This window comes from Taurulus bubalis (genome assembly GCF_910589615.1).
Source record: "Taurulus bubalis genome assembly, chromosome: 6".
Taxonomy (NCBI): Eukaryota; Metazoa; Chordata; class Actinopteri; order Perciformes; family Cottidae; genus Taurulus; species Taurulus bubalis.
The window spans coordinates 26,013,959-26,086,047 of NC_136594.1; the positions used below are offsets into that span (position 1 = coordinate 26,013,959).

Sequence of the window (72,089 nt, forward strand, 5' to 3'; positions counted from 1 at the left end):
TTAGATGTTTATTCAAGCAAATATTATAATAAATATACTCTTAATTTTCTTTTCTTTTAGCACAGATAATCAACATCACCTCTGATAACAGGAAATGGCCTTGAGCACCTGCAAGAAACACACCACGTGGGGGACTTTTAGGTTGAATGTGAGATCTATCAATATACAGTAATGGTATACAACATTATTAAATGTAGCCTAAACACAATACTGTGACAATGACACTCAAAACAGCTTAAATGCACACAAAAGTGCAAATATAACAAGTTTGATCTTTGAAGGAACGATATGGAAAAGCAAATATCAGTGATTTTTACGTGCCTCTTTTAACAAGTCGTATCTTCAGGGAAGAGCATCGCACCCCGTTGCTGTCGGTAAACGCGGTGTGTGTGTGTGTGTGTGTGTGTGTGTGTGTGTGTGTGTGTGTGTGTGTGTGTGTGTGTGTGTGTGTGTGTTCTGCAGCGACAACAGGAAACATGAGGCTGTGGAGGCTGGCCCCTCCGTAACGCTGGAGTCAGGTAACCAGCGGACACAGCGGCTCTATTCCTCCTCGCAGACGGGTTCAGGCACGGAGGGAGGCGGTGTGAGTGAGAGCGGCTCGCCGGGACGGTTTCACCTCGTTTCAGTTTTTTATTTTATATTTTGTAAAGTCAACGCCACCGCCATCATCTCTCCCGGAACAAACTTTACGGACCTGTAAAAAAACAAAAAAAAGTTCGATAAACGTCGCACGAGCCGCCGTCGCGTTGTGCAGCAGCAGCTCAGGTGTTCAGCTGCACGGAGAAGTTTGAGCTACTTTAGCTTTGCTGCTAACCAATCACTAATTACGCTGGAAGGACGATTTCTCTCTCGCTCTCTTTTCTTCTTCGTCGCGTGTCCAACACCTCCACTCCTCCACTCCGCTGTCCTCCCTCCCTCGGGTCATCGGACTTGACTCATATCAGAGCAAGTGGACACGTCTGAACAGGTAAGTGCACCTCCGGCCACCGTTTCCCTGCACGAGCCCCGCTCGGTGTGCGCGGTGCTCGGCGGACACCTTCTAGGAAACCCGGGCCAAGAGGTGGAAGTGAGCCCAGCAGCTGTGGACTCGTCTGACCTCTGTTCAGCATTGCGAACCAAAGAGTCCACATATTATCATATATTGATTTTATTTTTATTTTTTATTTTTTTTAAAGAAGATGTTTTCTGGCACTTTTTTGGCTTCTTTAATCCAGTCCCATCTGTACTAAAAAAAAAGAAGAAGAAAAAAAAAGCACATTTTCCACTTGCAAACAGAAAAGACTTTCACTGTGCACTGTCGTCAATTTACAATGCACTTATCATCACTATTGTAGTTTTGTTTTATCTTCAAAGATATGCCATGACGTGCCTGCAGTGGCAAATTTGTTTCACTTTTTCTTTCGGCATGAAGTGCAAGACTAGTTGTGGCTCTTTTCTGCAAGATTTGTTTGTCAGTTTCCTGAGTAATTAAGCCTCAAGTCTGCAGGGCTTTTACAGCAGTGTTTTATGATGCACTGGTAAAGATAGTGAGGCTATCTGTTCACACTTAGCCACGAAGATCTCGAGTCCTCCTGTGTGTCAGATTAACCACACGCTTGTTGTCTGACTTTGAAATGTGTGACTCACCTATTTTACGGCAAAAACACACTGCTGTTTCATCACTTTGAAACCACAACTATGCTCCGGCCTGTGCTCAGCGGGTTTCTGCCTCGCAAGCCAACAAACAAAACGCCTCTCAGCGCATACTGATTCCCAGCAGGAGCTCCTGACTCTCTTCTTCTGTCAGGCCGGAGGACGGAGGGGCCTTGGGGTCACGTCCAGAGGATGTCGCCCACCTCTGGCTTAATTTGACTCTCCGGAAACAGTTACTTTCTTGAGTTTTCTGGTTAACAAGCATACTTATGCATGAGGTTTCAAAGGGAAGTCGCACATTAAAGGATCACTGCACAGGATACATGGAAGTGTAAATGTCACCGCAGCCAAAGACGCTGCTGTTTCATGACACCATGACGTTCACTGCCCTGGGATAATTATTAAATCAACTTCAGCTGCTGTCAACCAACGTGAACCCCCTGTAGTGCCGTTAGCTGCTAGCCAAACACGGCACCCGAAACACTCGAGTGAGCCAACTGTTTCCCCCACTGTGGCCCCAGTGAGGAGGGAGTCAGCATGCAGGCAGTGTCGGTATTAAGCAAGAAATAAAAGGTGTTTTCAGAAAGTGTGAGTCACCTCGACCTCGAGAGGTACTTGAGCATAACTGGCCACCCAAAATATAATGCAGCATGCCGGGGTTTAACCATGGACAGACACACTCGCGTACACTAGGGATGCTAACTTTGCTTTCTGATGAGATAAGGGCCCGACATGCAAAAGTGCGGGCCTCAGAAGATCAGTGCAGTGGAACCCGAAGCTTGTTGAGGTCGTCTCTCTCGTGCAGCCGTCACACAAGATATTCCATGTGTAGCTAAAACCTCTGTAGCTTTGCGCTTAACGTCAAATTCAAAGTGATTTTAACCGTCTGATCTGCAGGCCTGTTTGTTTAGCTGAAATGTTTTCTTCTTTGACGCATGCAAAATATAGCATGGAGCCCGAGTCGACGTGCCGCTCAACTTGCAAGGCAGTGTGGTTTTGTTATGAAGCGGCAGAGATCTCCTCAAAGGAGCCAGAGAGAGGGATTGCTGTTAAAAGACGGATAAAAGGGCAGCAGAAACTGTGTGGTCGACAACACCACCACCACCAATCAGCGGAGAGTTTTATCTGTTCAAACCGTGTCGGAGAGCGTTAGCCTTTAACAAGGTGGAGGGTGATTAAAAATTGGCAAGATGGAGGGGAGGAGACAAAAGCGTAGCTGGGAGAGATGAAATCCACCACGTCTTTGCTTGGCAACCTGGGTGATGGATGGATTTTCAGCAGGAGACGCATTCCTCGCTGCCACATTGCCCCCCAGTATATCTCCCGTCTGTCTGTCCACCCACAGATGAATTATCCTCTTAGTGTAGCATTGTCATCAGAAACAAACTCCACGGACTGCTGGTACATTTCCATGTTTCAACTAAGCCGCTAAGGCGGGCTGGAAAGCATAGCCTGATGATTAATGAAGCCCCGTGAACATTAAAGTAAATAACAATATTCACACCTCTACCTTGCGCTCCCTCTCTTTGTGTCATGTTTTCGCGGCTCATACTGGCGGAGACTGCCTCAGGCTGTTGTTTCATTATGGCTGAACAGAAGATTACACGGAACAAAGATGGTTCACCTGGAAACGAGAGCTCAGGAAGACACAGAAAGTTTGTATTATTCTGATAGTTTTTCTTATTTTTTTTCATCCAGATGGAACAATGGAAGTGATGCATAGTAGTTTGTTCTCAGGGAAACAACTTTGGGACAAAAGAAAGTAGAAAGTAGAATAATCTGCAACACTGTTATACTTATTCCAACCATGCAGGCTTTTAAATCAGGCACCCAGGCTCGCACTCGGGTACGGTTGCATACTTAGTTACGGCTTGTATTAGATGTAACTACCAACTGTGCCAAAAAACAGAAGTGAACTTCCATTTAATGTGAGTATCAGTCAGCGAGTTTCGGAAGAGCCAGGGTGGGTCCATAGTACACGGCAAGAATCATTGATCCTAATATGAAAATGCCCGTGACTTTGCCCTGGTTAATGTTACTAGGAGACCCGAGTTATTTTGAAATTTCTGTCTTAAAGGGCTACTCCATCGTTTCAGTATTTCACTTCTATTACATGTGAAAAGAAAGGGTTAAAGAATATCGGAGGAAGAGATATCTCGGCAGATACATTCATGACATCACTATGACGTCACCAGGGTGTTTAGTTCCACAGACTTTGCAAAGCTCCTGTATTTGACTGCGTAGCACTCACAGTGATGAGGGAACTCGTCCGTATAATGGGTGAAGATTATTGCAGTCTGAGTCGGCAAAATGCAGCATAATGTCCCCATCAAGTCAGTCCGAACATACCTGAGATACCAGCCACGCCCCCGCATTCAAGTTCAAACTACAGCCACCAACTCTTCCTTTTGTGCGTCCCCTTTTCCTTTGTGTGTTGTTTAGGCAACAGGAGGCGGTTTTCAGGCGGCGTTCTTTAAATCATTCTGCTTGTGTGTGTGTGTGTCTGTGTGTGGCATTCTTTTCATTAGCAGTGCTTTAGTCGGTTGACTTGACGCCTCAGACGTCCTGGCTGACAGTTGGTGAGAGAAGTAGGAGGATAGAAAACACATTTACCTTCATGCCTGTTGCACATGGTACACTTGCCCTTCTTTTGACACCGGCAGCAATGTATTAACCAAGCACACGAGGATTAGGCTGTTCAGTAATGTGTTGTGGTTGTAGAGGTAATGGTCTGAGGAGATGGCGAAGAAAAACCTGAGCTTTCTGACGGCATATATTTGAGCTTCTTCGCTTGCCAGCAATGTACCTTTCTCCTGAACGTTTATAGTCTCTCCATTAAGAAAGCTTTTACCTGCACTTCAGTGGCTTGTGAATATTAAATAAAGTATGAAATCATTAAAGAAAGCTGTCGGAAAATTATAGATACTGGGAATATTGTCAGTTGGCAGTTTAATACAAAGAGCCCTGCAATAAGTCCTTCCTCCATGAAGGTACTAATGTTCAATTTTTCTTGAAACTGTACTTAGTTAAAACATATTGCATCAATTAGAGGTGTTGCTTTTTGGTGGTCTAAAAGTGTTGTATTCAGGGCTCTGTTGTGCTTGGCTCCACCCTTTTGTATAAGTTCTGGTTGCAAAAAGCCAAGATGGCAACGGCCAAAATGCCAAATGGAGGCTTCAAAACGCCAGTCCACGTAACCAATGGGTGATGTCACGTCAACCCAACTGCTATATACTGTTCTATACGGTCTGTGGTCTTCGCCCACTGATTTGGATCTGCTCCAAAATGTAACGAGGTCTTCCGTGCTTCATCCTTCCACCGGCTTTCATGAAAATCGAGCCAGTATTATTTTCCGTAATCCTGTTGACCAACAAACCAAACTGTAAACACAACCTCCTTGACTGAGGTAGTCGTGCAACCACAAGACGCCGCATAAGAACACACACACATGGCCGTGGTTCCTAGAGCAGTGGTTCTTAACCTTTGGGCCACGAGCGCCACCTAGAGGGCTGCCAAAAACTTTCCGTTTTCACCTGCGGGGTCGGCTTTCCCACGAGCGTTGGATGGTTGGTCTCTAGATACCGCTTTAGCTTTGAAGCCTTCAGTGCTGCGTTAGCTATCGAGGCTAGCGTGCTAGCGTTAGCCCTCACACACTGGGCTCAGGGCTCCGCCTCGTTACCTCCATTCACAAAGCCCTACTTCGTGAAGTCAGGATCATACTTGCACAAACATTTAGACGTTTGGGGGGTGTTCAGCAGCACTTTAGTCTTCATGTTTTCGTTTTAAATACTTCTCTATAGCTTTCGCTACAGGCTAGCTAGCTGCTAGCATGTCTAACGGCTCATGGATAACAGTAATTTCTCTGGTGTCTTCAATTCATTACCTATGCGGTCCCGCGGCCCTCGCGACCCATAGGTGAAAACGGAAAGTTTTTGGCGGCCCTCTAGGTGGGGGGCCGCAGCCCTATGGTTAAGAATCACCGTCCTAGAGAACAACGTCTGGTTGGCTTTGCACATAATAGCCAACAAAGACCTGAATGATGCCTGTTTACTCAACAGTGAGTATCCATGTTAAGTGCTCATTAGTTCTGGGATATGCTTTAGGTTACATGCCCTGGAATGATTGAACACATTAATGGATGGCAGATTTAGGCCCACATTTTTCACGGAGTGAGTGAGTGTGTGTAAATCTTTGTGGCGGGAGAGAGGAAGTGTTGTCACCATTTAGCGATGCCAGCGAGCTGTGGAACGATAAGCGTTCTTCCAAAGCTGCAGCTAATGTGTGATGATGTTGTCTAGTCAGTTAAATTGCACACAAAAAAAACAGGCATCACTGCCAATTCACAACTAATTTGGAAGAAGCTCACCTTGATGCTGAATTGCTCAAAATGCCGACGGCAGATCCACAGCCCACACAGGGATTTGCCATGCCGGATTTTGTTTGTGGGGTTTTGGTAGCTGTGGTTTTGTCCTGGTGGAAATGCACGGCAGAATGAACATCCTTTTTCCTTACCGGAGGAGTTTCTCAACCGTCTCTTTGCATGCTTACAAGGCGCGTTCAGCTTTTTTGTTGTCTGCCTTTCATTGAAACCAAAATATTCAAACTCTTGTCACGCTGCTTAACACTGCCGCGCAGCACCAGTTGCTTTTCGCTCAAGACCTGATGATCCGTTGAATGAATTTGTCAATCACACATTAAAGGCAATACCCAGGGAGGAACAGTCCATATTAAGATGTGGCCTTTGTTGGATTGTTATGATCACTCTTTTGTACCTTTTAAGGGACAGTGTGTTGTTGCCATGAGCAATATTTTTAAGTTTTATACTGTCCTTTGACCTTTTGAGATGGTTTCAGAGACTTGAGTGCCGTGCTGGTTGTTCTCTGGAGGGGTGAGCCATCGTTCTGTATCTGTGATTCGTGTTTTTGGTGGAAACTCACCTTGTTTGCCTTCCCGGGTCAAGAGAGCGTATCATGAGTTTCCTAGAAGTGTTCATGACCTTTTGTTCACGAAACATAAAGAAGGAGGAGGAAAAAGAGACCGGCCTGTTGCTGACCCCGGTTCAGCCATGGTGGCGGTGTGGAGTAATGTTGAGTTGTTACTGAAACCCCACAGTGTTGGGTCCTGGGAACCCTCCGAGACCTTTTCACCCTGGTGCAAATGGCTTTGGATCCAGACATGGGGGACAAATTAGTTAAAGACTTTCAGTTGTCCATCTGACAAGGTTCCTGGTTTATCTGAGGGTCCGAGAGGGAAATGCATCCCGAACAAGTTTGTCTGTGTACTTTGTGAACAACTTTACTGTCGGACATTATTTTAACACTGTTTTGGAGAACCGTTCTTGATCATGTAGCTGGTTCTGTTGGTGAGTGTCAGATTGAATAACTCCTTCAATTACGATTAGATGAGTTACAGAAAGAGCTGTGAAGAGAAGATGACAAAGGATCAACCTTTTGAAAGAAAGAGACAGAAGTGGAGGAGGGCAGATGAGAGAAATTATGAAGACGGGCAAGAACAGAGGAAGAGGGGAAACCTGAGAGTGATTAGCTACACTGGGAATCCAATCGCATACCAACTATCTTATTAACAACTCTGACTATAATGAGATCTGTTGAAGTGGAATTGACAGAGATATCAGTTACCGGAGTTTCAAGCGAGATATCAAACCAGAAGGGCTTCAGTTCTGATTTATCTTTTCTTCCATCTTTTTTTTTTCTCGCATCCTTGAGCTTTGAATTCAATACAAAACAGTTTGGAGGTTTCATATTCTCATCTCTCTGGTAACAATAGTCTGCAGCCTAAGGAAGAAGAGATGTCTGACATTGAGCCAATCGCAGAGTGGAAATCAAATCATTGCACAGCTGAGATTTGGGCTGATCCTGTTTACATTATGCTGCCACAAGAATGGGATTTTCTTTTGAAATCGATACTCCTCAAAGCCATCAGCGCTAAAAAGAAAATGCTTCAAGATCATTCCGACGTTAAGTCCCTTCCCCTTCGCCGCCTTCACGGCTATAATCTCAAAACAGCCGCGGGTCGACAGACGAGTGCGTCGTCTCTATAATTTCTTTAATGACGGGCTGGATTTCAGTTTGTTTGTCCGCCGTGATGACGGGGACGGAGGGAAAGTTAAACATTACGTCCTCCGACTAAACATTCACAAGGTGACTGTCGGGCTCCTCGCGTTAGAGATTGAACAAAAGCTCTGCGGCCCGACATTGCAAAGTTTTTTATCAGCCGGTAGTGAATGACCTACAGATGGACCGTGTTTGCAATGCTCTCCTGTGTTGCCCTGACGTGGCTTGATTCTGATTGTGGCTGCGCTGTGTTTTGTGAGATAGTGTGTGTGTGTGTGTGTGTGTGTGTGTGTGTGTGTGTGTGTGTGTGTGTGTGTGTGTGTGTAATGACTGAGCCACGAGGCCCCGAGGCACACCGGCCTTCAGGCTTTTGACTCCATGACAATAGCAAAAATGAACCGAGACCGGATTACACCAGTCCTGCATTCCTCTCCAAACCTGTTTGAAACACACACACACACACACACACACACACACACACACACACACACACACACACACACACACACACACACACACACACACACACACACACACTAATCCTGCACACACAGACAAATCAGTGCAGCAAGCCAATACATGTCTTCCACAGACTTTCTGAAAGTTAAAAGAGAAAGCTTGGGGAATCAGAAACGTATTCAGTGGACAATCCTAAAATAATTCTATCAAAAGTATCACAAATGGTTGGTTTCCCTGTAGTTTACGGCTGCTGCCCTGTTGTTTTTCTGCTCCGATTCCCACCCTAGTGTGTGTTGTAACGTATGGCGCTGTGGGAGCGCCACCTGTCAAAACCTGCTCACCGTTAGCACAGCGGAGCGTCTTTCTAGCGCACAGCGCGGGGAGTGATGAGGTCACAGAGGAACGACCTGCAGCTTCAAGGAAGACCCACTCTGACCGAGCGGAGGAGGCACCGCCGCTCCGGGTGTGAAGGGAAAGGTCGCTTTGCCTTTTTAGTTCAGTTAGCTGTGCCTCCGAAGGGCTTCTTGGTTTTTGGTCGGACGTCCGTCCAAATCTCGTCGAATTCTTCTTATCGCAACAGCTCAATTGTTTTCAATATTCTCGATACGTTAATTCCTTTTTATGCTGATGTGATTAATTCTGTAGCCTTTTAAAGTGTCAGTCATGACAATCATCCATATATATAATCATCCACGTAGATATGACTAAGTGGGTAAGTCTGGTAAATTCAGAAAGAAAGTTCAAAATGACATCACTTTGCTTTAATGCGTCATTTAAAACCCGGAAAAGACTAAACTTATTACAATATCCAAACATCTAGTCTCATATCACAACAGTGATATATAACCCAGCTAATGTCCAGTTGAATAATTTGTTAAATTGTGACAAAGTTCTGAATAATTGACAACTTCTCTTTTCATCTTCTGTCTTTTTGGAGTAAACTGACGGGTTTTCTGCCAACTGCCGGCGGTTGAAGCTCGCGGCACAGCAGCGGGTCTTGTGAAACCTCGGCGCATGTACCTGCATGTGAGACACCAACGGAACGGAAACTGGCACGTATCTGCAGGGTGACTGCAGTGAACTTGATGAGCCGGGTCCTGGAGGAGACGCAGCTGAATGCGTTGTTGTGTCTCAGCCTCAGCGTCTCGTCACAACCGCCGTCCTGAGCTTTTGATGCGCGCTCGTTCGGCTCTGGTTCCTTGCAGGGTTTTTGCATGTATGTGATGTCTGTGTGTCTTTTCCGTCTCTTTGTGTCTTCCATCCTCCCGCTTACAGTTTCTCGCTGCTCCTCAGCCACGAGGCATGTCATGACGGGGACTCTGTGTCAGTCCAGGTCCTTGCAGCCGGTTTTGCCTCAATGTGGAAAGTGTTGACCTTTTCCTTTCGTTTCTGTCTATCTTTTGAAATGCCATCGTCATTTGAGGCCATCACACAGACACGTGACTCATTTCAAACAAAAATGACAGGTGCTGCTGCTCGAGATGTTATAAAAAATAATATTATTATCAGGGTTCTTACGGTCATGGAAAACCTGGAAAAGTCATGTAATTTTTTAAATGGTTATGTCCAGGCCTGGAAAAGTCCGTGAAAAAAATAAAATCCCAAAAGTTTTGGAAAAGTCATGTAAATGTGTTATATTCATGTGTTCATGACGTTCATTTACGCTGAGTTTTACATAATGAATATGCTTTTAAAAGAAAGACGCTCAAAATATAAGCAGGCATCCATACAGGCATCTATATAAATGTTTATTCTTTTAATCAAACTATTGTCTCATTCATTTGTGTCATTTATGGTTTACTGTATGCGTTGTGTTCTCATTGTTAGTTTAAATATTACATTTTCTCACTTTTTCATGTTTACACCCAAATCACAAAATGTTTGGTCATGGAAATTTGGTTTAAAGTCATGGAAATCCATTGGTCAAAATGTGTATGAACCCTGTATTATAGTATAGTCAGCATATCACACTGGCACTGTTTATCAAACCCAAATATATTGATGAACGCCAACATTTCGGTCAGGCAGTGCCCTCAGTACTCTGTCTGTGTCCCATGAAGCCTCAGCCAGCGCCGGCCGTCGGGGACATCTTGTCTTCTGCTTCGTCTCGACTGAGTGCATCATGCGTGTCTTTAAAGGCCTCTCCTTCAGGTCTGTCTGTTAACGTTGAAACGGGAATATGTTGAAGATACTAAAATTGGTGTAACAATAAAATATCGTAGCATAAATTTGACCCTCAAGCAGATCATTTTACAATTCAATTTGTAATGCGATTCATACAATAATCCCCAATTTTTGTTTTTATTGAGACATTTAGCCATCACACATTTGTCCATTAGACCCTCAATCTGGATTATATATACAAATTTAATGTGAATTTAAGTGAGCACATATAAAATAAAGTCCCAAATGCGAGGAAACAAACAACTCCACACTAAATTATGTTTTTGGCTTTCACACTTGAGAAGATTCTTGTTGGCATATGTTGTTTTCCAATAAAAGCACAGTGTGTGTAAAAAAAAAAAAACAACAAAAAAAAACCTTCTTGTTGCTGTGGTTACCCTTTCGATATAAATTGTGCGGAGATACTTTGATGTGTGATCCTGCGGCGTAAAATAATTAATAATGAAAATACTACAGTTTAACAGCTGTTTTAAAATTCTCTTTATATGCACAAGGAAGTCCTAATGGCTGATGTTCGATTGGCCCGAGGAAATAAATCTGCTTAATGTGTTGTATACACGTAACGTTTTTAGAAAAACCTAAATCATGCATCTGTACATCCAGTCTGGTAATCCTTCATAAACTCTTCTCACTGTAAGATTCCCCAAACTGACTGAAGAGCATCTCCGCTGATCAGAGCCGTTGTAGTTCAGCCGACTGACGGCCTTCTGGGCGCCGCAGACACTCAGACCAGCGCAACAATGTGACTTCTTCACAGTCGGATTAAATAGATAATCCTGCATGTTAATCATACTCAGTGACTCATCCACGCTGTGCAGCACGCTCCTCCATGCATATGCATGTTCCGGATGATCGTGTTTAATCTCTGTAGCCTCTCTGCCGATTTGATGGGTGGATGCTGTCGCTTATAATCCGCTGCTCAGTTTAACGGCTGCAGAACAGATTTTCTTTAATATTTAAAATGTGTGCGGCAGATTTTTTGACATGGCTAGTGATCAAGCTTGCCCATGTTGGGAACCACGCAGGGCAACATCAAGCAGAGCAGGTTATGCAGCCACGGACCATATTTAGCTTGATGTCAACCATCTGTGGGTTTGGCTGGTGAGAGAATGGCTGACAGCATAGAATATGCCAGTGGGCTGAGCAAGACAAAGGTAACCATGTGAAGTCTTTTACAGCACCAGCTGTTGAGGTTAGCGTAGAAGCTGCAATGCCATCAGTACATATCAGACATTGAAGGCTTTTCCTCAATGTAAAAACAGGTTTTTGCTCTTCTCCCACCTCGTTTCGGCGAGGGTTTAAATTGACAGTCGGTTCATCCAATCACAGGTCCGGTACGATCTGCAGTAGAACACGACTAGAGCGAAGCACCAAAAGGAGACTATTTTGTGATGTGTGTGTGTGTGTGTGTGTGTGTGTGTGTGTGTGTGTTGTACCTACCTGACAGAACCACACTGATCCTTTTTCATGGCAAAATGAGAGCAAAGGGATTGGCTCCTTTTGAGATGCTATTGTTTCTTCATGGTCTCCTCTCTCAACGCGATTTAGTCAAATCGTCAGCGCATTAAATTCGCTTTAGTCTAACCAATGAACACCGCAAGAAATTAGAGTTTATATCTTCATAGCGTCACACCCTCTACACACTCGTCGTATTTTCCAATACAAATCTCAGTAACGCAGGATGAACTTAAAATGTTGTATCTAACCTGGCTTTGAATTCAGATTATTTGGCCTATTTCATTTCAAAGAGTAAGTTTTAGCCTCAGCTTTATGCACATAGAATGTCAAACGTTTTCTTTCCACCACATTACATTCGCATGGTGGCCCCTCCTGGAAGATTTATTTTGATATCCCCTCGCAGCGATGCCTTTGACGCTCTCAAGCGCATGTGATCCATTGTGATCATTTGTACACGTCTGCGCAGTTGCTGCCCCTCCGACAACTACGAGAATCCCGTAGGGTTAAAGCCAAGGCGCCTTTTGATGCTTTGACCCGCAATGCGCCGCGTGAGCCTCCGCTCGCTACCAGCTGGGACTGAAGTCGGACTCGCCCGCCTGTGAGGTGCGGCGCAGTAAGTCTGTGATGTGCGTTGTTGACTTTGATAATCCCCGACACGCTCCAAAGTCTACTACACTGTTGGCTCATTGACGTAGGAGGCGCACGCATATATTAACCTCCCATCTGTTACTGATACACACACACACACACACACACACACACTAACACCCTCCCACTGTGTGTCGGATTTCTTTCTTTCTGGACTAGCATTCCATCTCCAATAATGCAATTTCTGCAGCGGTCTGCAAAGCAGCGGGAAATCGATACCTGATGAAAAAGCACTTATCAACAATCCGCTCCGTCCGTCCCCCGAGCTCGAGAGTTACTGCCCCTTCGACCGCCCCGTCCGCGGTTGAAGCTCCATCGAGGAGTTTTTTTGTTTAGTTTCACAGCGAGTCGGCTGTGTGTTTTGAGGCTCTTCCTGAGCGGCCGGACAGTGACGACAGCAGAGGATGCGCAGGTCCAGAGATCAGGGTCTTCTGCATTGCGTGTTCCGTCACGAACCGTCTGGAGGACGCCGATGTTTGTGCTCTTCCTGTTCCCAAACACGGCTGGAAGGATATTCTAAATTTACAGCTTCTCTCCGTCTCCCACTGCTGGCACTGTTGCTCCAATCCGATTTTTCCATTTAAAAAAAACGTCCACTTCTCTGCTACTATCTTGTCCGGTCCTGCACCGGTGTGCCGTGGGAGAGGATGTTGAATAGCAGGATAATGGGACGCGTCTTAAATGAGCCTCTAGCCGACGAGCCGCACTTCAAAGCAGAGATGATTCCAGGGTGGCCTCACTAATACTGGTATTAGAAATTAATACAACGTTTAGTGTTGGTAGTCGGCGTACGTGATGGAGAGGCATACAATCCAACCTTTCCTCCGCCTCCCACTCGCTCCCCTCCGTCGGCACTGTAATCATCCCCCACCTCCATCCCCTCTCGTCTCCGGGAAATGGAGCAGAAACTTCAAAGTGCACAGAAGCAGGGTGGCCGGCGGTCTAACGCCAGAGTAATTGCATCATCACACAAAAACAAAATGTCACTGGGTGGCCTTTTAATGACTCTCCTCCCAACCCCTACAGACCTGAAGCTATTTCAGCAACTCGCTGGCCAGCGTTTACAGAATCAGAAAGACTGAAACTACTTTGACATGAAGTGCATTATATATATATGATGGTGAACTCAATGTCTTGGGAGGTTAAGGACTGAATCTAACGAGCAAATAACAGACGCTTCCTCCGTTTTTTGACATTTTCCAGGCAAAACAACAAGTTTTCATTTTACATGAACAACGTCCGACATGTTCCATGTCTGGCGCCTGAGAGCTGCCCTGGAGTCTTTCAGGCTCCACTTGCAGCGCGTGTCCATCCCTGTGAAGTCAAAGTCAACAACCCTGCACTCGCCTGTCTAACAACACGTGCAATCCATACCCATTTTGTACTGTGATTGCATTTTTTCTTACTGATTCCATAGTGTCACATGGGATTTAAATTCCTGAAACGTGTGCTTTGCATCGACATCTTCGGGTCCCGTATGCTGTCACTGTAATATTCAACATACAAGTTAATACAGAGGCTTCGGTGGTTATCAGCACCTACAGCTCACGCTGTTTGTGCTGATTGCCTCTCCCACAGTCTTTCTTTTCAGACACATTTGTTTAGGTCAGTTTGAAAATAATGAGGCCTTGCACTGTAATTTGAATTTCGCTGAACAACAAACTAGTGTGCTGGTCTTCAGAGTTAAAGACCTCTTGCCTTGTTGTAGTAGTACCGCCTAAGATATCCAGTCGGCTGTGCACTGCCAGCGTCTGCGTGTCGGAGAAATCCAAGAGCGGCGAGCCGTGATACTAAATGATTCTTATGGTTTTGCATACCAGACACCCCACCGCTCTCCCATCTGTTCCCACAGAGCTAATGTCACTACGCCGGCACTCTGCATACAGGCTTCATGGCACCCCACTAGGCAAATATACATTGTTATGTAAACATGCACACACACACTGAAGGCAAATATACATTCTTTTACACCAGAGCAGGAGGAATGTTTCATGCTGGCAGTTTGCAAGAAGACTGAATAACCTTCCTACACACACACACACACACACACACACACACACACACACACACACACACACACACACACACACACCCTGTTAAGCTTCTTGAAATAGAGCTGCATCTGTTTTATGAACCCAAATAGAGCTGAAACAGTTATTTGATCAATCAATTAGTTGATGACAGAATTGATTGGCAATCGTTTTGTTGTTAAAGGGAAACTGCAATGCCCTGCACGCGTCCCGCTAGCCGTGTGTGGCTGTAATGACGGATATATTGGCTGTAATTCATCACCTGTATTATGGTAGAATACATCCATGGGCTGTATGCCGTAGCGCCTGCAACGTGGCGGATGTTTTAACCGCCTATGGGCCGTTAGCTAGTCTATGCGACAGAAACAGAATGCAGAAAGCACAACCTCTTCTATACAGCCATGGGCTGTGGTCTATTCTACTTTTATTTAGAAATTCCTTGACATGAGAAAACTTGACGTGATTTCTCTCAAAATACCAAGTGTGCAAACTTCCATTTAGCATTATATATCCAAAATGGTTTTATTCTACATGCCTCATTTCAAATCGGGTCCCAAAATAAGCCGTTTGAATTGCCCAGACATTACATTCTGCGCTCCTCAGTGCAACTAGAAAGCCTTTATTGACTTGTGTGTGTGTGTGTGTGTGTGTGTGTATTCCAGTATGTTGTCACAGAATGATGATTTTCTTATTGTTAATGATTTATTGCATAAAAACTGTGCACAAATGACATTTTTGAGTTCTCTCTTCTTCTACCCATGAGTGTGCCGTTTCCATGGAGGTGCAGTGAAAAACCCCCCGAAACGGTTCTGGGTTCAGAGGGTTAACTGGCGCCCTGTGATAATACAGCAGCCTCTTTTTCAGTCAGAAGTGACGGAGTCGCAGCAATAAAGCGACCAATCAGGTTTCACTTCTTCACGATGTAAGTTCTTGGATGTAGGAGTCATATATTTTAACAAAGAAGAAGAATGCATGGAAAAGAGACGATACCTTTTGGTTCTGCTGCAACAATGACGATGATATCGGTAACGGTTTCTACCATGACGGGGGCTCATTGACTAATGTATTAAATAATCATTGCAGCATTAATATACAATGCATTCGTCTCTTCTCTCTGGATGTCACTTCCTCGTGCCTCTGCTCCAATCTTTTGTCTTTGGCCACAGCTCCTTCAGTCCAGTGTGTGACTGAGTGAGTGGGCTATGGAGGGAGAGACTGTGTGGGACGTCAACCAACACTTGCTCAACCATCAAGTGTTTGTGTACAGCACACATATTATTACCAGTTTTAATGGAGCGGAGGCTCATTGGAGTCGCCTGTGTCGGCATGCTGAAGGTGGACCAGGTGTTTGAGTTTTCCCTGCCGCCGGTTTGTCTCCGTCATGTATCGGACACAGTGTGCGGGGGGACAAGTCGCACATCACATCTGTGGGCGGCTGTGCTTTCTGAACGCCACAAGAAGGCCCGTGGGAGTCGTGTGAGAATTCACAGTGAAGGCGCAAAGATTCATTAATAACACTTCTGATTGGTTTTATAACGTGGACGCTGCCAAATGAAGATCGGATATGATATACAGCAAATCCTGAATGGTTTAAAGTACCTGTATCGTCACCCCGGCTTTCCATATTGTGTTTTTACTACTGCGGCTTTGGGCTGCACGGCATCTTTTGCATGTCGGTCCATCCCGGAAGAGGAATAATGAAATGTGTCTCAAACGGTACATAAGCAAAATGTGTGTTATACCATAATATATCTATTTAAAATGCAATAAGGGATGCACTGATTGGAATAAAAAGGTTTTTTCCGCTGAACGTCCATGACCCGTGACCGGCTGATTTATATATATATATATATATATATATATATATATATATATATATATATATATATATATATATATATATATAGTTTGCGAGGTTCTGCCGCATTATAGTTTTGTGTTGGCACGCACCGACACAGCAAGTACCGCCAGAGACAAAACAAGCCGGAGAGGAACAACCTTAAAAACCATTGAACAACCAACTTATTATATCGTACTTAATTCTCAGAGAATGACTTAAGTCATGGAAATTGCCGCACCAAAGTAAAGTTATTTTTAGGCAATTATCTCAACTTTTATTGTGACCTCCACGGTGCTGACGGACCTTTTTAAAAATGAAGCCCAAAGAGCACAACGTCTGGCTCAGCTGGGAGCCGGTCGTCCGATCCCGGTCCCGCCTCTCCTCGTCGTCTTGCTCGACTCGCCGTGACTTTCTCTGCCTCTTCACTCTTTGACTTTGTCAGCCTTCCCTCCTCCACCCTCCTGTGTCATGTCTAATTATCGGAGTCAGTGCGAGTGTCTACGGGGAGCTCCTCAATACCTCCTCATCAAAGCCTCTGTTTGTGTTTGCTTGTTTATCTCTGGCTGCTATTCTGGGCGCTCTCCTGGAGCCCTGACGAGGCACAAGCCTCCGCTCCCCACGGAGGCTTACACTGTAAGCTGTCGCTGCACCTACAGTCATTCAAAACACTGCCAACACCAGATTGATCCTTTCTACCTCTGTTAGAAGGGTATCTTGTCTCAATCTCTCCATCTATTTATTTATTTATTTATATATATATATAGCGTATATGTTCATATGGCTTTCAGCTGATACTTCCTTGTTGTCTCACCACCTCAGTTCCACTCCAGCGTAATGAAAGGCATGCTGCTGGAGGTTTGTTTCCCCATCAAAACATCCCCCCTTGCCTCTTCTTCTTCTTCCACCCGTCTGGTCCCTCCTCCATGCACAGTGCACCTACATTTTTCACATTGTTTCACGTGGGCCCTTTTTTCCCTTTTTGACCCCTCCATCCGGCCCACACCTCGAGGACGCCGGAGGAATCCTCCAGGTGTTGTTCCTCTCTCCGCGTTAACCGTCGCCGCCCTGAAGGCCCGGTAAGATCCCCGTATCGGGAGAGCAACAATAGCATCGGCTCAACGGAGTTGCCTTCTGGGGAGAAATGAGAAACCTCATTTGTGGAGGATGTGAGTGTCGGGTTTTGCGGGTGAGATGAGTAATGTGGCGGGTTTGTCAAAGCTTGTTATGGCAGTGTTTGAGTTTTTTAAAGTGTCGATGTGAAGCTGTAGATAAGATGGTCACCATTTAAGTTGCATCTTCCCATTGGTGTCTATAGACATGAGCTTGTTTTGCAGGTTGGGCATCTATAAAGTGTGGGTGTGTGTCCTTTCGTTGGTTCTTTGGTAAGCACATATTTTGCGCTTCAAAGCTCTGTGATGGCGATTAGCGACAACAGCTGTGACAGTGTGGTATTTGTTCTGAGAAATAGGGCGCCGCGTTGCTCGGATCTCCCCCAGTACCAGATCCCCGTTGCTGTGATGACTAAATGTGTTTTTTTGGGTGTAGAACATATCTCTTTACACGCCACACGGGATTGTCAGCGACTGCGAGATCATTGCTGCCATCGCAGATAAAGCTCCAATTTCCAATAACACTATTTTCACTGTAATTATTCTTATCATATTTAGTCTTTTTCTTCTAAACCCCCCCCCCCCCCCCCCCCCCTCAGTGCAGAACTCCATGTGGACCAAAAATAAGTTTCTCGCCCGAGAAGTTGACTGAAAGCAGAGTTCTGGCTTGTGAACTCGCTAATGACTGAGTCGCTGTGTGTGAGTCTAGCTGATGCTTCCTCATGTGCCTCGGAGTTTGAGGAGTTCAAGTATCGTCCCTTTTAGTGTCAGCTGCAGGGGAAAACAAATACTGCTTAGCCTCATTTTCATAGAGATGCCAGAGGCCGTGTCGTGACAGAAACAGAAGGCTTAACGGGGTGTGTGTGTGTGTGTGGGTGGGAATGGGGATGGGGATGGTAAAGGGGATTGTGGGTCATGATTCACGAAAGAGAAATGCTACCACGATACACGTCCAAGCACATGGTTCACAAATGGCAAAGGTTGAAGTCGCTGAGGCGTCGAAAACAAAAACATACCAAATGTTGGGATGCATGACATCAGCTGACAGGAAGTCAACACAGAACCAGCCTGTCGAGCATTGCAGTTCCTTTGAACTATTACCATATCCTCCGGTGGGACTCAAGGAGCTAGGAGACTCTTTTTTTAGTAACAGTCACCTACAATTGCAGGCCAATTGCAGGCCACAAAGACTAGACGGCTCAACAGAAGCAGGATGCAGAGGATACATTTGTAGTAGAGCCGTGGTTCCTCCTCTGCAGCCATTACTGTATTTATTTAACCTCTGACCTTCCACCCTGTCTTGTTGTGTCACAGCTGCCAGGATGGATGAGACGGAGAAATACAAACAGCGGCTGGAGGCCATTGCTGTGAGTCCACACACACACACACACACACCCACCCACACACACACACACACACACACACACACACACACACACACACACACACACACACACACACACACACACACAGAATTAGTTGAAACGCATAATTTTATGCAAATCAGAAACATGAGGTACTGTTAAAGGTCATATTGATCAATTTAATTTCAACAAATAATATACAAAAATAATACACCCACGGAGCTTTTAGAGAGGTGGGGAATGAAAAGCATTGCTTCTCCTAAAAAAATAAAGTAATAATCCATCAGAGGGTACGTGAATATTTACCATGGTGACAAGTGACGTTAGCACATATTAGCTTTCTTATCTTCGTCCAAACAACAATAAACCATAAAATTACAATCTGGCATATTTAATCAAAACCAACTACGACAACCACCAACAGCCACAGTCCTTACAGCATTAACTAATCTGTGATTGTCATAATTAAACAAATAACAGCTTTAATCCCTGCGGAGCTACGTTAGCATTGGAGACAGCTAGCGGTGCAACGGATCATAAAACTCACGGTTTGGATCGCATCACAGATCAGATCAGCACGTGAGAAAAAAGAAGTGTACCTTTTAGAGATCCACGATCACGTTTCTTTGACGTCACTAAATGCTGGTCATTGCTGATCCATATTGGCAGATACAGATCCCTTTGTTGGTTGATTATAGCATCTGATCTACAAGGATACAGGCTATTTTTTTTCTTTACAAAAACACACAATTTAAATGATAAAGAAAAGCAAATTGTAATTTTATTAATCAAAACAAATCTTGTCATTAGTAGTTTTAATGAAATATAATAAGCTGCTTAGTGTAAACCGGTTATAATTAACCTTTAATATCTATTTATGTTGTTGTGAAAACATCTTTGAACAGCTGGATTTATTCCAGTTTCTCTCCCACACATTTAACACATCACGACAACGTTATCATTTACTTTTGCTCAATTCTCATTTCCACTGAGCAACAGAGCCTGAACGCATCGTAACTGGTAACTAAGACTACCATAGCATTCATTACGTGAAGCTTGAAACCGCAGCAAAGTAACATACATCTGCATCCACCATCACTGGACGTGACACTCTGTCTGAGTCCCAGTCCCCTCGACCAAGAATCACGGAGGTTGTGCAGCGGTCTTGTTCATAGCGGGCACTAGTTGTCGGTTTAGCGCTCAGAATGCGAGGCAAACATCTCGCAGGCCGTTAAAACGTTTCATGTTTTAAGTTGCGTGGGTCATAACTGGTACAAACCCGCGCTGCACACGTGTTTACGGGTGGATGTATCCGCTGCTCGTCTACATGGAGAAGGAGCTCTCCTGAATAATTGATGGCGTGTGCAGCGCCGGTGAGCCAGGGTGTCCCGGGTCCCACGGAAAGCAACACCAGGTTACCATGGGGACAGCTGCTCTGCGCATGGTGAGATGTAGAGTCTGCCTGATGTCTGTGGTGACGCTGTCCTCGTGACAGATGGTTGACCAGGTGTCCTTGTTTTTACTCTTTCCCCGGGATGTTTTATTCATGGCCGTCTCTTCGCGTTCTTTGTTCCTCTTCATTAATTTACATCGGCTCGAATATGTCTGACTGCCGCTCCGCCGTCCTCTTCGTCTGACTGAAGGTGTTCTCTACATTCGTCCTCTTCCTTTTGCAAATGCTCTCCCACCCTCCCTCTTCTCGCCCCGTCAGGAGAAGCGCCGGCTGCAGGAGGACCAGGAGCGAGCCCGCAGAGACGTGGAGGACGAGAAGCTCCGACTGCAGCAGCTCAAGGTCTGGACACACAACTGCTCAGGAGGATCTGGATCAACACAGGCAGCCTTCACTTCACTGAAATCCTCTGCAGACACATTCCAGCCTGTTGGGGAGCGAATAGTCTCACAATGTTTAGTTTTTTCCCCACATAAACACACACACACACAGATGAACTGCACGGCCCTCAGCACTTCCTGGTTCCGCCGCTCACACACTCTATTGTTTTCACATCGTTTCCAGCCTGGCGTTCCCACTTCCTCCCGCTCTGTGCTACGAGGGCCCGGAGGTGGGGAGGGGAGGGGGGTGCACATTCCTCAAATTGTGTGAAATTGTGTGGTCACGCTTGGGAATATTTAGCATTCCGTGCTCACCGTGTTTGCGTGCGTGCACAGCGCTGCTCCGGCCGCAGATATGTATGATCAAGTTGCAAGAAGCTTCCGAAATTAATATAAAATGATTATGCAGACGCTCTCTCACATCGTTGCGTTTAGTGCATTCATTGCTTTTCGACCTTGGCTCTGACCCCGCGGTGGATGTGAGGATGCGATGGAAGGGAGACGCGGCTCCTGACCTGCAGGAGGGGGGAGGGGCCTGTGTCCAGCCCGCCGGCGGGAGGCGAACAGAGCGCGGCCTGTTCTGCACCGCGGGAGAACACACAGAGATGGTTCTGTGACGCTTCTAGTTAAGTAGGTAGCTACCGACTAACAGTTGCCAGATTATTTTGTTTAGGCTGGAGGGGAGTATGGGTTTTCAGTAGCAAGTGAGGAGCATGCAGACCTCCCCTGGCTTATGAGAAAGTACAGCTGCATCGAGTTTTATTGCATACAGCCACATTAGATATTTTATAGATTAGATGCACTACAGTAACAGTTCCCTGCAGACAGACTCTGTTTATTTCCGCTCATCTGGGTCAGCTGCAGACCAGCGTTTCCTCGAGCTGGCAGGAGTTTATTGTCCGGCTCAAGGGCACTTTAGCAGCGCAGATGCCCTCCAACCGAGGTCAGCTGGGTGGGAGCACGGCTGTTACCAAGTCACCCCGCGGCGCCTGTTATTAATCCTGACATACTGGGGAGCTAATGGTTTGAGGGAAGAGTTTTGCTCCTTGACAGTTTCTGAACGAAGAGTTTAATATCAGCACCGTGCAGTAAATATACTTCATGATGTCCTGGAAAAGAAGACGTAGTGAATGCTTTGAAAAGGAGAACGATTTCTCGTTATCTTACTGTACACACTGTTGTTTGTTTGTGTATCCCAATGAATATACATGAAGCCAAAAGTAAATAACACATTTTCTTTTAATTTGCTATTAGGAGACATTTTAGTAACCGTACGCAGATGCAGTAAACGTTTAGCAGCCATCCCAATCTGATTTTAACTGTGTGTGCTGAGTGATGCTTAATTGGAGGCGCTTGGCTCGATTACATTATTAACTTAGGCCACGCCCCCTCAGCACTATATAAGGGCAGTTGTGGTGCCGTGTGCAAATACTTTGGCAGTAAGGAGAGGAACTCCAGCAGCAGTGAGATCCAGGTACTGCTAAATATACTTAAACAATGTAATAAACATGTGATTTATCAGAGCGTCAAACGTCTTGGAAGAGCAGTGGAGAAGCTCAATGCAGCATCCAACAGTAAAGTCTTTTTAGGGAGCAACCGATGAGTAGGATTTCTTAAGTATTGCAATCATTATAATTACTGTAGAACATGGAACCATCTTAATTATTTATTATCAAAAGCAATGTTTCCTGGGTTGGACTGTGAACACATTAATGATGCTTCTTCTCCACCGCCTGTTCTCTTTAGAGGAGCAAGAAAAGAGTCAACATTGGTGAAGGCCAGAAATCAAAGATACAAACCAAAATTAGAGTAAAGTTGTTCTCATGTGGCTTCCTGCATGAGGCCCATTGTCTCTCACACACACACACACACACGGAGCATTTAAAGTGTGTGCTCGACTTCCAGGCGAGGTCTGGAACAGAAGGTAAAAAAAACAAAATAAGTGGAAATGGGGCGTTATGCAAATGAGCATTAGACTTAAAGCAATGCTGTGTTTCATGTGTCTGTTAAACTCTTGTAGCTGCCTGTGAGGAAGATGATGGCCGGAGAGTATCCCGCTCTACAAGCTACAGAGAATTGCGCTCCTGTTATTTTTTGGTCCAACTTGAAAGTGTGTGTTCTGTGGGGAGGGAATGGGAATGGGAAGCAGCCCCGGGCATCGTGCGCTCACTGGGTCATGTCTATTTACTGGAGTGCTGTAGGAGCAGGATGAGAGGGAACAGGGCACATGTGAACTCCTGCTAGTAGTCTCTCTTGTTGGAAAGCTCAGATGAGAGGACATGGTTCTCACAGCGGGTGTTACTGTCTCTCACCATTTTTTCTCACCTCCGCACCCTCAAATAACCACTTTTCAATTTCTCACTCTGGGCTGTTATTTATTTATCTTCTCCTCTCTCTTCATTCTCTCTTTATCTCCGAGGCTGAGTCTGAAGTCACTGTTTCAAGCACCACATAATGAAACCGCCCATCTTTTACTCCAGTGAGAATCACAAGGAGATTTATATTTGAGTCATCATTTTGCATTGTTACTGATCATGACTGGATTTTTTTTATCTATCTAGCGTTTTGCATTTTGGGACAAATTCAATACTATGTTCTCATTCTATGCAGGTTTTGAATAGTAAGGGTTAGTGATCAATTCAAGTATACTTACCAATCAGTACACATAATTAAAAATGACTGGTTGTATACTGTGTGTGTGTGTATATATATATATATATATATATATATATATATATATATATATATATATATATATATATATATATATATACACACACATTCACACATTGTGTGTGTACTGTGCTGTTACCAGCAGTTAGTTTTCAGTTTTTTAGTCAGTTGCCAGTAGCAACCAGTCCTGACACAGTTCTATAGCAGGTGAGTTATTAAACGGAGATCGTTAGCTTCATCCTCTCTCTCACGCTGCACAGGCTCCTGCTGGATAGTTCTCTCATCGTCACCTGGTTGGACCATCATGTCGGTTCTCCGTGTGTTAGAACGTAGTAAACAATGTGACGACCTCATGCACAGTCACATGAGCAGAGCTGGGCTTCCAGGATACATTCCTTTTAATAATTTGATATCAATCTTATGATGCAGTATGTTTTCTGTCAAATCAATTGACAGACCACACAGGTCCTTCAGGTTTTGGCTTAACCAGCAAATGTAGGACCAAATCACAAAGGTCCATCACAAATAATAAAAATCCAATTTTGCTCATTTACTTGTTTATAAATGGGCTAATACAGCCAGAGATACTAAAGGGATAGCAACCTGTTGCATAAACGGTACTGGACAGCAAAAGATGATTGGCACATCATCTCACATGCAATAATCACGTCACTGCAATGCTGCTGGAAGTTGTCTCTCCCTCTGACTCTCTCTCTCTCTCTCCCCCTCCCTCCCTCCAGAGGAAGTCTCTGAGGGACCAGTGGTTGATGGAGGGCGCTCCCCTGTCCCCGTCCTCCCCGGACCACCAGAGCCCCCGCTCCCCTCTTTGGGGCTCCCAGGCCCAGGAGATGGAAAAGCACATTGACAAGTACAGCAACAGTGTGATGTTGTGTGTGTGATGTTATTTGTGTGTGTGTGTGTGTGTGTGTGTGTGTGTGTGTGTGTGTGTGTGTTAGAGCTAGAAGACAAGCAGGCGGTTTGTGAGCTGACGGCGCTGGAGAGAACGGACACGTTTTAGTTGTATTTGTTTAGCAGGGACTTAATGTATAATTGATACATTGCAGCATTCCCCTTTTTTTCTACTTCTTGTAATTTTTGCTGTTGTCATACATTATGCATGATTTGGCAAAGTTTTGTTCTAATTCCTCCAGCACTGAGCTGCACGCGGGCAGAGAGCCAGACCGTTTCCTTATTGCACCGGACGATGTTGTCTTGTCCCTCAAGACTCCAGTATTACTGCAAAGGTCCACGGCTCGGTCTCACTGTCCAAAAAGACTCCTGGCACACACACTGCACACTGCACACGGCCTCTGGGAGACAAACAACACGACTTCAGCGTTACTTAGATTGGGAACATAAAATGAGGCGATAGATCTGATGATGTGTGTGTTTCTCCGTCTCAGGTTGCAGTCAGAGAGTCAGCGGTTGGCAGAAGAGGAAGAGACGCTGAAGGAACAGATGGGGGATGGCCAAACGGTGAGGCACACACACACACACAGCCACTCGCCCACGCGCTCTTGCGGACACAAAGGGGCTCGGGATATGTGTTGAAGGAGCTTGCTCCGGCATCTTCCATCACACAGAGAAGAAAACTCCCCGCAACCTCTGTCTGTGGCTTTTCTCCATGAATAATTTGCTTCCTCTCTTGATGTCCGTTTGATGTCGCGCCTCTCGCTCAGGACGTCGTGGATGTAAGCAGCCCTGTTACATAAACAATTCAACGCTCCATCCACTCTGGAATTATGGTTTCACCCTCGAGCCAAGTGCGAGTGTGTCTCCCTCACCTCGCTGAAGGTCTTCATGGTGGAACAAAGAAGTTGTCCCTTCCTCCTCCTCCTCCTCCTCCTCCTCCCACCGTCCACTCCAGAGGATACTTTTTTTTTAAATAGCTGTATCACCCTGTGAAGGAGGAGACGTTGAAATGGTGGCCTTTAAACTTTAAACGGGCCCTGCCAGCAAAGCTCTCGTCTAGTGAGTGCCAGCTAATGTCTGGCAACGCAACCAGATTTTTGTTCAGGTCCTTGTAACTGTAAAAGGTGCACACATAACTGTTTATCTAAGGCGATCTGATGCAGTTCAGTGCACACGACACTGACCTGTGAGAGGTCAACCTCTCACAGGTCAGGAAGAGCTGTTCAGCTCAAGCACTCCCCCTTGTGACCGGGCAGGATGTCATGTTCCTCGGCTTCAGTGTTCCAGTATTTTAAATAACAAACGCTTTCATCCTTTTGAGTCACAGTCAATGTAATCCTTCCACTGTTCCTCTTACCCAACAGGAGGCGGGGAATAAAGCGGAGGCTGAAGCAGGTGAGTGGGATCAGATAGTTTGGTACCGAGAAATATAACAATTACAGTCGGCAGGCATTTTAGAAAATTGCACCCCATTAGCTTTTTTTTTTTCTCCCTTTTTTTTTTTTTTACCAGAGAAAGTTATAAATCGATGCAAATTTCAGTCTGCGTAAAAGTCAACACTATGATTTTGAATCAATCTGACAAGCTCATTATGTAACGGGGAGCGTTGCGGTCGTCCCTCCGCCTCTCCGACACACGATTCTGTTTAATGCATGTCAGCCCTGCAGCGCTTCATGTTAAACCGCTGCTCTTACCTAATTACATCAGCACTTATTGATCGCATTTCATTTGTTTAATGCATTTTTTTTGCTTTTCCGTGCATTAAAAAAAACTTTGCTATTATTATCTAAAAGAAAAGTTAGTTTTAGTTTGTATCATCTTCTAATGTTACTTTGACAAGAAGCCCAGGTGTGTTGATTAAGCCTTGTTGTACTTGTATGTAGTTGGGGCCTCATAATACAGTCACAGGTGCATCTTAGTTTGAATAGTTTGATTTAAAAAAAAAAAAAAAAAAATCTGGACTCCATCTAATTGTAATTCATGATTTCTGTACTGCATGTCTGACTGGGAAAACATGGCTACCAGTAATACATATGTATTATATTTATTTATATATATATATATTTTTTTTCTTGCTCAGAAATGGTCCAAGACGCTGTCGTCGTGCATAACGGGGAAAACAATGGATCTGGTGGGTATGGAGTCAGCTCGTGTGTCGTAAAATGCACACACACGCACACACACACACACACGCACACACACACACACACACACACGCACCACGATACTCTCATAAAGCTCATGCGTGAAGTGCAACACCCCAATTATCCAGAAACAAGTCATGCGCACATGAAACCACAGCTGTATTCTCATTAATGCCAACATCTCTCTCTCTCATCCCTTTGAACCTGAAAAGATCTTATCTTATTGTTAATTCTTATCTAATCCCATTTTACCCATCAAAGACCACGAAACCCCCTATAGAAATGCAGTACATGCCACGCATACAGATGCGTGGTATATACTGAGGAATTAGCATGATAAAGGAAGGAGGGACGCAAAGCATAACTGCCCATCACAAAAAAGTTCCTACATGCTGTGAATGAATATGTACGACTGTTAAATATGATTTGTGCATGTATATGAATGCACAGCGGCGCTCGAGTGCATACGTTGCATTTTTAAAGCGCGGCGGGGACGTGGACCGACACTCAAGCTGCTGAAGTGGACAAGAGGGCTGTGAGAAGTAAAAACACCATGTGTGTTGAAATCATCCAGGGTCTTTAAGTTTAGACTGCAGAATCTATATTTTTATCCGATGCGTGCTCTTTGTCCTGCTGCAGGTTTATCTGCCGCTCACTTTTGTGTCTTAACTTCTTCGTCAAATATTGTTTCTCATCTTTTACGACTGAGCCTTAAAATGCACATCATATTATCCATTTCGCTCAATTTTCTTTGTGTTTTAGCTTGTTTATTTTCTTCTCCTTGCGGTACAATGAATATCAACTTATTCTGCTCTGTGATCAATAAAAGCCTTCATTCATTAGAGTGCACTTCATGGCCTGTCACTGAAACAGCGCTACCCTTGATTAGCTTCTGCATTGTGTATCAGAGCAGAGGTAAATGACTTTTCTGAGTAATGCGTGGAGATTAATAGATGGCAGAACCTTGTTAAGTGCATTACAAGAACTAAATTAGCTGTATTGAGCACTGGCATATTGGTTGCAAATCAACCTCTAATTACAATCAAGTCCCGGTGCATCCACACAATGAAAGCTAATGATCAGCGTGCAAATTCTCTCAGCCTCATCTACATGCATGAGCGGCGATAACTTTTCTAATTAATGCCATTGTGCATAAATCTCCTGATATTTACTTGATGTTCTGTCTCCAGATGAAGGGAAGACAACAAGCACACCACTGGATGAAACTGCAGCCGTCCTGACCAATGGCGAAGCGGACGCCGATCTCGACACCCGGGCCTTCGGGGGCGTTGGCGGCATGGAGCTGGGGCCCGGGTTGAGTTTGGGCGTTTCTGAGGCAGAGCCTGCTCGGGTTCCAAATGTCAACTTTACTGAGGAGGAGGAAGGGACTCTGGTGATGCGAGCAGAGCGTGTGATCATCACAGACGAAGGGGAAGATGTACCTGAGCAGCTTACGTCCCAGCAGACAGAGGAAGGGGGCCAAGAGGGAGCAGCGAAACCAGAGGCCGCTCCAGAAACATTCACACAATCGGAGAAGAGCGAGGTCACTGAACCCACCGCAGAGGAACAATCGGCAACTGGAGCCGGCGACTCGCAGAGTGGCGTGAAGACGAGCGAAGGGCGGGACGAAGATTCGGAAGGCCCAACCTCTGTGCAGGTGCATCCCCATCCCCTAGAGGGCGCTGCGGTGGCTGCGGTGCCGGTCTACTCCGAGCTGCAGCCCTCCGCTCTCGCCCCCGAGCTCGAGGCGGAGGCTGAAGCTGCGACGTCGCCAGAGGCCCGAGGCCCGGCCGCGCTGCCTGGGCGGTTCCAGGAGGTTCCCCTGGTTGATCCCCAGGAGAGCAGCCAGAGGACGGAGGCCAGGCCGGCGGAGCGGGAACCCCTTCTGTCCCGGGCAAAGGCCAACGACGCCCAAGCAGGGCCAGCAGCTGCAGCCGCCAGCACAGAGACACACAGCTCGGCCAGGGCCGGCCAGAGAGAGGAGGCTGAGGGCCCCAAACGCAAAACCTGCCAGTGCTGCTCCGTCATGTAGACGCTCTCGCTGCTCATTCACCTCCTCCCTCCTCAGTCTCTCTGCTCTTCAACTCCACACACACTCCTTCCCTCGCCTCTTCGTTTCACCCCCTTCTCATCAGTCCACAAGGTAACGGGCTCTCCTCCCCCGACTCTCCGCCCTCACTTCCTTCGTCCCACTCTTGAGTTGTGACTCTGAGAGGACGTGAGCTCTCTCCAACGTGAAGACAGGTGGGAGGTATGGACTGGACTTGTCAGTGTTTAAGTGCCTTGAGGAGCTCTCTACCCGGAACTACTCTTTTTAAATTCTCTTCACACACAATGTGGACCAACATACAAGTTTTTTTTTTAAATTTGTATTTAATTTTCCTGGTTAGCAGATGAGCCAGCCAATCTACATAGGATTATAAAACCCACACAGTAGCTGCAGTTGAGCGAAAATAACAGACTGTATTATTTTATACTGTTGTATCCACATGTATAATTCATGAGGTCATTTTCATAATCTAAATATGAGATTTTTACGTCCAAAGATCTGGAGAGTTTCAGAGAGGACATTCTTCTTATTTAATGACTTTAGAGCTGAATTCTTTCATGGATTTTGGTCTTTTTATTAGAGATAATTTTAATCCAAGTATAGGGCCTGAACATTTGTGTTCACCGTATTACAGGTTTTGACAATACAGACTAATAGTATGAAATGGTGTAATTTATAAAAGGAGCGCGCCACTGAATATTTTGTGGGACGTTGCCAGTTTTAAAAAAGAGATTATTTTAAGATACATGAAAGTATGAATTTTTTATTTTTACCAGATGTGCTCTGTAGCTCCTGACTCTGCATGGACGTGTAAACCGCAGACAGAAACACATTGAGTGTCTGAGATGTCAGCTTTGAAATGATTGGTGAATGATTTAATGATTAAACTGACATTTGTAAAACATGACGTGATGTGCTTGATGTTTCCACCACAGCTACATTGCACCATGCTAAAACAAACACTCTAGATAATGTTTAGCCATTTGATTCATCGTGTTATTTATTTCTTAGTTTGCAGAACGGGACGTTCAGCAGCGTCCCTACCTGCCCTCTCAAGGGCCAAACCAAAGTGTCCCTACCTGCCCTCTCAAGGGCCAAACCAAAGTGTCCCTACCTGCCCTCTCAAGGGCCAAACCAAAGTGTCCCTACCTGCCCTCTCAAGGGCCAAACCAAAGTGTCCCTACCTGCCCTCTCAAGGGCCAAACCAAAGTGTCCCTACCTGCCCTCTCAAGGGCCAAACCAAAGTGTCCCTACCTGCCCTCTCAAGGGCCAAACCAAAGCCTGAGTCGTGGGGAAAGGGATGCAGCAATGGGCCCTGTAACTGTGAAAAGGAGTCCTGCTGAGCTGAGCGCTCCCAGGGGGTCGTGTCCAACAGCAAAGGCCTTTCAGAGAACCATCGCATGAGGAGCCAGTACCTTTAGGCATCATGGAGGGCCTGCTGAGCCTTCTCTGCTGGCCTAAACAGAATCACAAAGTTCTATCTATTTTATAATGTAATTGTTTTTCACATACACTACATGTATTATAATGTGCGTATTTATGTTTACGATATCAGACAGCAGGCCTAGGTACAAACTGCAAGGCCCGCTGGTCTCTAGGCATCAACTGTAAAACACTTCATTCAAACTCAAGCAGCGATGAATTTGGACAAACGCCGTGACGGCTTATTGGACACCTTTAAACAATTTAAAAACCCCTAAAACTCACCAAGCTGTCTGCCGCAGAGCAGCGGCTGAGACGCAGCGACGTACAGCAGTGTGTGTGTGCTCTACTCTTAGCGACCCCTTAATAGTAGGGATGGGTATCGTTTGGGTTTTTTCCGATACCGGTGCTAAACCGATACTTTTAAAACGATACCGGTGCCTAAACGGTGCCTGAACCGATACTTTTTTATTGCCAAGGCAATTTTTTTTCTTCAAATTGAACAATATTATTAACTATTTAAAGTATACTATATATATAAATAAATAAGTACATACAAAACACGCTTCAAACTACAGCTTCAAACCTTTTAACTTCAAACTATAAACAATATATTTTTAAAAAAAGAACAGACACAAGCATCATGGCCTGATGGGACCGTGAGCAACAGAACTCAGACACTGTTGGATCCTAAAACTGCTGCTTTACTGGACTACACGTCATCATTAATATCAACTGGAGAGATTTGTTCCATCAAGCCGAGGGCGGACGTTCAAAAGCTCGTGCTCGTGTCTCCAGCGATCTCTGTGTGCGCGCACTGTGTGTGTGTGAGCGCTGGAAGCCCCGCCCCCTCGAGCCCCGCTGTGCGTGCAGGCAGACAGAGAGCAGAGCAGCGAGTGAGCTCTGATCCGCGCTATTTTAATAATCGTTTTTAACGTGCGGGCAACGCGCTACCCTTTTAGTATCTATATACCGTGCAACTTTACAGAGTAGTGTAAAAAAAAAAGTATTCAAATCAGCTCAGGCACCGGAAGGAAGCACCGAACCCTGCGTTGCTTTTCGGTCCGGTAGGTACCGGACGTGTCGGTACTCAACCCTACTTAATAGTAGTGAGTGAGTGTAAAACAGGCAATAAAAGGTGTTTGGAGAAAGTGTGGGTCCTTGAAAATGAAATCATAACTGGGCACCTACAATATGATGTGGTATGCTGCAGCAGAATGCAGGAATAGCCCTGGACAGACACCGAGGTGCACTCACAGATTGCATGATCCTCCTAATAGCAACGTTTGAGCTGCCTGTGTTCACAGAATGTGTCAACAGCAAAGGGCAGCTAAAAACATTTCCCGGTATTGCTGGAACTTTACTCAGTATTGTGAAACTGCATTTGATGCATCTATAAAACTGTCAGCCGCCCGCTGCTGAGTAAAGAAGCGTTTGATTTCAACACACAGAGCCATGTTTGCTGTGTGCGCCATCGCTGTCCTCTGCTTGATGCCTTTGAGCCGTGCAGCTCCTCTGCACTGTAAAGACTTGCTCAAGCCTTTGGGTCAGATAGATCTCGGTCACATGGAGGGGAAATGGGCTCTAGTTGCAGAGAGTTTGAAAATCCTTGAAGGTGAGCCCCCTTCTCTAACCCTCGACAGCGCGAGCATTGATTTCTACAACTCGACGTTCACCCAAGCCAATCGTTACGGAGAAATGTGCCTCTACCATTCCCACAACGTCTCCATAGAGGGCCCCGACTTTGAGTTCAGGTCGGGGCGGTTTACCCACAGCGGGACCCTCTTGCATACGTCCTGTCCGGACTGTGTGGTGCTGAGGTTCAACACGGATGCCCCATTTCACAAGATGATGGAGCTGTGTTTGCTCAGCCGGAGGAGGCAGGTGGACCAGAAGGAGCTGGAGGAGTTCGCGGCTCAGGTGGCGTGTCTGAACATGCCCCAACACGTCGAGATGGATCCCACCAAGGAGCTCTGTCTGGTCCCACCCCCAAAATCAGACTGAGGAGAACACACTTTGCTGCATGAAATGTACTCCTTGTCAATAAAGTGGAGGTGGCTCTATACACGGTGTCCGTGATTGCTTTTAGGCAGATAGTGAAAAGTGAATGTGCGATTTTCAGGAATAATCAGAAAAGCCTGCAAAATCTGTTTTTAACACGGCGTAAGCCGCGTCCCATTTGGGAACCGCTCAACACCAGAGTGCTAGTTTGGTTTATGCTTATAAATGTGTTTCAGATAAAAGAACACTATGCTTTTCTTCAAAATGTCAGGCCCGTATGTTATGGCTTCAGCTCATATTATCGTGTTTGCTTGTGTGTGTCGGAGATGTATCTTACTGTATCTGAAACATATTCAGAATGAACAATAAGTGATGCATGTTAGGCTGGCACTAACCTCCAGACTTTTAACAAACAAGAACTGCCGAACAAAGCAGAAGCAAGTTTTTAATAGTGTGACTTTAAATGAGTATTTATCACAATGCATTTTCAATAATATACCATATCAAAACAACTGGTGTTTTTCCTCCCATTTTATTTAATTACCAGTATGTGCCAGTTGGACTGTGAACCCAACATTACCACAGGTTTCCACGATCAATACATCTACAGGTGGATCAGCGACTATAAACCAGCTGAGCCTCTTCATCAGGCACGTGTTCAGTCAGACCAGCGTCTCAGCTAAATGTGAATGAAATGAAATGTATTTCAAATCAGAGAAGAAAACTTGACCTGCCAAGCTGTGAGTGAAACTCTATGACAACTCTATTCAGTTGTAAACTTAATGCTCCAAACTTTAACCCTTTACAAACAGGGTGCGAAAATCCCCCTGCGCCTATTATCAGGCAAAAAACAACAACATCTTATCTCCGGAACCACATCGTTGTTTAACTTCATTTAAATTGCTACAATACCGCAACCCTTGTGAGAAGAAACATCTGGTGTGAAACATAATTAAAGTAACCGTTAAGTTCAAGTATTTACGTAAACTCCATTTTTTAACCGAGCGACACAGTTTTTTGACTGAAACTCCTTTGAACACCCAAATGCTGTGTTCTACTATGATTTTAGGATTCTTTAGGTCCTACTCTTTCCAAAAAGGTGTCTTTTTAGTCTGTGGGCTGTTGTTAGGGCACCACAATACAGTTTGAAGAACTCGGTGACCGCTCGAGGAGGCAGTTTTGGGAAATCTTGCTCATATCGTGCTGGATGTTATGATCAGAATATCTTTTAAAAGAGATTTTTTTGCAGATAAACATTTTTTTCCCAAGACTTTGCTGAACAAATACATACAATAAACACAAGTATTGGAATTAATTTGGGGGTTCCTACGACAACTCAAACACAGGGAAAAAGAAAAAGAAGTCTAGAGCCAAAATTGGTTCAGGGTGTTTAAATATTCCAAAATATTTAAAGTCCTCCACTCCATCAGAAAAGCACTGTGTGCAGAACTTCAATCCAGGAGAAGTAAATAGATGTATTTCAGGCTTTCTCCCAGTGTGCCTCAACCTCACCACAGCTGAGAGAGATTTAGCCGGAGACAAAAGGTAGTCAGTCAGTATCAAAAGTTTCATTTCACAATCACAGAATCCACAGGTATAGAGAGCTTTCTGTACAGAGAAACTGGAGGTTTCTGAAACGACTATAAAAAGCAGCCAGACCTCTTCATTCAGCCAGACGTTCTCTGTCTTCTGAAGCATCGCGGCTGCCCTCAGACCAAATGCTCATCACCCTCCTGCCTGACGTCTGCGAGGACTCGGCCCGGCCAGAGGAGGATCCACCAACTGAAGAGAAAGCCCAGGAGAGACCGGGAAAAGACACTTAGCTCCAAAACGTATATATGTCACTATCAGAGTATGTTTTGTGGAGATGTCTTTCTCTGTTGTGCCCATCATCAGCACGGCCCCATCAAGTAGACTGCGACAGACTTTCTCTGTTGTGTTATTAACATAGAGACTAGTACAGGAGAGGTCGGTGTATTGGAAACCACCACATCTGCAATTAATCCATTTTGTCAGAAGGGTATCGTGCTGCAGAGATGTCATTCTTCCTCTAGAGAAGCAGAGATAATGTACAGGATGTATAAAGGAAATTTGGTTAAGGTAAAAAAAAGCATTTGATTTCACTTTTCTTGGTCTGGATTCAGAAAAGGCACATAAAAAGACACTGGCTGATTATATGAATGAAGGCTACTCATGATTGGGTAATAGTGGGAAAAAGGTCGGGGACCCCAGCTGGACGGAGAGCGATAGGTTCGAGCATGATGAACGGCAGAAGACATGCAATATAAACTGAAATGGCAACAACTTTAAAACATACCTTGACATTCAGTTTGAATCATTCCAACTAATTTCTCTGTGTTCTGGCACCTGTCAAAGAGGGATCTTTGTTAACTGGAAGACATCCCATTCTCCCCTTGGCTACTGTCAACCTTGTGCAGGACAGAAGCGGTTCACAGTGATAACGGGGGCGGATTTCCCAATCAAAATGATTTTGTCATTTTTTAATCAACATTTGAATCAACAACAACAGCCAATAAGCAAGAGCATGGTTTCTCCTTTCTAGCCGATGACCGTGGGAGGTCTGTGTACAACTTTAATTCACAGACGCCACTGTTTTCTGTTTACTTAAATCTAAAGAGGAAGGCGACAGTTTGACCATATGGAGAAGCACGTTATTGATTCACAGACACACACTGTAAGCAGTTGCATTTTAATTTCAAGCAGAAATTAACAAAATACACGTTTGGATTCATTTATAGAAGGTTAAGCATGGCAAGTTCAGATCTGGGGTTTCAGATGTAATCTTGTTACCACGTATGATTGAGCATTGTTTCTTTAAATTGTGTCTTTATAGGAAAATACACAAACTTACATCAAATGACATCAATACAATTAAAAAGGAATGACTGATGTAATGTGGTTTGAAGCTTGCTCCAAAATCAGCTTGTTGTTTTCTAAAAGGAATATTTAAATAGCAAACGTATTTTTGGGAAAACAAATAGTTTCAAAGTAACAAATAAACAGCTGCTTTGTGCTGCCTGTCTGCTCACATGACAATTTAGACATCAAATAAATCCAGTCAATGCATGGTATGTTACTGCTTTAAGGATATCATTATGTGTTATTCACATATATTATGTGCATTTCCCTCATTAACTCTGAATTCTTTGCAAAAACAATTAAACATGAAACCCCCACTGATAATTATTGAACTCTTAGGGGATCACATGTGATGAGCCAGAGTCTCTCAGGCCACAGTTTTCTCCCCAGTCTGAGCGGCTGGCTCGGGGGCGATCTGATCTTGGCAAAAGTCTTTAGTAGGATCCATCACAACCGGTGGAGCCATGTTCAGACACTCCACCTGCGCCTTGAACTCCTCCATCTCCTTCTGCTCCACCTCATTCCTCCGGCTGAACAGGTACAAGCGCTTGAGCTCCTTTGCCCTGCTGTCGAAGCGAATCGCCACACAGTCTGGGCAGGACGAGTGGAGGACAGTCGCGGTGAGGTTGTAGGAGTCGAGGACGAAGCTGGGGCCTTCCAATGTGATGTTATTCTGCACGTCTCGGCAGACTTCGCCAAAACCGAAGATGCCCGTGAAGGACATCATGGAGGCTTCGCTGGCATTGACGAAGTGGGACTTGACGCTGTCTCTACGTTTGAAGTTCTCCAGATCGACCGGGTCACTCAGGCTGCCTGCGATTAAAACCCATCTTCCCTCCAGATCACTACGATGCAGTTGATCCGCAGGCCGGAGCGAGTCCTCGCAGGCCAGAGGAGCTTGATGGCTCACAGACACCAAGCAGAGAGTGATGACACACACAGCAAACATGTTTGTGTGTTAAGAAATGCTGTCTGTTGTTTGTTGAATTGTCTGCAGGCAACACTGTCGAAGAAGAAGTTAGACTGATAGAAAGGCGAAGCTGGTTTTTGTAGTTGTGTTAGAGACCTCCAGACCGCGATGCCAAAGAGCAGAGTCCCTTTTTCATGTGTGGGTGAAGGTTGTGAAATGAAGGAACATTTTGTGCTGTGGCGAGTAAACATTAACGGTTGGCTCTCGCTTCACTCTGTGCTGTTGTTGTTGTTGGTTCACTGTTAGCCATATATATATATATATATATATATATATATATATATATATATATATATATATATATATATATATATTGCTTATTTATTCCTTTAATTCTTCATTGAAATTGTCTGTTTCTCTCATTTTGAATCACTAATTTGTAGCACTATCTCTTTGTGTCACAACATCTGCTAAATTGTTTCAAACAAGATTAAACACACTCTCCTAAAAAGGCTGAAATGTAAGAAAGAGAGTGATGATGGTTTCCATCACATCCACTGATTTGGACATGCAACTAACCATCTTGTCTGTATTGTCTTTCATTCCTTCTGTCTCAGTGCTTCTCCTCCGGACAAAGCTCCTTGGTGGGATCCATCAGGACGGGCGGAGGCATGTTCTGACACTCCACCTGAGCCCTGAAGTCGTCCAGCTCCTCCGGCTCCAGCTCCCTCCTCCTGCTGAACAGGCTCAAGTGCTGCCGCTTCTCAGAATCCACGTCAAAGCTCATCAGTATGCAGTCGCGACAGGACGTACGGGTGAAGTTCGTGGAGACGTAGCCATCTTCGAAGGTGAAGTTGCTGCCCTGCAGGGAGATGTTGTAGGACACATAGTGGCACGTGTTATTCCAACGGAGGCTCTGACTCCAGGAGGTGCCGGTTCCACTGGTGGAGAAGTTAGAGGTGGAACTTTCTCCTCATCTTAACATCTCCATCCATATTAGATGGCTCACGCTGCCTGCGACGAGAGCCCAGCTGCCCTCCAGATGACGAGGGTCCAGTTGATCCAGAGGCCGGACCGAGTCCTCACAGGCCACAGGAGATGAGCGGCTCACAGACATCAGGCGAAGGAGAAAGACGACACACGCAGCAAACATGATCAGCTGTCTGTTGTAATGTGGGCACGCTGTTGGTGGCATGATTATATCAGAAAACAGCAGAGAGCAGAGTCCACCTTGTACCTGTGGATTCTGTGAAATGCAATAAAGTTTTGAGTACTGGGGTTTGGTGTCTTTTCTTGGATTGAAATAATAATATTGAATTATTATGATTTAGTGTTTGTATTGGAGTACTGGTAGAAAAGGATTTCAACGATCAGGGTTTTACATGTGTGCATTATAATGGAGACAGAGCGACGCGTCATGCTCTGAAAGCGGGTAAGACGTAGAGAAACCTGTAACTGCTGCAGCAGCAGGGGAACCAGCAGCTCCATGATGAGAAGCCACTATGGTCCTACAACCTCTCCCTGGAGGGCTGCAGCTTTTTAGGAGAGTGTGTATTTCATCTTGTTTGAAACAATTAAGCAAATGTTGTGACACAAAGAGATAGTGCTGCAAATTAGTGAATTAAAATGAGAGAAATTTGAGAAAGATTAGAGAAAAAAAAAATTACTGAAAAATTAAATGAATATATAAATAAATAATGAAATCAGGGGAGAGCTTGGAGTTGAAGGCTGCTCCTTCGTGTCCAAAGGAGTCAGCTGAGGTGGTTCAGCATCTAGTCAGGATGCCTCCTGGACGCCTCCCATTAGAGGTTTTCCAGGCACGTCCAACTGGTAGGAGACCCCGGGGAAGACCGAGGACACGCTGGAGGGATTATATCTCCCGGCTGGCCTTGGAACGCCTCGGGATCCCCCAGAATGAGCTGGAAAGTGTTGCAGGTGAGAGAGAAGCCTGGGTCGGCCTGCTGAACCTGCTGCCACCGCGACCCGACCCGAAGCGGCTGATAATGGATGGATAATGAAATATACTTGTATGTGTGTAAGTGTATATAAACATATTATATTCAAACATATATTTATATATATAAAGTATAGGTATATGCAATTAGAGGTACACTTTGAATTGGAAAAGCACCAAATAGAACATAGCATGCTCAAACTGATAAATTACATTAAACCTTTATTTATTTATTTCATGAACGTAACTTTGAAGGTTCTGAAAACTAATTCTCTGTTTCAGTTCTTTCCCAGGTTTGGAGGTCAGCTTTCAAGAGAGATAAAACGTGTATAAACGTCATTTTTAAGACCACCAACACAAGGCAAACAGGTTTTTTTTTAATTAAAAGCTGTATTTATATAAGACAATTCATATTGTGTCTGTTTCAAAGTGTTTTGTGGAAGAACACCACGCTCACTCTAATCCCAACCTCATTATCCTGACTGTGTAAACAAGTTGTAAATAAATGTGTTTTTTTCTAATGATGACCATGCGGCCTTGTTAGTGGGTTTCACCGGGCTTAGGGGTTCCTATATTTGCTGAGTCAGTAAATATCGGGAGGAGAGGGTCCCACGTCTCTTGTTGTCTTAATGAGGATCACCGTTGGCAAATGTGGAAAATGTGTGGAATTGTTCTATGGGATGTAAAGTCCTCTACTGACAGACTCGGAGAGCTCACTCTGATGTTGTCACAAATTCAATTGAAGAGGAGAAAGAAGACTTGGTTCAATTTAAAAGCTAAATTTACCTCTAATGGCATTTAGTTTGAAGCTTTAGAACTGAAGCTTCGGAGCTTTGATCTGTTTGATAATCAAAATGATCTCAACAAACAAGATTTCCAGTTCATATATTCAAACGTTTTGTTCATATGTCTGTATGGTGGCACATATTTGGCTCCATACTTTCACACCATTGTTTGTGCAAGTTGACAGCCAGATCCTCTGTATGCAAAGAGGAGATGGGAGTTGATAGTTTATTTATTCTTGTCTTTCTCTGGCGTATATCTCTCCATCACACACACTGCCTACACTTCCAGGAGAACAACAACAACAACAACAACAACAACAACAACAACAGCACAGAGTGAAGCGAGAGCCAACCGTTGTTAATGTTTATTCGCCACAGCACCCAAAATGTTCCTTCATTTCACAACCTTCACCCACACATGAAAAAGGAGACTCTGCTCTTTGGCATTACAACTTGTAATCAAATGTTCTTATTTGCACAATAATGGAATACACCGTTGGATAAGGGGCCGTGAACATGCACTGTGTGGCAAGACTGGACTTTCTAAATGCCAGTTCTACTACAACTGGACGAGCGTCCTCACATAGTACATTTATTTTCAATTTGAGTGAAATTTACTCTGACAAATTGACTGTATATATTCTTTAAAAATCTAAGTGTGCTTGGCAGACAGAGAAATAATGATAATAAGTTATCAACTGTTTTCCCTTGTAGTTGCATGATGTACAGTAAATGCAGATGCATTATTTAAATTGAAATATGCAATCTGAGCAAGAGATTAGAAGTGAACACTAATCGACTTGTATAACATAAATGTATAATGCTATGATCAATACCTAATCAATATTTAAGAATGTTCTGCAATAACCAACCAATAGATTGTAGCCCTGGTAATTATCTCAGTTTATATACTGAGAAGTACATTTTTTTAGTTTAGTAAAGCTTAAATAGTTATTTATAATAACCTCCGAGTCCAGTTCTTACATATTATGTTTAGCTATTTGATTTTTATCAATTGATTTTATTCAAATAGCTAAACATAAGACGTAGGAACCTTTTCACCATGTAACACTTGTTTTTTCATGCATTTTTAAATATAAGTGAAAGATGCAAAATGCAAAACGGTTAGCGTCGTTCAGACGGAAATCTCTATAGCTAAGCTATGCCCAGCTAGTTAGCTCACATTGCTATGTGTACTGTGATTGATAGCTAGCTAGCTAACGGTTTAGTAGCAAACCAAGCCAGAAACCGTCTATGTGTCCGGTTGGCTGCTCGCCGTGCTGCTCAAGTAGCCGTCCTGGTTCCTTTGAGTTAGCGCCAGTGGGCTGCTGGTGACCTGGAGAATGAGCAGTTCCTTTCGGCCTCGAGGGAGAAACGCTGACTGTGTTGGCGCATACCTATGAGTACATGTTCGTTGAGCTTAATGTCCGGCCTTCTTGCACCTTGTTTGGATTAACTTAAATTATATTCACTTAAATGTTGCTTTACAATATTGATGCTATTGCATATGGTCATGTGTTGTCTAGCTTGGTTTCAACTCCTGGATGAGTTGCTCATTCTAAACCCTCTGTGATAGTATCATGTAAACTTATTGGCATTGTATAATAGTCATTTATAAGTTATTGACTTATTCCAGTACAAATTCTTGGTTGGGGTTTTACTTCTAAATCCCAGAAATGGCTGCATTTTCCTTAAACTCTGTGACTGTTGGTGAACTTCAAACACAATGTCGAGCATAAACAAGTCGAGCTCCAGAATCAATAAGAGACTCTGGCCTCTGGTGTTTTTCCATGTTCTCTAGTTGCAGGCTGTTTTGAGAATCCAGCCCATCTGGAGTTCTTCAAACGTAGGAGCATTAACTTCTCCAACGTTAGTGCGACCTCTAGCTTCCTTTACACGCCGGGCGCCCATGCTGGTGGAGAGTGCCGCTCTCGGCCTTACAGCATTCTCACCTTCGATGTGCGCGGCCGGGTGAACCTCACAGTGACCTCTCTCCACTTCCTGTGCTGACTGTGTGGTGATGCGCTTTGACGACGAGTCAAAGAAACTCCAGCGTTTGTACCTGTTCAGCAGGAGGAGGGAGGTGGAGATGGAGGCGTTCAAGGCTCAGGTGGAGTGTCTGGACATGCCCCCACCTGATGTGATGGATCCTAAGAAGGAGCTTTGTCCCCAACAGTCCACCGGTGATTCAGCTGCTCAGACCGATGCAAAAACAGAGGCCTAAATGTCTAAGAGACTTTGATTCATTCATGATCGCTTCGGATAAAAGTGCCAGCTAAATGAAATGTAATGTACTGATACTTGGTCACATAATGTCAATGGATTTGCACCACTATGTCAGTGACAGTGGGTGCTTTGTAAATTGTAAAATTACATTACCATCAGTTAAATTATCCTATTACATTAAAGAGTTCTAATTCTGCTGAGACATACCACATAAATACAGAAATTAGATTCTACAGCACGCATTATCACGTTGGATTTGTTGCCCATTACTCTTAGTGGAAATACAATAAAGTGAATGCCAAAATGTTCAACTTTGGCTTTAAATTAACTTTAAATTAGACTACTGCAGCGTGCAGATAAGTGGATCCACGTACAAGTGGAAGAGAGACCGACCTCTTGAGGCCGCACCAGGGTTCGATAGGCGCTTCACACCAGCCTAAACGTCTCTGTCATCCAGATGTTTTCTCCACATACCTTTGTGTGTCCACATCCACATTAATCAATACAGTTCTGTAATGCTACAGTCATTGACAAAGTCTTTAAAGAATAATATATACGACTTTATCCCAGCTCATCCCGTATTTTCTTAGACACAGAAAAGAACCATGTTAATCACAGAGTTCATTGCCTGAAGTGACAAGTATATGGTATTTTTCTTTTCTCTAGATTCCACAAATTAGAAAAATCTTTACAATGAACTTGATTTTACCTAACTGCTGTGTGCATTGTTGTATGCTGTTTCTGTAGAATTACTGTAAGCAAAGACCAGGTTGATTGCCAGTTTGGACACTGGTGACCTCATTCCAATGCAAAACACTGTTGTATTCCCAAAAAATATCAAAACAAATAAAACTACAACCACACCCCAAGTGGGAGAAGTCACAAAACATTCTAACTCATGATAAAAATGTTCTTATTTTCACAATAATGGAATCCACCATTGGATAAGGGGCCGTGAACATGCGCTGTGTTGCAAGACTGGACTTTCTAAATGCAAGTCGTATTATAAAACTGGACAAGCGTCCTCATCCAGCTCCATTCTTGTTTCGAACTGAGACCACAGCTTCAGAGGTAAATACTAGCGGCACAGAATCAGTATAATCTCATCATGTTTGCCCGCTTTGGCGTTCTCCTCATCTGCTTGATGTCTGTGAGCTGTTCGGCTCATCAGGTCTGTGAAAGCTTGGTCCACCCGTCGTCTCCTCTGGATCCCCATCACCTCAAGGGTGGATGGGCTTTGGTTGCGGGCAGTCTCAACCACCGGCCATCCATGGAGTCCATGAGGCTGAGAGACAGCATCACGATGCACTTCTCCAACTCCAATGATGCCTCCAACTTCTCCTACACCCAAATCAACCGCTTTGGTGATCAATGCCAGCACCTGGCCTACAACATATCAGTAGACGGCAGCGCCTTCACCTTTGACGTGGGCAGTCGCTTCGACCTCACCGGGTCTTTCCTCAACACGTCCTGTCCAGACTGTCTCGTGATGCGCTGGGATGTGAAGTCGAGCAGGAGGCGGTCTCTAGACTTGTACCTGCTGAGCAGGAGGAGGGAGGTGGACCAGAAGGAGTTGGAGGAGTTCAAGGCTCAGCTGAAGTGTTATGGTCTGCCCACGCCGATCGTGATGGACCCAACGAAGGAGCTCTGTCCAGAACAACCCGAGAGCCAGCAGCCGACCGACAGCAGCAGCAGCTCAGATTGAGGAGAAAACGGAGGACTTCGGCACATGTGTACACAATATTCAGTCGCAGTGTGGAACAAGTAGGACAATATTACGGGGACATTCGGGATGGGATTTATTTGGTTTGAATGTCTGTTTCTGTTTTCGTCATAGCAGCCATATCCGTGAAGTAATGGAGCAGACAGTTTGAACAATAAGTGTGTTTTTCTTCTTCTGTCAATATGTGGGCAACTTGCATGCTCGTAATTCCATTAACCCTCAATGGAAATTGCATTGTAATTTTTGGCAACCTTAATAAAAACGTGTTCAACGGTTGAAGGATGTTTCATGCCCTTTTAGGCAAATTTGTGAATTGTGATTTGAGGCTTTATGTGTCACGGTGTTGGATGGCTTCCTGTTTTGTTTTGTAGTTTGTGTCCTGTGTCCCCGCATTTCCTGTTGTCTGCCTCCCGTGTGTCTCCTGATTGCTCATTCCCTTCACCTGTCCTCATGTTTTCCACCTGTGCGTCATTACCTTCACCCTCCCCTTGTATTTAAACCCTGTCTGTCTTCTGCCCCAGTGTTCCTCGTCCGTGTTCCACCTTAACGGTTTGATTATTAGTGTTTTTGAAGCCTTGTGTTTTGTTTGGAATAAATTATTATTTTGAACTGTTGCTGTGTTGTTTGGGTCCTAATTGCTACCAAACCGTAACAATTATGAATATAATTACTGCTTACTATTTAAAAAGTACTCCAAAGAAATTAATTGTGTCGGTTTTAGTGTCAGTGTTACCGAGCACCAGAGTCCCTTAATAAAACCTAAAACCAGTCAACCGCTCAGTCCTGGTTCAGGTGCCTCCCTTCCCTCCAGCAAAGAATAACGAAATACAAACAGACAAACTTCCCGCTGTTGCTCTCGTTTACTTATGTAGGTCATATTGAGGCATCGGGATTCATTTGAGACAGTTTCATAACCACATTAAAGTACTTCACAGGAACTTAAAAATATAGATGTATTCATTAGTGTGCTGTTACCTTGAAACAGTTTAGGGAACTCCATAGATATCTGTTATTAAATTTGAATTTACAGAACATTTCCAAGCATGTAAGTCCCCCTCCCGCCCCCCCAGATATAAGAGGACGCAATTGAAGTGTGTTATGACATAATCACGCGCTTATCCCTCTGGTACATTCCTCCCTCACGTCGCATGGTGTAATAATGAATGTGTGTTGTTCACTAATTGGATTAGTGCTATATATATATATTCAGATTCACAACAATGTGGTAAGCCTCAAGCACATGCGTTTTGCGCACGTGCTCGGTCCTGTGTCCTTATTGTGTTAGTGAATGTTTGCCAGTGTGAGCAAATTATGCAAATGTGGGCGTGCACAATCAGTGCACTGAGGGTGCCAGTGTGCACAAGGGAGGAGGTAGAGGCGAGCGAGGCTGCAGAGCTGCAGAGAGAGACCTGAAACCAGACAAGGTGTGCCATATGGAGGGCATCTTCAGAACGTTTTGTTAGCAGGTACGTGCATCTGTAAGTTCTAGTATTGCTTCACTCTGCTTTTGTTGAACTTGACATTCGTGGACACGTTGTGTTCATTAAATTCCATCAGGTGAATGAATGATTGCTCCAATAGAAAACAACCCGTGTGGCAGAAATGATGTTTCACTGCCAAGCCACAGTGACTAAAGCATATGAAAGAAAGTTACTGTAAAATGTGCAAAGAACAATGTCAGCAACCATTAGACAGCAGCAGAAGTAATTCTAATTAGGGATGAAGCTGGCTCCATTTATTTCAATTCATTTTGCATTTTTGTCAAATGGCCTCAGATCTTAAACTACCTTAGGACACTACTGACCCCGGAAAGGAGGGCAAGTTTATTTGTATGGCCCGTCGCAGATGTATTTTTAATGATGATCGTGATTTTGCTGTTCTTTTGATAAAGTGAGCCCCTTTGTAGATAATGAGCAAAACATAAATCTGTTATGTAAAGGGGGTTTTAATCCGCAATCTCTTGCAACCTCACTTACCCAACGAGAAAGTTGAAGAATCTTTGGTTAAATTCTGCCAGCTTTCTCTGAGCATCTTAGAAAATGAAACCTAACAGCATGACATATTAGATGTTGAAGGGAATGTACATAGGGGAAATATCTCATTAGGGCATGCCAGGGAGTAGTCAGATTACATTACCGTACCACGATTTAAACGAGGGAATTGCTTCTCTTCTTTAGCGTTGCAGGATCATTGTATTAATTGATTTAAGCTTGTTTGTTTTCAGCCTTTCAACAGAATCAGCAGGTGTGGGTGAATAAAACAGTTTAAGCAGAGGTTTGCAATAGATTTCAGAGTTTTCTCACTGTGATCAAATGCTCGCTTTCACCCTCTGTTTTATAACGAAACTTCTCGTTGAGAATTCTCTGTCAATATGTTACATTTATGAAACCGTCTGTCAACATGTGGTCTATTGTACAGCAGTAGTTTACCCAAAGTAATAGCTGAATGTTTATTGCCCAGTTATCTTCTGTGTCTGTATTCAGTACAGGTGCAGTATGAATAAAACAGAATGATTGAGTCTCATTTAGAAACAGTGATTATTCTTTGGGAATGCCAACTATCCCATTACCCCTCCCACTCCCATCTCATGAGAAAACATCTGACAGCAGCCAACCCTTCATTAAGGGTACTGAATGAAGTCAATGGCGCATTCTGAGTCTACTCTAATACGCTGTTTGTTCATAACGTGGACATGAACTCTTACAAATAAGGGTCCAAAAGGTTCCCAATAATAAGGTTCCCTAAAAGTTCTACCTAGAACTATTTGCTGCTGAACAACCCTTTTTTGAAGAAAGGGTTTTTCAGGGGTTGTTTGTGAGACTAAGGATTCCAATACAAACCCTTTTCTTCAAGGATTTCTTCAAGGATTGTTGTTAAAAAGAGAACACCCGAAATTCAGCACACAGAACCCAAACAACTGTGATTGTGAACCGTGATTGTTGAAGGGTTGCTGCACAACATCAGTTCTGGCTTTTAGGGTTCTAGATGAAACCCTTGGATCTAGAAAGGCTCTCGGTAGAACCCCCTTGGCGGGTTTTTGTAAGCACCCTTAGAAGGTGGAATAAAACTTGATAGAACCTTTAGAAAGGATTCTTGGTGGGTCCATCGCAGTAGAAGGGTTGTCTGTAGAACCTCTCATGAGGGCGTTTCTGGTTGGAACCTTTTAAACATAATTCCAGGCATAACCCTTCATGTTGGGATCTAGGTAGGAACCTCTGAAAGGGTTCCAGTGTGAACCTTTATAACAGGCTCTACCATGAAGCAAAAAAGGATCCTATATAATTCTAGTTAGCACCTTTATTGTATAAAGTGTAGGACACTATATTGTTGTTTTTACAGAAGAAAATAATGGTGGAACGATAGCAACACAATTTTATCAAAGGACATCAAAGCCAGTGATGGTATGCAGCTGGTGAATGCTTCCCAAAACCAACCCTTGTTGGCCGTACACACAGCCTGTCATAGCCCTCATGACTCACTGCTCACATTGTAATTGCCCCACATTAGGCCACTTTGTTCTGCCGTGGGGCCTACACCCTCTGCCATCACTGTCACTATGTCATGCTGCCAGTCCTTATTATCTCTACATCCATCATACATCGAACCATCTATCTATTGTATCTGCCCATCCGTCCCTGTCGCTCATCAGAGACTAGTCATCAGAGCGCTGTGATCCTCTTTCCCCTTAATGATCAGTCACGCTGTTGGAGTCCAGCCAGACTGGCTTGGCGAGAATCAACATGGATGGGAACGGGAGTTTGTCAGGATGCAGATCTGAAAAGAAGACGACACAAGAGTTCCGTGTGTGTGTGTGTGTGTGTGTGTGTGTGTGTGTGTGTGTGTGTGTGTGTGTGTGTGTGTGTGTGTGTGTGAGAGAGAGAGAGAGAGGTGTGAGGAGGGCAATAATATTGATACAAGGCTAGATTGAAATAAAAGAGACAGTGTGTGTATTAAAGGAAAAGAGAGGAGCTGGACCACCCTTTTATTCAGTATACCCTGCGGACAATCCTATTGTTATTTCAGATTGTGTGTGTGTGTGTGTGTGTGTGTGTGTGTGTGTGTGTGTGTGTGTGTGTGTGTGTGTGTGTGTGTGTGTGTGTGTGTGTGTGTGTGGTACTGAGCCTTTGCCCAGCCTGTAAGCAGATTAAAGAAAGGTGTGTTCAGCAGAAAACTTTGTATGTTGCACAGTGGAGTAGAGTAGTGTTCACCTTACAGCGCAAGCCGAGCACAGCGTTATGAACAGCCTGTCATACAGTAGCAAGAGCACTCAGTATCGCCATTAAAAACACAGACACCCTACACATCAACTGGATTGCTCTGTTCCTGCACCCACTCACAAATACACTAATAGCTGAAAAACAGCAACAAAGTGTCATAGTAAGGTATTAAGCTACCACAAGACAAGAAGAAATTGCAATTGTTTGTGTTCTTTATTTATTTTGTGTTTCTTTCCTCCGTACTAGCTGCAGTGTTCCACACAGGTTGAAAGAGGTTTGAAAACAGAAATGAAAAACAAAGCGTTTGGCATTTCAAAGCTCCTCCACAGTAAATGTCACAGTAAATACAATACGATGAGTCCTGAGCAAATTATTTAAGCAGCATTGAAATAAAAAAGGGTGGCCCACGTGTGTTGTTGAACTCCGTTAATCACGATGTTGTTTCCCCTTTCCCCTCTGCGCTCCTCCGCTTTCCCTCAGACCGACGGCTCCGAAGGGTTTTTACATCAGCAGACTTGTTGTCACCATGGAAACAAAGCCAGTGGCCTGGCAGGAACCGGGTCCAGTCAACTCGCTGAGCGAGTGGGTCAAGGAGATCCGGGCGCAAGGAGAGGAGAGTGCACATGACTCTCTGCACGACAGAAAGGCTCCCAGGGCCGAACCCGAAGAGGACATAGACGTCCTGGGGCCAGGCGCTCGGGACCAAACGCTCTCAAGAACCCAAACGCTCTCAAGAACCCAAACATCCGATGCAACCAAATCGGAAAATCAGGAATCTGCGAGAATTAGTCGGTGCGTCCCCATGAAGACACGAGAGGTGGTGACAGAATTAGTTGCCCAGCAATTTGAAGAATCACAGGCTCAAGAGGAGAAGTCAGTTGACTCACGTGAGGATGCTATCCAGCCTCCTCCCCTCAGTGCTTCTTCCACAGAGGAATGCCTCGAGAAAGAGAGCCTTTCCAGCCTTGAGGAGGAGGTGGCTGAGATCATGTCGGACCCAACAGAGGCCCTTGCGTCTCCTGATAGCCAGAATAGTCAAGAATGGCCCCCTCTTCTCTCTGAGCCAGTAAATAGAGAGGTCGATGCTTCTTTGGAGGAGATCACAACAGAGGAGAACGGCACACAGCTGAACTTCTTACGGGACGGCTTTGACTACAGTGAAGCTGAAAATAAGATGTCAGCGGCTGCGGCTGCAGCTGCTCGTCATTCTCCCTTTGACCGAAACAACTCCGATGTGTTCACTGTTTGCTCTCCTCCTTTTGCTGATGAGAGCGAGGAAGAAGAGGAAGTGAGCATGGATGTTGTGTCCGGTCAGCATCAATGGACCATCAGAGGCAAGCCTTCGCATATCTCTGTTTCCACTGAACAAGACCTTCCTGCATTGCTCTCAGCCGAGCAGCAGGGGGAGCTGTTTCCCCGGAGCCAAAGTGAGCTTTCCCCCAGGGGAGGAAACCAGGAAGCTGCACAACAGGTGCTCAGCCAGAGCTCTCCACCTTTGTCAACCGTTGCCACGGAGCCATCCAATCGGGGCGGGGCAGGTTCTGGTTGTGCTGCGAGAGAAAGACACAGCAGGGCGGGGGAAACGCCAGAAGGAGGAAGCAAGCAAACAGGGGGAGAGGAAGGGCAGAACGAGAGTGGACTTGAAAGGAACAAGGCTGCTGGGCAGCGACACGACAGAGGACTGGTAAACTATTCCCGTAAACACGCCAGGATGGAGAGCGACTCGTGTGATGATAGTCAGAGCGACAGTGGAGTTTCAGCAGACTTCTCCCCATGCAGCACTTTGGAGGGCACCAACAACACCACCTCTCCAGCAGCTCTGCCCAAAGAGACTCCCATTGACACAGAGATCCGCCGGGCTATAGAGCGTGAGCACAGCCTGAGAAGATCCAGGGGGCTTCCGAATCCACCCGCTTCGCCAGAGTATGTCGAGATCCCTTTGAGGAAATCGGTCCTCTGCCAGTCTGTAACTGCTAAGTCCGAGAGGAGTCAAGGCAAAGACCAGCAGTTTGCCGGCAAAAAGATGGAGCACGATATCCACAATGAGACCCAGAGGGAGCAGGATCTGGTCAGGCTTGGGACAGTTCCAGGCTTCTATGACAAAGGCACGGTACGCCAAGTCAAAGAGAGGAAACAGCTTTTTGAGGCCTTTCAGAAACCCAGTGACTCAACCTTGACTGTGTCAGCCCCGAGTAAAGCCGCGTCCTGGTCCTCCGCCAGTGACGTTTCCACCCTGGAGAACCAGGAGGACATCTCCTCGCAGGCGTCCACCATAGGAGACTCATATGTGGAGAGGCTTCCCACACACAGCCCAAGCTTAGCCAAAGGAGGGGGGGCCTCTGCTTGGACTCCCAGAGGACCAGGGCTCTCTGAGGGGACGACCTGCCAGGTCATCATCCTAGAGAGCAGTCTGAGTGTTCCGGCGCAGAAGCTCTGCCACGCCAAACCAGAGGCAGAGCCCGTCACTGTCGTCGACTCCGGACGTCCCAACGTCCCATCGTCCAGGACGGGAGGACACAGTGGGATTCAAACGAGAGAGCAAGAGGAGGACGAAGAGGCGCCCAAGGAGAACCCGTTTTTCAAGCTGCGCCCCGCAACAAATGTGATTAAAGTGGAGCAGGACATCCGGGAGGCTCAAGAGAGGGAAAAGGAGCTTCACAAGCAGAGGGCCAGTCTGTACGGGGGCTCAGGAGGAGGGAGGCCGGTCACCGCGCTGTCTACTGCTTCCTCACTCAATGGACTGGCTGTTCCTGACTTACCGGGCGCGTCATCCAGAGGGGGAACTAGACCCACAGCAGGTTGGTGTAGCGCGAGTGTGTGTGTGTGTGTGTGTGTGGGGGGTATGACTGAACACACACAGACAATGTATTTGTGTGTTTGGATGCTTGTGTGTGGGATTATGTGTGTCATTTCTGTAGTGAGATGATGTAAACCCCCCGAAACAGCACATTAGATCATTCTTCTCATGGTCACCTCAGAACAGCTTTCGAAAATCAGCGTTGGTTGTTATGAGCAATAATTTTGTACCGGGGGATATTCGGTAACTTCACAATAAATATATCTGTCATAGTCTGTCATATTAATTGCTAAAGCTGAGGTGAGCAAAAGTCCGGAGTCCTATCTCGACACTTTATTGTGTCAGCAGTAAAGGAACGCCTTGGAAGAGTCCAATTTTGTGATGAAGAAGTTTAGTTCTGAGGGTGATATAGAGACTTATAACGACAAGAGCTAATGTGAAATACAGCGCTGCCAATACAGCCTGCTGAGAGGACAAGTTCTGACCATCCATCTCTGTGTGATTTCCACTTCGCTGCACTGTTGAGCAGTGATTCCCAAACAGGGGTACTTGTACAACGGGGGATACTTTTGCCCTCGTACAACTGAACGGCATTCTCAATTACGTTTCAAGGGAAATGTATTTTCTCCGGGGATTGTGTCGCCGTCTTAAACAAAGCAGAGAAGCAACAAAATGACTTGGTTAGGTTCGGTAAAACATAATGGTTTGGTAAAAAATAAGTTCATACGTTTATTTTTACGTTATTTAAGTTGCAGACGTACATGAAAATAAAGTAAGATAAAGAAAGTGTCCCGGCCCTCGTAGGTTTAACAGCTACGTGACAAACCGATCAGGGTGTGCCGTCCTTCTCCAGCACCTGAATGACCATGACTCAGTTTTGGTAAATGAACAATCGTTTTGTTTTACAATTAATGAGTTATGCAACCTCATTCCTGGTGGCTACTTTTTGTTTCCCTTCCACCTTTCACCGAGGTAACCTTCACATTCCTTCCCCTTAATGCTGCACTCACATGCAGTCAGGTAGACGGAAAACTAGACGACGCGTTGATGATCCTGCTTCACACAAGCGGAAAAGAGTTTAAGTTTGCAATATAAAATCGCTTTACATAAAATAGTAGACAGAAACAGATTTTATTTAATATATTTCATTCATTCACCAAAGCATTCCTCTCTAATTTGCTTCAAGGCTTCATGCTCAGTGTAGGAGCACACACAACCTTTGCCTCATTACTCGGATGCAAACTCTAACTCACCCTTTATAATTTATTCTCTCTCTCTCTCTCTCTCAGCACGCCAGTCAGTTGGTAAGTTCGGCATGTGGCCCCCGGTCCAGGCTGAAGAGGAGAGGATTGACCGGCCAGAGGTGAGTCAGCGTTTCCAGTCCAACTAAGTAAATTAAGCTGAAACATTACAACACTATTTGCACTGCTGCTGTATAACCTTCTGAACATTTGACCGAGTGGAAAAACACCAGGCCTCACGGTGACATTGACCACGTTTTTTTTGGCTGGATAAAACACCAACCCTCCCCATCTAGTACACTTGGTTAATAGGACATGAAAATGTAGGCAAATCACCTTCCTGAGTCTCAAATGCAGCCGGGAAAAATAGGATATCAGATTCCACAATCATAAAGCTTCTTTAACTGAGAGCTCCTATGGGAATAGCAATCTCGCTTTGGGGGTTCGATTCAGTCTCGCAGCGGCATGAACACGAACCTGTGTGTTTAAGACGGCGCCGGATTGAAACGGATCCAACGACGAAAGGCTCTTGGGAGGATGTCAGCACCAAATATAGGCCACAAACATCTGATAACATCCTGAACACACAGTAAGAAGCTTATCTTTAGAGATAAGGGAAGAAGTAAAACAGCTCAGCAGGGCAAGTGTGTGTGTGTGTGTGTGTGTGTGTGTGTGTGTGTGTGTGTGTGTGTGTGTGTGTGTGTGTGTGTGTGAGGAAGAGAAAAGAAAAGTCAAATCTCCAATCCCACTGATTTCCGTTACCTGCCTTGTGGGTCTTGCATCTCTTTGAAACTGTGGTATCTGATTAGAGTTGAGTGCTGCTTTACTTCTTTAATTCGGTTTGGCATTGACACGCTGGGTTTGAGCTGCACGCTTCAGTTTGACGCTGGCATTAACAGCGCTTTGCTCTCTTTCCCGTCCCTGCTTCACGTCTCTCTCTCTCTCTGCTGGTTGGTTATCTGCTCTCTGCTCAGTGCTGGTCCCTGATTAGAGTGCAGGAATAAACGCAGGGTCGCAGGAGAAATTCACACCGAACACGGCCTTGGATCACAGTCGCGTTAACCTCCCTCTGACTCGCACAGCTAATGATGCGCGTCCAATGAAATTCATCCGTTCCTTTTTTTAAAATCTTTTTGCTGCAATCGCACACATCCAATGTTCCTACTCTTTAATTCTCTTCTATTCACCCTGTCTCCGTCATCTTTTACTTCGGAATCGCCGCTCACTCCCGCTGTCCTTTACTCCTCAGGTGCCCCAGAGTCCCCGGACCCCGAGACAGAAGACCCCTCTGGTGCAACGCTGGGAGTCAGGCCTCCTCAACGGACACAACTTGGAAGACGACTGAGGAAGACGTTGATGGAGCGAAACACTGGAGTAGGGAGGAAGGTTAACCGAGACCTGTAGTTTATTTTGAAGTAGAGGGCTGGAAGTGAGATTTACAAAAAGGAGAACAGTGTATAGGAAAGTGTGAGCATACTTGAGGAGCAAAGAGAGAATGTGAAGCGAGAAAGAGGTGAGGGATTGAGGCTACGAAGGGGGTCAGGAGGATTGGGAGCAAGGAAAAGGATTGGTGGTGGACTGAAAACCCTGAAGAGTCCTTTATCGAGGAGGAGGAGGAGGAGGAGGAGGAGGAGGAGGAGGAGGAAGAGGAGGAGGAGGGCCACCTATTAGTGGATAAACCCTTGGCTTGTTTCTGGTGCTGGAAAACTCTGAAACTAATGAATGTAAAAAGGCAAAGAAATAATAATAACACTGCACTGGAGAGAAGAGAAATGTATATTTAGTGAGAATGGGATTTTCAAACTTTAATGAAGTTCTTTACCATTTGGATTTTTTGGAATATTAATGAGTTCTTTGTTGATGAGTGGAACATTTTCCAGCTCAAGAAAACAATGTGTCATCACTGACTTTATGCCTTCAGGGATGTCTTACACCGAGCTGCTTGTTTATTACACCTGTACAACCTGATGCAGTCCCATACAATAGTGAGCCGTGCAATAAATCCCACCTTTGTGTATCTCGGTCGCTTATTGACATTGTGTCAGAGAGCTGTGGACTCAACTGTGTAGACCAGCTGCATTATAGTGAAACTCTATATGAAGGGATAGAACTTAGAGACATCTTTCAGCACAGCGGAGTCCAGTGGAACCCCAACACAAACCAAAAATGGCCGACTTCACAAAGGTAATTAACCCCAGCGCTATTGTGTTCCTTATAATCTGGTAACTCAGTGGATGTAGGCCAGTGATCTGAATTATTGCACCAGTCGTAATCCATGAATGGCTCCTTCGTTTGTTATGTTTCACGCGTCCCGACTGAAAGATGGATTATAGCGCATCAAAGCACCTTCTTGAAGAAGGATTTCAGAGCCGAATGACGCTACATAATACACACTTAATACTCAAATAATAACGGCTCTGTTGTTTAGATGTGTGACATTTTTGGGATGATTTTCCCTGATTAAGGTTGTCTCCTTCATTGTATTTTTGAATCTGACTGGCAGACATGATATAACGGTAATGCATGGCGTGTTATTCTACTAACTATTGCTGCACAGCAGCTGAAAATAAACTAATTAAAAGGCCCAGTGGGTGGGATTTAGAGGGCTCTATTATGGAATATAATATTCATCACCATTTTTTCATTTGTGTATAATCACCTGAAACTACACTCACATTACAGTAGTCTAGGAAGATGAGGGGAATAAGCAGAGTGGTATTCAGTTGGTTGCAATCTACAACCTCACCATTAGGGGGCACCAAATGCGGCACGCTGTCCCTTTAAGTCCGTAACCGTTGACCTGTTGGCACTATGTTTCAGCCAACACATTTATGTATTTATATTGCTCCTCTGAACAATCATCTGCTCCACGTTCTGTCTTTATTTGTGTCCCTTGGGTCAAAAAGAAAATGCGTCACCATGGATACAGCTTTGGAAGAAGATTAGATGCTTTGCTAGAATGAAGCAGCACCACGTGTGTGTGTGTGTGTGTGTGTGTGTGTGTGTGTGTGTGTGTGTGTGTGTGTGTGTGTGTGTGTGTGTGTAGGTGAGATCAGCAGACCACGCTTTAGTGACCTCTCAATCTCCTGTGAATAATTCATCACCTCATTCTGACTGGACGCACCGCCGACACGGCCAGCACATTATTATTATGCTGCAGCAACTTAAGGGCTCAAAATTATTAATAAGCTCCTTTCCTCACAAGGCAACGTCCCTCATATTGCCAGGTCTGATGGCACATTACCAAAAGGCCGGGCATCACAGCGAGTGATGGACAGTCTGAGAACATATTTGAGAACTAATTATAGCAAACAAACTGCGCTCCCAACAAGACGGAGAGCTTGGCGCTGAGGAGAAGTGCTGTAACACACAGTATAGTTTTATTAGCTATGAATAATGTCAGAGTCAAAGATCAAAGATTCATTTTCATAATGCTCAGTAAATCAAACATGGCAACCCATCCAGGCGGGTCAAACGGCTCCTTCCAGGTTTTCTCTCCCTCTCTCTCTCTCTCTGGTGACCCTGTCCGTCTCCCGCTCAGCTGCAGACTCATTTCCATTATATTTCATTATCGCCGGCTTTCAAAGTCCGGCCGGCTCAAAGACTTTGAAGCAGCATCGTGCGAGACAGCCAGGCGTTGAGAGGATCAGCCGGCGCTCCGGTAATGCCATCTTTGTCGAGGGGACAAAAGTATGAGAGGAAGTGAAGGGGAGTGTGTGTGTGTGTGTGTGTGTGTGTGTGTGTGTGTGTGTGTGTGTGTGTGTGTGTGTTTTAAGCATTGTTATGTGTGGATGACTCAAATGAGCGTGCGTTTGCCGTGTGCATGGAGATAAACTCTCCTTCGCAGTGGAATGTAACTTAGGTGTATTCACTGGAGCGCTCTTATTAAGTATAATTTAAGGTACTTGTACACGCTTGAGTGCCGCCATTTTCTGCTACTTTTACTTCAGTCAATTTCCGGGAGAAATGTTTGTGACGCTTTCCTTGAAACTAAAGCTCAAATTGCCCACGTAAATATTTATTCATCACTTGTTTATCATTGAGAAGTTGCTTTGCACTGATTAATTAATACAAGGAATTAATGGAAATGGATTGGAAACGTAACCAATTAAACGTTTCTCTATTTCTCATATGATAAGTTCCAGGGAACCTATTGGACAAGAAGTTCCCGTGCAGAACAAGGTCAAACTACGGAGCCTTGGGTTATGTTTGGTTTTGTCCATTAATGCTCAGTGTTTCCTGTTTTATTTGACCCACCTCTCCTCCGGTTTCACTTCACTTCACTTCCTGCCTTTGTGTGTTTTCCTGCCACTTTTGAGTGTCTGCCCCGCCCTGATTAGTATTACCTGTCCCTGCTTATCCCTGCAGTCACCTGACCCCTGCTCACCTGCTCCAACTTCCCCATTAGTCAGTCACCACAAATACCGGCCCAGGGCCTAGCTGCATCCTTTGTTCTTTTTATGTCTGCGTGTCTATGGCTGCTGTTTTGATATGTGCTGTATAAATAAGCTTTATTATTATCAACAACGCAAGATATGTTGTTTTCTCCAAGACGTGGTGTTTGCTGTCAGATCTAACAGCCAATCAGCTCTCTGATGTGGCGACAGCCAGGCGTTTCCCATCATGCACTGGGCCACGCAGTCGATGGAGAGCTACTGCGGCGTCGGGCTCTAAAATGTGCGGCCGCCTCGCTCTCGTGAGATTATTGTTGACCACGTGTGCGTGACGTCAGAGCAAGTCGGGACACAGATCTACCCAGCATGCATTGCGCCCCGATCGGCGGTGATCGATTCTACGCAGAACTGGCTCATCTCGAACGAACATATTTGTTTCTTGTGGCCTGTTTGCCTGTGACCTTGTCCGCTCTTCTCTCCCTGCTGTTTGGACTCAAAACATTTAAGCCACATGCATTACATCTTTGCATTGTGTAGCTTCTAGGCAGCTTACTACCTTACAGAATATGCCTGCATGCCATGACTACCAGCAGTATAGAGAAAAGTAAATTAGCTCACCTGTCGCTGCAACAATTTGAAAGCAGGACTGATTTGATTGTGGCATGAATTTTCTTAACCGAAAGCAGTTGTGGAAAACATGCCCTGCTGTGTGTGCTACATCGGCCAATTTCATAGTTGTGTAGTTATTAAAGATGACAGTTTGTGTAGCGCTTCCTAGGCGGTGTGCTAACTGCATTCCTTAATGACATTTCACCTTGATATCATGTTTTTATCTTGAATGTAAGTTACACCCAAGTCAACCGCTATAACCCGACATGTTTACAATGCAAACTGCTGCTGATGGCAAATTATTATATCAATAACAACATTCTCTTGCATTCCGCACTAATTTGCTATATTTCATGTTCTCATATAGATAGACAGGGCCTTGTTTATTATATATAGCACTCAATCAAATGTCACACTTTATTTGTACTTTTCCTACAAACATTTGTAATGCTTCACACAATTAAATATTTATATAATATGGCAGTGTCTGTCAAATAATAATGCATGACATTCTTGTCACATTATGCCACAATGTGGATGGAATGAATAGTAAATATATAAGTCATGAATACTGTTATGCTCATATGTCAGAGATCATAAACAGCGGTATAACAAAACAATAGACAGCTGATGCAGCTGAGCCACGCATCCTATTTAACTGTCGTTGCTTTAAAATGATGGCTGCGGGGCAACAGTGTGTCATTCGTTAAACGCTGTTGCCTCAACAGCTCCCTCCTCGCGTCTCTTCCTCGGGGGAGGAGGTGAGGAAAGGAAGGGAGAATGTACAAACTGGGAAATGAGAACGGCCGTATGTGTTTGATGCAACACACACAGGCCTCTCGTCTGTCCTATGTGTGTGTTGTGTTAACAGACAATGAAAGGGATACGGGGAGTATTCTTTTTCCTCACATATGTCCCGCTTACATGTAATGCTTTACGTGGGTGTGTGTTGTGTTACTTTGATGTTCAAGAGAAGAGGGAATCAAATGGCACAGCTGAGTCACAGAGAATCCCCATACCAGCTCATTCCTGCAGTCTGTCTTACTGTATGGAGAGGAGGACAGCACCTATCTATATATAAACTAGTGATAGATGCATGGTTCAGGACTGTTCTGTTCCAAACTAGACTTTTTATGGAAATTGGTACCAGTGTCTTTAAACGGGACATATGGTCATTTTTAGGTTCATACTCTTTGGGGTTTCTACTATAGAACATGTTTACACATGCTTCATATGTCCAAAACACATGATATTTTGTACATACCGTCTGTCTGAATATATCTGTAGCCCCCCTCTGTCTGAAACACTCTTTTGTAGCGCCTGTCTCTCTAAGCCTCCCTGCTGAAGCCCAGTCTGATTGGCTTGACTTCCGTCTGCTGGCAATCAACATAACAATGCCTAAAAGTTGCTCTAACGTGGGATGCACTACAAAGAACCCAGAACACATTTTTTTGTAATCTGAGGAACTGAAAAACTGAGCACCCAGACAATGAGACATCAGGCGTCTGCAGGAAGAATGGGAGAATTGATGGATCCAGACGCTGAGCAGCAAGCATTTTGTCCAAATGTCAGTTTTAGACCAACTTTGTAAGAAATGCTAACACATTTTAACAGTATGCAACTTGTGTTCTAGTGGAATGTAGAAATGGGAAAGGTATGCACTGTTATGGTTGCAGGTAACTTAGCTAACTACACTAACTAACATGAAGCTAACATTAGCTCGCTAACAGCTAACGTGCTCCAACATTTAAGTTATCGCCTACATCCCTGGTAGACATAGGATGCTAAAATAATCCTTAAACATGTTGGAATCTAATGTTTTTTAAGCTGGCTGCATGCATTTTGTTAACGTTATAGACAGGCAGCAACCTGCGGTTCTGAAGAGTGAAGCCAAATGCCAGGGTGTCATACACCTGCATTCTCTCTAATGGCCAGCAGGGGGCGACTTCTCATCATGTCCTATTCAATACAACATGATGTTCATTTCATAAATGATGGTTCCATTTAGAGTAAAAGTGACCATGAAGCAGGGTTTGCTTCAGGGCGGGCTACCTTGTCGCAGGTTGCTAGCTCTACCGCTACTAGAGCTGGATACAGCGTTTCTGCTTCACAGTCCAAATATGATTCACTGGTTACAAAAATCCAAGATGGCGACGACCAAAACATTGAATTTTATGGCTTCCAAACCGTAGTCCCAAACCAATGGGTGATGTCACGACGACTACATCCACCGCTTATATGCAGTCACTGGTTTCAGCACTTGTTTGCGTATTGAGGCTCCAATTATTTACCCCTGTGTTGGGTATGGTTTTTACAATGTGGCGTGTTGCGCTCTGCCTCCATACTCAGATTGAGGGTGGTATATAGGCAGTGTATTCTAAAGGACTAGGCAGCCCACACTTCAACTTCAACTTCAACTAAGACCGGGCTGTCTTATTTCAGTGTGTGGGTTGGTCGGCTCAAATGTATGTTCAACAGTTCTTAAATGTTCATGATATGTCTCTTTTAAACCAAAACCATAAATGAAGAAAGGTTTAAACTCAGATAATAAGAGAAATGACCTCCATAACAAATGCGGGTGTCTTGTTAAGATGGAGTCAATTGCAATATTCATCACTGATAATCTTCTTCTTTTTATACTCAGCAGTCAGGTCGTGAAGAGAGCACGGTTAAAAAAAAGCCGTGCTCGATTGTCATGCTGTGTAATAATCACACTCAATAGCTCAAATTTGCCTTTGCCCTTAAAATATGAAATATGAAAAAAGACACACTGACAAAAAGAGAGTTGGATTTGTGCTGATGTGTCTGAAGTAGTCAGACAAAAAATTGACTGATTTTCATTGAGATGAGACGATTGCTACCCAACCTGAATCCTCCCTCTAGTCGTGAACCCAAACCAACTGCCAAAACTCCCAGTCTTCAGATTTCAGCACACACCTTCATGTTCAGCCTCTGCAGACACTCCTCCAGCTCTTACATGGAGACGCAGCATGGGGCGGCATTAAAAGGGCAATTATCATGAGTTTCAACATCGTCTATGTCAATTAATATCGACCTGGCTCGTTTGATCCGTGTGTCACATAGGAAGCAGCCAGCGTGCCGTGGGTGCAAATTAAATTCATCACAGAGCCGGAGCCTCTCATCATTATTATACCCCTTTATTCAAAGAATATAGAAGCTGAATATCTTCGCCGTGCGGCGGAGAAAAGAGTAAATTGTGACTCAAGCATTAAGAGTCAAGCAGACTTTGCAATTCTTAAATCCTTAAACCCAGTATACATTTCTGCTACTGAGAGAAAGCCCTGTGCCGCTGTAGAGGCCGGTAAAATGCAATAAAACTCAGTACTCATACAGCGTTGACTTTCTGCTGCTTCCCTACTATGACAGTCCTGCTCTGCTGAGTTATTGTCCACCATAAAAGCCACACAAACAGGTGGGAGGTGTCTCTCCCACCTGAGTCCTTTCACTTTCGTACTTTCGCACACTATTGAAGACTCAGCACATTCTTTTTCAATGTAGAAAAAACATAAACTAATATACTGTAGATATGAGGGCTCAATGTCCTGAGGGTTCACGCTTGTCCCATGTTAAAAACTAAGCTGCAGCACATTTTAGCGGCTGTTGCGTTGCAGCAGATACGCCGGAATTGCTCGGCTTCATGGAGGTCAGAGTCACGCTGTTCCACTGATCAAAGGGCCAGTTTATGTCATTATAATGCAGATCAACTTGATAAATGACATTCTTCATGTTGCGCTGTGCTGTAGGTGTGTTTCTGACGTTCAAAAATATGTCCAAACGGTGCCCTCTGCAGAATATTTAGCAAAACTACAACAGTGTTGTTAGTCGTCTTTTCCTCACCACACACAACACACGTTGTCTGGCCCTTTAAATCACCTCTGAAAATACAAAGTAATGTGTGTGTGTGTAGGTTCATATATGAACTGAATGTATGTAATACCGTACATACATAACATTTATGTATTCATAGGTATTCCCATATATGTGTATTTTTTCTTTTTTCAATGGAAAGCACTTTGAAATCTCTGCTTGTGATCCAGTATGTGCAATATAGATCAACTTTATTATCTCTATTACTATGGAACTGTAAATAAAAGAAGAAGTTCAATGCTCCACATTAATTAGAACGTGTACATACTTCCATAATGATGATGGAGCTGGAATGTATTGCACATCTGCAAATAGCACCATAAAAGAATAAATTGCAATCTTAGTCAAACCAGGAAGAAAATACAGATTGATGCAATCCACTTGTTAGCTGATAATAAATTCAAGGATGTCTGGTCTAACTGCATACAAAGATTATGTAATACAAAAGGAAGCTCAAGAGAAGGAACATGCGGTGAATAGTTTTTGTCATCAGCTTTTTCTAAGGTAAAGAATAAACTGTGAGGGTAAACTGAAGGTAAATTATTCACAAAACAGATACAAACTTAAAAATAATAATAATAATAAAGATCTGTATTTATATCCACTGGCTCAAACAAACATCATATCCTGTCAAATTGTACAATGTTACAGCTACACATGAAATAGGAACTGAGGAAATAGCCCTTCCTGTCCTGCTGTGTCGCTGTGACTGATGCTACATTGATAAAACTCAAACACACACGGGCGAGGTAAAGAAAACAAACTCTCCTAATGGATCGGATGGATCGGGGTCGTGAATGTGGAGTGTGAGTTCCATAGTGGAGATCTGGAGGCTGTCTCCGTCGTTGTGTCCAGACTGGCCCATTCCTACACATAAAACATGAACAAACACACACACACAAGCTTGTTAAAAAATATCACCACGATGTCATTTCCTGTGGCATACTTCATACCATAGCTTTTACTTTCAAACAAATGTCCCTGTGTCCGAGTGTCTGAACGCAGCACACGACATTGTCTCTGGCATTTCATATAGTATCACTTGTGACATCACCACAAAAATGTCCTATTTTCGGACATTCTTAAAACATGACGTGGTCTACAAACTTCGTTGGCAGAAGTATGTAAAAAGTAAACGTACACATTAAAAGATAAAAACCAGCTGCATGCGGTTGAGCACCAAGGTGATCCTGATTTATCCTGATTTATGAACCTTAAGGGGTATCCAAGTAGGTACCTTGTCATGTTTTCTCCACTCAAAAGGTCACATCATCGTGACCTATAGCTGAGTGCTTAGAATATATACTACATGGGTTTGAACGCCCTGAGCATTGAGTACCTGGATTGAATCAGAGCTGGTGAAACCATTACACCTTACTCTCTTTCGCCGCATTGCATGTCCCTCTTCACTATAACTATCAAATATAATAATAATAATAATAATAATAATAATAATAATAATAATAATAATGTTATTTATAAAGCACATTTCGCAGACAAAAGAGGTCACAAAGTGCTGTACAGTTTAAAAAACACAATCAAATAAATGAAGGTGATTACAAATAAAGGCATAACATGCCCCAAAAATAATCTTCAAGCGTACGTTTATTATAAATGACCTTATGTAAAAGGTCAGTAAATCAGAATCAGAAACCGTTCATTTGCCAGGAATGTTTACACAAATGAGGATCTTTTCTTGGCGGAAGGTGCATACATTAGACATGAGACGTTAAACGAGACAAACAACAAACAACGAAAACAACAGTGCAATGGGTATTAAATTAAGTATAAGATAAAGTGCTCAGACAAACAGATAATGTTAATGTAAGTGTATGTTAAGTGACATGAGTGTTTAAATACCACGTGTGCAGGGGAGTGAAATAATCCTGGGGGTGAACAGATATCAATTGTATTTGTATAACTTGCAAAAACTGTGTTTCTCTTTTCTGTGCAGTGACAGCGTGCAGGAAAACAAGATATAATGGACAAAGATATGACCCCGCAATAAAAGCTGTGATTACCGAATTATTGCTATTCAAGTCCAAGGACAAGGACAGTCTACATCACCGAGACAAGGACACACATGTTCAGTCAAATATTCAGCTCAGCTGGTTCATGATAGCAGGGTCAGTCTCTCCATCAGCGGGCGATGACAGCGCTCTGTCCTCTAAGAAGGCTGCTCAGCAGCAGAGAGCACAGGCAGGAAGCGAGGGCCTGGAGAGTCTTTACTCTAAGAAGAGCTCTTCATCCAGCTAACTAATGAACGTGATTACAACTAATGAGAGGCGGACCCGAACTCTGAGCTACCGCACTAACGAGGAATGTGTGAGGGTTGACAGTATGTTTGGTGATGGGCAGCGTGTGTGTGTGTGTGTGTGTGTGTGTGTGTGTGTGTGTGTGTGTGTGTGTGTGTGTGTTTGTGTGTGCGTGTGTTTACAGCAAAGGGATCTGGGAAGTTTACAGTTGTTTGTCAAAAGGAATCTACAGGAGAAACATACCGTAGAGGTCACAGAAATACCAAAAGAGAAAACTGCACATGATCTTCAATGTTTTTGGGTCAACATTGAACATGCATAAGAGGATAAATCTGGACATATTCTGTTTTTCTTAATGTCAACAAATCCCACGAAAAGACCAAAACCATCAATGAATTCTTCCTACTAACAAGTTCTGTGCATCCAAACACTGTCCTGCTAGATACTCAAAACACCAAATGAGTATTAATCTACTGCTGAAAATCGTCCTCAAAAAATGTACTATTTACTTCCATTTGAGTACTGTTTGCCAAGAACTGCCGTGTCCAGCTGTTTCAGATCCACATCTTCAGTAGCAGCCATTTGGCTGGAGGCTGAAAGTACTGAGAGAGAGGGGACGATCACACTTTGGTGGTTTTGGTTCTTTCATGGGATTTGCTGACAATGACAAAAAGCCAGCCAGCCTTATCCAAGGTGTTGTATAATAAATTACCTGAGAGGTGAAGCTCGTATGCCTGAGTGTCAGGTCTGCAAAACAGAGGAGAAAAACAACAAGCACTGTGTTGTTAGTTTATCTCTTTACTTTCATGCAATTTACTGCAGAGCTAACTAAATCGTCTCAAAGAGATTGAAGGGAAGTGAATGGATAGTCAATAAACAAGTTATAAACAAAACCTTAAAGCTCACCAACAGCATGGTCCTTAGCATGAAGCTGAGTCCAGAACTGTGCTTCCTGTCTGAAACGGTTCAACACAGCAACATGTTATACCACAATACCAACTCTGCAATGCAATAATGCATTTATGTACCAGGTTATATGAAAATCTGCTTGAAACCAGAGCTGCATAAAGGCAAGCCTGTGAAAGGGATGTTCTTATTGAATTGAGAGGGATCAACACGACTTTTCTCCACTGGACATTTTACATTTCTAAACTTTATACACTCTTAAAAATGCAGGTGCTTACTAGAACTATACAGGGGGTTTCAGCTCGTCTTCATAGGAGAACCCTGGCACTCCACCTGGCACCCTTTTAGTGGGTTCTATAACCCAGTGTAAAGGGATATACCTAGAACAACATGTGAAAGGCTGCACCCAGAACCCTTTACGAGAGGTTCCACAGAGAGTTGTTCTATGGTGTAGTCGTGGTTCTAGCCAGACCCCTCTCTGGAGGTTCTATCCAGAACCCTTTCACATTCTGAGAGCTCATTTGTATTCCAGGTGTTTCATCTGCTTTTGCATTGTCTGATAAAGGGCCAGGGCCCCACATCAGCCTCATGGTCTTTCCCTTTTAACACTCATGCTTTCAACAATTCTTGAAGAACTCTTTCTTCCAAAAAGGTTCTTTGGGTGAAAATGGTTATGAATGGAATCCTTAGTCTCGCAACCATTGAAAAACACTCTTGAGCCTTCAGGATGAACCTGTTTGGAACCCTTATTTGTGTCATATTTGGGCAAATCCTCAGCAATTTCAAACTGTACGGCTTAGTGATATTTTTGCTTGAAACTGTTTGTTATGTTGCCAAATTTAAGGAAATATTTGCAGTCACCGCCGCCTCTATATGTTGCTCATGTATCATGGGTGCTGATGGTAATTCACACTTGTTTATGACAACTTCAAGAAGACAACATGACCGTGGAAAGACAAACACAGTGATCATTTACTGGCCTTAAGGCGAATGAGGAGTGAAAAGACAATACCTTTTCTTCTTTTCCTCGGCTGCTGCTTTCACTTTAAAGAAGAGCGAAAAGAGAAGAGAGGAGAATCATAAGTTTCACAGTGTAAATGTGTCATGTGAGAAAGCAGAGATTCATGTGACGCGTACCTTTCCGGTGTGCCACCACAACCACGAGTGCAACTGAACAGAGGAACAACACCACAGCGGAGAAATAGCCCAGTACGAGCGGCCAGTCCACACCGGGCAAATCTGCCGACATCACACTGGCATGAGTCTGAGTCATTTTCTTTTCTTTTACTTCCTGACACTCACAATTCATAATAGATTAATCTACATATGAAACAATGACATGTTGTTGTAGTTCTACCTGCTGATGATGGAGGAGGAATTCCTGCGAACATGAGAAAAGAAGCAAACGGTCACATTTCATGTCAGCTTGTGCTGTAATAAAAACACACACACATACAGTGCAACCGTGAATGTGCACCTCTGGTTACAGCCAATGGGAAGCTGCGCTCAGACGCGCTCCATTTGCCTCCCAGGAGGACATCGTACTGGCACTGGTACGAGGCCACTGGGGGGTCCTGGACCGGCACTGGGAAGGAGACCCGGTGGTTGACCATGGTGGCGTGTTGAGTGGCCACAGGAAGTTCATCATCGGCCAGGTAGAGGGAGAACACAGCGCCGGGGTTAGCGGGCGACCCTGTGCAGAGCAAATGCCACACGTCCGTCTGCTGCTGGAGGACGAGGGTGGGAACTGGCAACGCGTCTGAGATTAAAATCATATGTAACATTAGCCAGAATATATATATATATATATATATATATATATATATATATATATATATATATATATATATATACATATATATATATATATATATATATATATGCTCTTAAAGGAAAATATTTATATGTATTTCCAGCTTCTCAAATGGGAATAATTGCTGGTTTCCTTTGTCTTATATGATAATAAAATGAATATTTTGGGGGAATCGGGCTGAAAGAATGTCAAGTGATTAAAAAAAAACTAACGATTTAGGGATTCATTGATAAAAAACACATCATGAGAAATTATTATTAGCTGGAACCCTACTCACAACACTTTAATACTTGCCTTTACATTCAACATTGCAGATATTGTCCCAATCATACAGTAATTCATTCAAATAATATTTTCAGAATGCATCACAGTGTTACAATGTTATTTCTAAATGTAAAACTACGTTACAAGGTGTGTCAGATGTATAAAAAAAAAAACACGTCCCAGAACAATATAATCACTGAAATATTGTGGAAAATACGAAGAAGAACCAGTTTGATTGAGAACATTAATCAAAAGAAAAACCCACTTAATGTAAAGCAGGTTTATACATATGAGTTTTTACTAACGATTTAAAGGAAGTCAATGTCGTAGCAAGATAAGCAACAGGGATGCTGAGTTTGTGGCCCCTGAGAGCAAACAGTCATGTGGGCCTTCCTCACCTGTAATAGTGATGTGAACCACGTTGCTGACAGTTGAATTAACCAACGCCTTTCTTTTGGTGATCTGGTACATGCACCTGTACTCTCCCTCCTCTCCTTCCCTCACCGGCCCCACGCTGAAGACTCCCGGCTGGGGTTCAGGGTTTGAGACCCGACTGGCCCGAGGCTGGAGGGTCACAGAGGTCGCCCCCGTTCGCTCGCCGGCCCTCAGCAAAAGGAAGGTCACCGGTTTGTTGGGCCTGCTCGGCTGGGACTGATACTGGGACGGTAGAGGGGCGGAGCATCTGAAGGACAGCATGTCGCCACGTTTCACCACACCGGTGGACGGATTCACAGACAAGACGGGAGGCGGGACCGAGGGGACGGGGACGGAGCGGGTGGGGGCAGCATCTGGGGAAAGGTACAGAACGGGAGAGGAAAATGAAACAATTATCTCTACATTTGTGTGGCCCCATTCCTTTGGCACAGCAGCCACGTAGAGCATGTAACAAAATAAGGCGAACAACCTCTGTTTGCTGCAGTTGCCAGTGGTTCACTCTGCAACCGTCAACACTGGAAGCCAGCACACATTGTGTTTGATGAATGTGTGTGTGTGTGTGTGTGTGTGTGTGTGTGTGTGTGCGTGCGCTTGTAGGTGTGTGGTTTCTATATGAAGTGCAGGATGTAACCACTGCACACACCCACAGAGCGGTGGACAATAAGAGACCACAGAGAGCACCTGCGCGCAGCGGAAGGGAGTGTTTATTGTGTTTTACCACATGTCGAATCACTTGTGGGTGCAGACTGAACGGAGCGACTACACCGACTCTGTTGATCCGCGTTAAATGAGAAGTGGAGCAGCTACAGCCTGGACCACATCTGCCACTAGTATTATAGACCTGAGTCTGCATCCATCAAGAAACAAGAGGGCCAAATCTGATTTTTCATCCGTGACAGACCAGATTTCCTTAAAGTTATGCATTTGAAAGGTTAAAGAAGAAACAGACGCACCTGTTGGGGGCTCCAGCTGCAGATAGGGACTGAACGGACTGAACGGACCGTCCTGGTCCTTGTACAGACAGCAGAAGAGTTGGACTGGATCATTCTCATTTACCGTCACATTGAACTGAACCTCCTCACCGCCGGGCTGCAGCTCCTGAGAGTCCATCTGGATGAAGGAATGGACACGGAGAGAGGAGAGTAAAACCACAGGCGCCCAGCACACGGGACACAAAACAGAAATGCATTCGCTCATCCTCAACCAAACATATACCTGTTCTGTTACCCGGAACAACATGAACTTATCCCCTCGGTGGCCCTCTGGAGTCCGGCACGCTAGAACCACGAAGCCATTTGACCTCGAAGAGATGTAGAGTGTAGGCGCCGGCAGAGGAGAGGAGGTGGAGGCCGAAAGCCTTCCTAGACAGGAGAGAGGAAGAGAGGAAGGTTTCACATGCAGCGAGAATCAGTTGAGTTTCACATATTTTCCAGCTGCCGCAACAGTGAAGCGCCAACTGTGATTGCTGCATGTGGTGACGCTCACTTTGCTCCGAACCGGTGATTGCAGCCGATGGCGACATAACAATGCAACATGAAATACAAAAGTCGAGATATTGCCGGTAACTTCAAAATGTAGTCAATCTCCAGCAAGCATAGTTGTTTGTGTTGATCATTATACATTTAATGGCAGTTTCGGCCGTTGTTTACTTCCTCTTCGTCTTCTTTGACCTCCGAAAAATCAGTAAATTGATATTTCCTTGTGAAATATATTGTTGTGAGACAAAACATATATAGCGATAAATATGATGCATTTAGGAACGACTACGGCACGACACTTACCCCAAAGTTGTAGAGAAGTGAATAACAGATATATCCAAAGGGATTGTCCACCACTAACAACCTGCATCTTTGACACAAGAAGAAGACTGAATAGTGTAAGAAAGCACAAGCATGAGCTTCTCTCTCTCTCTCTCTCTCTCTCTCTCTCTCTCTCTCTCTCTCTGTCTCTGTTTTCTTAATACGTATCACATCCTCTTGAAGACAGAACGATTGACGGGAAGTTGAACCAGTAAACACACTTCCTTTTTTGGAGTCCACTGCTCGGATGCGTGATGAGCCCACGTGTACAGTTGTTTGTGTGTCAGCCCACTAATGCCGACACGACCGATTCAGAATCCCCCCGCATGTCATCCGGTGTCATCAGGATGTGTTAGGTGTGCTTGGGAATAATAGAGCGGTGGAATGTAATGCTGTGTTCACACCAAAGGCGGCGCGAATTATCGCGCTGCGTTTACCGCGTTAGTTTACTCGCTCGACAATAAAAGGGTGCTCGCACCAAAGGGGGCGTGGCTTATCTCCGTTGCTTCTCTCCGTGAAAGGAGCTCTCATTTCCGCTATCGACCATGGAATAAATAACCACTAGTTCTGCTTTATACTTGTTGTGTAAACTCCACATACGTCAGAACATCAAACTTCATGGTGTCTGGGTTCATAATATTATCCGTAGTCCCACAACAGCGTCTGAATGACTACCAGCGCTACTTCAGGCGGAGCAGCAGCAGTTTGATTCAGCAACGGTAGGACGGCGGTGGTGATGGGCGGAGCTTCTCAATGCTGATTGGCTGACACAACTTTGAAATATTGTGTCAAACGCTCTGTTCGCCCCGCCTCAAACGCGTCTATCGCGGTGGAAAAAAACGCTTTTTCGCAACGTAGCGCGTCTGTGCATTGACTTTGCATGTAATCTGGTAGCGCAATCAAATTCACGCCGCGTTTGTTTTGAACGCAGCATTACAAAATACTTTTAATCGAGCACCGTACCTGAAAGATGCAGGGAGTGGGATTCGGGCGCCATCTAGAGGCGAGGTTGCAGATTGCAACCAACGGAAACTTCTCCCGTGTGCCAAGTGTGTAGAAAGATGGCTGACGTGAAAATATATACAGATGTATATGTAAAAAATGTATTTCCAGTTGTTGTGGAGTCAAGCAGACCGGGACGTTCAACATAGCTTCTTGAAGATTATTAAAGTATGAATCGTTATTATTGAGTCCGTCATTGTTTTGTTTTTTCTTAGCTGTTGAAATAAAAAATGTCGTTGTCATCATGTTGTTGTTTTGTTACTGGAAATAAAGCCTGAGAGTGCAAAACGTTCGGCCTCTTTTTCATGCAAAGAGAAGTAGACTGAATGTGGGAAAGTCTGAGGCAGCCACCCACGTCTGCAAGATGAGGAAAAAATAAAAAAGAGAAATTGGATGACAGACGATGTTTATGAACCGTATCAACAACTTGAATCTCTGCTGTGAAGCAGAGTTTGCTTTAGAGGAGAGTTAAAGTGCACATTACAAATCAAATTCAGCTCAAGGTGGTAAATATTGCTAAAGAAGATGAAGGTATGTAAATCACATTACTCTAGGAACGTTTCACTGGCGACCAATAAAATGACGAGTCATATTTTATAATCAATTCATCAAAAGGAGGATTGCTTCTATAGTATTTTATTGAGAGCCAGTAAATCTAACCATGAGTGCAAATCCTTGGGGGTGCACTTTTTCTTTAAGAGCCTCCTCTTAAATAATAAAGAGTGATCAGGTGCAGCAACATTTTAAAACCTTTAAAAACACGTCAAATCTGCATTTTAGAGTTCACGCTAAGCAATGAAACTGCAGGGTAACACATGTATTACTGTTCAGAATCTCCTCTAAGGATTCATGTTTTACAATAGAAACACATATGTAGAGGGAAGTGTTTTTCTTTTTTCTTCAAAATGTCCACTGCTGCATCATTTTCTAAATAAAACACGACAGTCATGGGCGATAAATCCTAAATCCTGTGGTGCAGTTTGGGTCTGACTTTATCTCTGATTCAAAGTTGTGGTTTTGCAAGAAATGTCTTTACAACGAATCCTAAAACTGTCAGCGTTTTAGCTCTTCCAGTTCCCTCGTCTTGAAGTCAAGAGGCTTCTTTTTTTTAAATGTTTTTTTGTCGGCCTGAAATAAGATTTGTGGTTAACACAAGCTAAAGAGCTTTTTCACGTTATTATACTACAATATACAAAATGTCAGATACCTCTTTCAAGAATTTATAATAATAAATAAATAAAGAGGCTAAATAAGACGACAAAACATCATCACGCTGACAGTCTGCACAGCCTTGTTGTGTGTGCTTTTTACTAATGACGATTGCATTTAGGTGATTATTGATTATTAATCGATATTGCGTTTGCCACAAAGCTACATTTCTGCAATAATTCAAAATCAGTGCGATGCAAACTTCCCGGTTGGCCGACAAAAATACATCATCTCTGCAGCGTTTTATTGCCATAAAATATGACGGACACATTGATGTCCCCTGAAGGATTAATTGGATTGGTGATCCCCTGACTTTTACTCTATAGCACCACCAACCGGTCAAAAATAGTTTGTCCGTTGGTTCACGTGAATTTGACAAAAGAAAAGACCAGTACTTTGTGATTTTTGCTAACAGAGATGTCCACTAGCGTTATGTATTCGCAGTGAGCGAAGAATGTGGCCAATCCCAGTCTCCACCATTAAAGACTCACGGACTTTGAACCCTTTCCGTAAATCAGCATTAGATGCCGACTTTGCTCAAGGAGCCCACAGTTCATAGCAATGAAGAGCAGTGCAGTGCAATAAAGCATTCTGAGAAGCTGAAATGATAAAGTCAAGTGAATCTCAATTCAAATGGAATGGAAGAATGGACGTAAAAAAAGAAGAAGTTAAACAAAGAGGCACGTGGGCGTTTAGCCCGTTAAAATACCTTTACACTACAACATTACGGATTAAAGATGGAACATAAAAACACATGAAATCAGAGGAATGTAAGCAGAATATATATATATATATATATATATATATATATATATATATATATATATATATATAAATATATATATATATATACATATATATATATATATATATATATATATGTATATATATATACATATAATATATATTTTTTTACATTCATCAAACATTTTGTTCGAGTAAATAGATAATTCAAACTGATTTCTCATCTCGTGAGGAAGACGTTCAAATCAGTGAATAAAAAGTATTAAATAAATACACAATTGTATACAATATTTGTTTATGTAGTCACGTGATATATTGCAGCAAAGTGCTGTCCCATTCATATTCACGCCATCAAGCCCTCACAGCCTCGCACACTCAGCCACTTAGCAGGTGACGTCATGTCCCTGAGGGTTCAGGGTTGGAGGGTTTAGGGGGGACATTGGGATTGGGCCTTATTTACTTTACAGGTAATGGAAAACACTGCCATGCTTCTTTTCGCTTCCGGGTTGTGACGGGCTTTCAGCATCACACCCCCTGTCGCGCGCAGAAGCATCCACGAGCTCCTGAGTGTCACAGGCGCGCGCAGCCCGAGCTTGTTTCCCGACAAACAAACATGTTTTGTTTTGTTGCGCACGTCGGGGTAAGAGCACCCCGAAAGAAGAAGAATAAATAAAGCATCTAAAGAGATGGAGGAAGACGTTACTCCGGAGCCGGAGCGTCTGCTGACGCTCGTGAGGAAACTCAAAGAGGTGTTCGACGCGTGCGACTCGGACTCGCTCGGGTTTATCCGCCCTGAGCACTTTGTGCAGCTGGGCTCTCAGTTTGGACAAGCAGAACAGGTGAGAAGGGACTTGGACTTTTACATCATTGTCTCTCTTCTTTAACTATAGGCTGCCCTCCGCCATTAAAGTGCAACCAAATTCAATTTCACCATGAAAAAAAGTAAAAAATAAAATAAAAATGTGCTTTCACATTGAGATGTGATGACATTTTTGTTATTTCTTGTCAGGTTCTAGAGGTTAGAGACAGGTTATAGCCAAAGCAGAATGGTTTCTCCTTAGTGCGGTGGGAACAGTGGGAACAGTGGGAACCGGTGTCAGTCCAGCCAATCAGTCAGAAGCCCCTTTACCTTTCCTTTGTGAACTGAGAATAATGTGGTTTGGTGAGTTGTATACTGGAGCAGGAAAGTAACTGTAATGTTCACCTGGCACTGTCTGGTGGCAATATGCCATTCAGTTTTAGTGGTGCGATGTGTGAGATGCTAACCAGCTGTCTTGTAATACCACTTCAAGAGGGTCCTCCTAACACACAGAATTACAATAAATTTAAGGTAAAAAAAAAAAGGCACAAAATATAGTAACCGTATTATAATATATATAATATCTGATAATAGTATTGCACAATCAGTGTATAAATTGCACTATGCATTACTAAAAACAAGGCGTGAGTAATTAGGCTCGTTCGAGATGAGCCAGTTCTGCACAGAATTGATCGGCGGCGATCGGCGCGCAATGCATGCTGGTTAGATTTGTGTCCGACTTGGTCCCGACTTGTTCTGACGTCATGCACACGTGGTCAACGATACTCTCACGAGACTAAGCCGACCGTCGATTTCAGAGGCAGGCGCTGCAGTGGCTCTCCCCCGACTGCGTGGCCCAGTGCATGATGGGAAACGCCTGGCTCTCGCCACATCAGAGAGCTGATTGGCTCTTAGATCTGACAGCAAACACCACGTGTTGTAGAAAATCCTTATTTTATGTGTAGTTGGAATACTTAATGCTGGATTATTGACTTTTAGTCTCATGTTTGATCTAAAAACATTTATTGTGTGGTTGTTAATACAAAATCGTATTTATACAACACACATCAAAACTACTAGTAATGTATTTCACAGGCAGACATCAAAAGACCAAAGGATGCAGCTACACACTCATTTTTACATAAATATATATTTATAAACACATATAATAAATCCAAACGTGATCTGTAAACTACAAGTAAACAAAAGTTTGGAACTAACAGGAAGTACTTTTTTCTGTGACTTCCTGCGTATACACAGCTTACAGCTGACAACTGTCCACCTTGATTGCAGTTTTTTGTCAACGCCTCCTGCTGCGGCCGCTGCTCTGGTCTGGAGTCCAGGCGAGGCGCAGGTCTAAGGAACGAGCCTCATGTCTGCCCCATAGACCGTCTATAGAGAGGCAAAGT

The 72,089-nt window shown here is 44.2% G+C and overlaps 1 protein-coding gene across 1 annotated transcript; it reads left to right on the forward strand.

Annotated features, from left to right (window-relative positions):
• The first annotated feature begins 714 nt into the window (after positions 1-714).
• palm3 (paralemmin 3) lies at positions 715-29,293 on the forward strand. The gene is made up of 8 exons (XM_079219764.1): positions 715-967; positions 18,749-18,801; positions 20,510-20,590; positions 24,042-24,169; positions 24,705-24,777; positions 25,578-25,608; positions 26,294-26,344; positions 27,548-29,293. The coding sequence occupies exons 2-8, from the start codon at positions 18,757-18,759 to the stop codon at positions 28,387-28,389; spliced, it is 1,251 nt and encodes a 416-aa protein (XP_079075890.1). The 5' UTR covers positions 715-967; positions 18,749-18,756; the 3' UTR covers positions 28,390-29,293.
• The last annotated feature ends 42,796 nt before the right edge of the window (positions 29,294-72,089 follow it).

What these genes read in the sequence shown, in the direction of transcription:
- palm3 (XM_079219764.1), top strand. Translation starts at nt 18,757, where the DNA reads ATGGATGAGACGGAGAAATACAAACAGCGGCTGGAGGCCATTGCT. An exon ending in TCCGACTGCAGCAGCTCAAG is followed by an intron (nt 20,591 to 24,041) that starts GTCTGGACACAC and finishes CCCTCCCTCCAG; the next exon opens with AGGAAGTCTCTGAGGGACCA. An exon ending in ATGGAAAAGCACATTGACAA is followed by an intron (nt 24,170 to 24,704) that starts GTACAGCAACAG and finishes TCTCCGTCTCAG; the next exon opens with GTTGCAGTCAGAGAGTCAGC.